The sequence below is a fragment of the Patella vulgata genome, chromosome 1 (genome assembly GCF_932274485.2).
Source record: "Patella vulgata chromosome 1, xgPatVulg1.2, whole genome shotgun sequence".
NCBI classification, from domain to species: Eukaryota; Metazoa; Mollusca; class Gastropoda; family Patellidae; genus Patella; species Patella vulgata.
The window spans coordinates 16,389,608-16,461,696 of NC_065879.2; the positions used below are offsets into that span (position 1 = coordinate 16,389,608).

The window sequence follows — 72,089 nt, forward strand, 5'->3', positions numbered from 1 at the left end:
GGGTAGATGGCCGAATAGTTTGCACAAGCGCTGTATCATAAAGCCTGTCATTGAGTCAACTGGCGTGGTTTCGAATCCCCGGTTGCACGTGACAAGGAGTAGGGTCGCCTGTCCAACCTCGTGGGTTTTCTCGGGTCCTCCGGTTTCCTCCCACTGCTAATGGCCCCTACGCGCAAGCGGATTATTGAAACAAAATTAAACCATATGTTAGTTCCGAAATTTGTGTGGAGTGGACGTTAAACCCCATAGTGGAGGTGCCAGGGAAACAATTCCCTCATGGCAAACTGTATATATAGCGTATGCCCGTCTTCGGCATTAGCCTAGATATAGGCTATTAAAGGGTAGTTCTCTTACAGCACGGCCTAAATTTCTGACGTCATCCTTTCTCGCTTGGCATATTAATACGCCATGTCGCGCTGTAAACGACTTTTTTATAGGGTGGCTGCAGAAAAGTTCTTCATGGCCGCCACCCAAGCCTTGCAACATAATTGACAAACGTGTGTACATCTCGAAAGGGACTATGTGTAGGATAAAGCATGAGACTGAGGTTATTCTGGGGAAAGAAAGACTGAAGAAAATAACCCGAGGGTTTTTTCTGAAGTTTTTCTTCCCAGCATAACCGAAGTCGAGGACTTTAACTTGCTTATAAAAAGTCTATGTTTACATGTACGCTTGTCTGCGATATCACCTCGGTGGAAGCGGACGTTAAATAAAGCTATTTCACACACACACACATGTATGCAAGATGAGAATATCCCAGAATTCCCGTAAGAAAAACCTTATATCATGTTTTCTTATGGAAAAAAAACCCTACCCTGGAAGAATAACCCGTTACAGGTTTAAAGAAAAACTTCCAGAAGAATAACCCCAAATCTTCCTGTATATATTCAAAGCCGCCCCTGTCTTTCATACCGCAAGTTATTCTTGGCATAGAATATACCCCAAAGATCAAATAGATTTACTGTTGCAGGTTTTTATAAGTAGGAAAAATGGACACCGCCGCCTTTGTACAGGTCTTTCACAGGTAAGCTTAGAATTTATCAGCAAGCCCTCGTAAATCTCTGCTCTATAGTACTATACACCTCTTTCCACTTTGCCAATCGTCTTTCCTCTCTCACGCTCACGATTTGTTTCCTTGATCTCTCATTACAACATTTTGATCTGTAAATAATGATGTTTCATAGTGGGGTCGCGATCAGAAGATGATTCTGGAATCGGATCGCAGCCAACAAAAGGCTGGGAACCGCTGTAATAGATATTTCGACATTTATTATTTGTTGCACTTACTTTATTTCCATTCGCAGTGTTCATGCTGGTTCCCATTATTGTTCCACCAAATTTTCATTTGAATTGAATTACATATAATTGTTTCCTCCAATAAATTAAAAATGTTTTTGGTATATATTTTTATTACATTGTTTTACTTATAGAATAGTTTTATGATATACATACATTATATACAATAATTATAAAATTCTTCTTCTCTGTTTACATATTATAGCTATTTTGAAAATATTTTCAAGGATTTCAAATTTTTTAGTAATTGCAAGAGTTCTCAAAATTTACTAATTAATTAGCCGTGGATTTTTATTTAAAGATAAATAATTAAATCGTTTATGTCTTAATTATGGGTACGGGATACTTCGTCCTTTAGGTCTATTCGTCCACATTGTCTATTTGTCCCCTAGGGCTATTCATCCCCAGATCGTTAAAAAAAACAATATGATGGCCAAATCCCTCTTCCTGTCTGAAACTGCTATTTTCTGCCAATTTTGAAACCCTTCGGTGCGAGTGGAGGTGGGGATGGGGGCTGCATTCTGTTGAACCCATGTCTAGACTGCTGTGACTGTGAGCTGGCATGTATAGGAAGCTATTTTCTTAATTGCTAACTAGAGAAAGGTCTAAATTTTGTTTATTAAATTTAAAGACAATTATTGCCATGTCTGCAATGCAAACACATTCATTAATTGTGAAGTGGTTGAAGATGTTATGACCATGGACCTTATGTATTATAAAGTCCATGTTATAACTAATTGATGTCTAGTCTACATGGAACTACCATTATTGTTGTCCGGGGACTAATTGGTCTTAGGGATGAAGAGTCATGGGACGAATTGTCTGCGACGAACTGACAATAGAAGCTAGTTCTCCGGGGACGAATAGTCCCAGGGGACTAATAGATCTTGGACGAACTGTCTTTTGGGACGAGTTGTCTGTCAACGAATTGTCTTGGTAAAAATTGTTGGGGGACGAATTGTCCTTAATTAGTTTATTACAACCCTTGGAACGGAACGGATGGACGACATGCACAATATTGTCAATAAACAAAGCTAAGACATTTTTTTGTGAAATTGCCAGATTCAAAATTTAATCTCCAAAATTATATTTTAATAGCAATTCGCGAACATGGCGGTCGACTGGACGAGCCTTGATCCATACTATGTATTGGAAGTTAGGAACGCATTGACGACATAACAATTAAAAAAATTAAATAAATTTTAGCCAGGTACAATTGCCATAATACTACTTTTATCGTATAACTGGTAGAAATGGCGAGCAACAGAGTCAGTGTCCATTGTGATTTAAATTGACCAGTTTTTCTTTAGCTTAAAAATAGTCCGATTTTTTATCCCTGTTTATATAATATATTTCCTCTGCAAGATAAGGTTGTGGTTCTGGGTAATGATAAATCATGCTTATGGCAATACCCAAAGCTGACTGATCTTCACGATGGCATTTATGGTATTTAAATACATCGAATGGACATCTAAGTCTTTGCTCAGTCCCTTCAGGCATAATACAATATCTCTGAAGAGCGCATGTTAACCAGGATCTCATGATGGCGTAGGAATACAGGTTGTTTTTCACAACCAAACCAAATGTCGCGCCTGCTTCTTTTATTTTATGAAACAAACATGGTTTCTCTTGAAAATATTCAAATGTTTTAGGAAATGTGTGATTAACTAGAAAAAATGGTAGATGTTCTACTGAGCGGAAAATGACACCAGTTTCCTTCACAAAATTAAATGTTGGTGTAAATCTTGAACTTCTAATTCGACCCGAAGCATCCATGTACATGACGAAACCATATTGGTTCAGGACTTCCTGTAACAAATAAAATATAGATAAAATATGAACAATAATTATGGGGATTACAACCATTGAGCCTATTGTGTGGGGATTCTACTATATAACAATCTGATTAAAACACAGATCCAATTTCGTTTTGTTTTTATAGTTCAAAATTTAGATTTTACTTGTCTTTACTACACTTGGATCTGGAAGCGTTGTTATTTAACTCGTGTTCTGCTTTAAATGAGGGGTCAGCCAATCAAATGGTCTGTCGAATCGAGCGTTTGACCTTTTTTGCGCGGAACTGTGGGTAGACATTAGCGGCAATAGAAATCAAAACAAAGCAAAAGTAGATAAAATATACATGGCGGTCGCTAATTGGTTAATCGAATGACTGACGTAATCGGGTCAAATGTCGCTTGCTTGGTACCTGACGTCATAGAACGTGAACTCCCACTATAACTTGTTAGATCTACATGCCGAAAGTATAAAAAACAAAACGAAATATAGATCTATATTTTAATTAGATATTTTTTGTGGTTAAAAATATGTGATTCAAGTAAAACAACCAGCATAATATAATTATATTATACAGCATAGTAACGCATTAAAATGGCCTGACGATTCGTTTGATAACGATGAAAGTACTAGCCAAAAATTTAATTTTTAGTGTTTTTTTCTCTAATGTTTGAATTTGACTTTTATGTTTAATTGATCGAGAGATCGTTTTATATTATTTTTTTCTATATAGATCATCATTATATCATACACAATGACATTATTTATGAATAGTCCCAAGACGGACGAAAACTACTTTAAAATGTTTAAAATGTTATTAAACCATGCGTTGAAATGGTTAGCACGTGCGCGCTGCTCTGTATCATACGGTCTGTCATTGAGTCAACTGGCGGGGTTTCGATTCCTCGGTTGTACGTGACAAGGAGTAGGGTCGCTTGTCCAACCCCGTGGGTTTTCTTCGGGTCCTCCGGTTTCCTCCCACTGCTAAAGACCATGTGAACCATGTGTTAGTCCCGAAATGACCTAGTTTGTGTCGAGTGGACGTTAAACTCTCTCTCTCTCTCTCTCTCTCTCTCTGTTTGTGTCGGCATACCTTTTATCTTTCATCGTTTACCGTGAAACAAGGTATCTGTGAATAGTCTAGTTTTATGTGGATTGGGTAGTCATGTGGTATATTCTTGTTTAAAACAAGCAATAACAGCTTTGTGCCAAGATAAGACACATCTGTGTTTACATTGTGTTCTGCTGCCGTATAACCGTGAGACTTGGTCAATATCGGGATGTACGTCCATTTTATACACATTTTACAAAATTTCGGAACAAACATATGGCTTATTTGGCTTGTGTAGGGAGTATTTAGCAGTGGGGGGCAAAAAAGGGAACTAGACAAAACCAACTAGGCTGGCCAGGTGACTATATTCTTTGTCACGCGCAAACTTGGGATTCAAATCAAGCCACTTGATTCAATGCCCGAACTTATGATCTAAAGACAACTCGACCAACGAACCTCCCTTAAAGGGACAATAACACTCTTGCTGACTTGACAGCTCCAGAAAATAAACAAAATAGCCTTATTCTAAGTACTAGATGTGTTAGTGTCCTACCTGTTGTGTAAATTATCCATTAAATCTTATTTTACTTGTCCAAAGGGTTTAAAAATATTGTTAAATCCAAGTCACATTTGTAAAGCTTTACGTCAGGCTTTTCAAATCAATTAGTTGAATTTTTCTAATTTTTTTAAATTAGGTGTGTTAAGATGAAATTTATATCATCAATTAATTGGAATATTGTAAAATAGTAAAAATAGTACATTTTGTTGACCAGAATAAAGATTGTGACATGTTATTCAGTTACAACAAGAGTGGTATCGAGCCTTTGAAGGCGCTCCACCGCAAAATAAAGTGTTTGGACCGATTTCTGAATCAAGAAAATATGTTCGTTAAAACAGTCGGTCATTTTGCTATGTCAAACTTTATTTCATCTGTTTTTCAATTTGTTCCAAAGCAGCAAATTGTCAGTCTTACAGAAACTCTGTTCAAGTAAATAATACAGTTAAAAGTTAACAGTAGAAACGAGATTTGGAGGTGAAAATTTTCAAACTAAATGAATAATTTTATAAATTTCCTCTCGGAATCATCCTATTTAGATATTTAAAAAAATCCTTTTAAATTTTGATTTTCTATTTCTAATCTAGATCACTTTTTGAACCTGATACCTCTCTATAAACGCGCTGACTGCGCATGTAAGTTACTAAGAAATTTACCTGTATTATAATTGGTTTCCAGGCACAAAGATGTAGAACTTTTATATGTTCAGGATATTTGTCAAACTCAAAAGTTCTTAATTCACATTTGCCATACCTTCTCACCTGAAAGCATTTCAAGTGATATTTAATTCAAGACGTTAAACTAAATAATAATTTTATGTACGTGCTTGATTTCTCCATATTTGGAAGCCACAGGGGGTCAATGACTAAAGCGCTGGTTCAACAACCAGGCGGTCCAGGGTTCGAACTAAATAGTAAGTGCAGGAGGACTGCAATACACACAAAACAAAACTGGCAAGATAAACCACATAGACATGGCAAGAAATAAGCAACAAATTATCAAATCAAATGAATGAATCCGGGGCCAGCCGTAAGCGTCCATTGCGCTGTACAGTCTGTAATCATATAGGCTTCACTAAGAATAAAATAAAAAAGATGTAACATATCTTGAATGAAAATCATCTACCGGTTGACGTTAGAACGTCAAAAAAGATTTAACTTACGGCTTGTCGTTCTGTTTCGTTTAATCCTATATCATATATAATAACTTTGATGTCAGGATAAGCTGGCCTTAAAATAGTGTCCAGCGAATACAGCGAGGCCTTCGCTTCATCAAAATGATTAGAAGAGATACCAAATACAATCGCGGGAGTATCAGGAATGGGTATCGTGGGGTCTGGTAAATCGGGTATATAGACGTCACCGGATGTTGTAGTCCTACTCGGGAAACCAAAACGGAAAAGATACTCTTCTACTTCCGGGGTAGTCTTCATCCCCAACAGACGCTTCATGTTACTGAGCTTGGTGGCATTGAAATAAGCCTTACAATTTGTATCAAGGCCGTACACTCGACCTGTATAAATATAACCACATTAATTGTGAAATCCTGTGATCTATAAATATAATGGGGGGTTGGATGGCCGAATGGTTAGCACGTGTCGCTGTATCATAAGGTCTGTCATTGAGTCAACTGGCGTGGTTTCGAATCCCTAGTTTTACGTGACAAGGAGTAGGGTCGCCGGGTCCTCCGATTTCCTCCCACTGCTAAAGACCCCTACGCGCAAGCGAAGTATTGAAATAAAATTGAACCATGTGTTAGTGCCGAAATGACCTAGTGTGTGTCGAGTGGACGTTAAACTCTCTCTCTGTCTCTCTCTCTCTCTCCCTTTTGTGACAAAGTACTCTACAACTTTCACCAACTTGAACGATCATTTAGGTGCATAGAACTTATTGACCTAAGCTGCTTTTGATAATATATATATTATAATGACTTTTCAACTCTGTATACATTTCTGTTAAGGCACGAACTGGCTATGATCTAATTAAACATGTAATTAATCTCATATGTCATTTAAAAACTACATATAATCTGTGTACAAGCTCCACATGACTTCAAAGGAATATGCACTGGTCAGTAAGCATTCCATGACGAGATAAAATAGACAATTGCAAGTATGATCATAAGTCTTATCTATTGTCCGAGGGTATATAACGAGGAATTTGCTGATTGTTAGAGAGACGAGCGGAGAGGAGCAGAGACGCAGACGAGATAAAAGCAGAGACCGACGAATGGACTCGTCCGAGTTCAGCCGCTGCCTTGGCAGAGGGTCGGAATAGTGGATTTAATATTGTTATATGTGTTCCTATTGTATTCTAGTTCCCGATGTAGTTTAGTTCATGTTGTATGTAACTGTTTGATATTCTGTCCCGATGTACATAAATCATATATTTACTAAACTGATCTCTGTTATCACTAAGATAGTTTTACACTTTCTCCAGTATTGGAAATATTTTAAAATGTTATAAATATGTTTATTTTATAAATACAATTAAAATGGTAAAATTTGTCACACAAATTAGGGTAAATTCTATTTGTTATACAACGATGTTCCGCTGACATTAACATGGGGGGGGGGGGGGTATGGATATGAATCAGATTTTAATTTTGAAATCAATATTAACCTACCTCAAGGGGTTTAACGTACACTCGAAACAAACTGGATCATTTCGCGACGAACATATGGTTCTTTTTTTTCTCAATAGTTCGTTTGCACGTAGGGGTCTTTGACAGTGGTAGTAAACCCACGCGATTGGTCAGGCGACCCTGCTTACTGTCACGTGCAAGTATGGGATTGAAACCACACCACATGACTAAATTACAGACCACCTGCATCTCACGCCCCCCCCCCTCCCCAATGTCTCAGATAAAGAGATTGTGTGTTAACGTCCACTCGATATAAACTGGGTCATTTCGGGACCAGCCCATGGTTCAATTGTATTAAAATAATTGGCATGCAGTGGGAGGAAACATGAGGACCCTTACCACTTGTCACGTACAAGCGAGGATCGAAACCACGCCACTTGACTCCATGACAGACCTTATGATCTAAAGCGCACGTTTAGACCATTCTGACACCCAACCTCCCGATTAATTTTAGATTTTATTACTGCTTAATGAAGACTAGAGGAGTTATGTCGAAACGTCGCCCAGTATTCAGCAGTAATTGTATTCCATAGAAATGTATATATTTCACGTTCCATTCCTATGGTATCATTAAAGGGACAATAACACTCTTGCTGGCTTGAAAGCTCCAGAAAATAAATAATATCTCTATCTAAGTACTAGATGTTTAAGTGTCCTACCTGTTGTGTAAATTATCCATTACATCCTATTTTACTTGTCCAGTGGTTCGAAAATATTTTTAAATCGAAGTTTCATTTGAAATGGTTTACGTTAGACGTTTCAAACCATTATGTTGAATTTTTCAAAATTTTTAAATAAGGTGTGTTAAGATGAAATTTGTATCATCAATTAATTGAAATATTCTAAAAAAAGTACAATTTGTTGACCAGAATAAAGATTGGGACATATTATTCAGTTACAACAAGAGTGGTATTGAGCCTTTAAAACAGTTCATATTAATTCTATAACAATTTTCTCATAAATATCCATTCTATGACCTAACATTTTTCTAAAGATATCAATTCGATCAAGTGACACTGAACTAGAGCTGACACGTGGCAATGACGACTTACCTTCTTCTTTAACGTCACGTGATGATTTTATATTGACATGAATGAAACTTGGAATCTGTAATAATAATAATAATAATAATAATGCCCAAGCATTAGAAATCATTGCTGACATTAATCATTACAGTCCGATAAGCTATATTTAACGGAGCTAAGCCTCCAAATAAATATTAACCTTAATATTCAAAATTTAAAAAATAACCGAATTTAAGGGGCATTATATGGGAGATTAGATAAAGAGCTGGCAGTTCTCGCTATAATAGCTAAACACTAGATAATGTAAAGGGCATTTGATAAAAAAAATTCAGTCAAATTGATCCATTCTCAATCGAGAATTTAGCGATTGAATTTTGGTCCTGCATCGATCATCATTACGGAAGTCGGTACGATAAAAAACATAGTCTCGATTATCAAGCTTTTGATTTAATCATGAATGAGCGTTGAGCAGCAGATCGGATCCTAATCCAGTAAATATCGCAGACTATGGTTGACATGGGGAGTTGATTATGGTCTGGATAATTTAATTAATGTCTAATTAATAATTTAGAAAACATTTCAGGCCTAAAGAAAGACCTGCAATAGGCAGACTTAGCTCTTGCATAATGTATGTTTAAATTTAATATTGGTCCATGCAATCTCATTGTCAAAATATGGGATCCTAATATGCAATATTTAAGACACCATGGACATCTTAAAATAAGTACATTACGTCAGGTGTAATGAATAAAGAAAATATTGCGGAAGTAATTAAAATGTTTGAATCACATTCGACAAAATAATCAGACTTTTAAAAATGTGTAGAATGGACTCAGCAGGCGCAAGCTCCTGTCGTACAATTTGGACTGTTCATTTCCCCGAACATAATTGGCTCGAAATTTCACTAAAACATATACCCGACACAAACTAGGTTCAATCTTATATTGAGTCTTTAACCGTTGAAAGACCCGGAGAGAACATACAAGGTTTATATTCAAAAATGAAATTTAAAAAATGGTCCCTTGTCAAGTAGTACTGCCCCTTTAATAATAACTACAGGAGGACGACATCACACATAAACAAGGTTTATTCCCACGAAGGCGCAGTTATTGACCGTAAAAGATTAAACGGTTACATCTCACTGTGCCCACTTTTGATTAATCCAATTAAGGTCTAATTAGGATTAGTATATTAAGCGGATTAGGATTAGGTGTTATAGGTAATTAGATGGAAAAAAACAAATATTGAAAGTGACTAAATATTCAGTCTTATAATTGGTGAGATGAACTCACTGTAATCGTTAAAGTGATGAATTTTATTCAAAAAATGACACTTGAATATAATATGAATTATGTTCAGTAAGCCTACACATTACACGGTCTTTATAAGGACACACAGAAGTCAGTCTGTCATATTTCATCATGGCAAACGTTCAAGTAAACATCCAGTACATCCCCAATGCTCAAGGTGGAGAAAACTTAGTCCATGAAGAATACAAATTCCGAGTGAAGAATCGAAAATTGTTATATTTTCATTAAATTATAAAGTGCTAATGTGATGTATGATATATCCATGTATGTTATATTTTTATTAAATATTTTATATATAAAACATCGAAAATTGTTATATTTTCATTAAATTATAAAGTGCTAATGTGATGTATGATATATCCATGTATGTTATATTTTTATTAAATATATATAAAACATCTAATTACCTATAACACCTAATCCTAATCCGCTTAATCCACTAAGCACAGTGAGGACACATCGATTAAACTAGGTCGTTTTCGACGACTTTTGGGGAATCCAGCACCTAGAGATTAAAATGGATTAAAAACGAAACAATGGTGTTATAGATGGTTATGATAAGAATTTACACTTTCATAATCCCCAATGTAACTAATTAACCAACATTTTAGCATCATTTTTGGCATAAGAAATGAAAACATAACTACACTATAACAAAAATTTCGCCAAATAAGACACCTTGTCTAAATACTCGACTAAAGTCAATTCCTCTTCCTCGTGTCTTCCTTTTAATTCCTTGAGCTGGATTTGGATTTGAGCATATTTATATCTCTTCCTTGGTGGTTAATATTTCTTGTTGTAAAAATGTGACTTTAACACCGTTAATTGGGTCCTAAAAGCAACATGCCTCTCTTCAAACGAAAGCCGACAAGTCGATACCTGCACCTTCACGGGAAGGATTAATTTTGGTCACGCTCTGTAACTGCGCCTTCGTGGGAATACACCATAAACAATTACACAAGTCAAACTTACGAATATGACAAAATATATACAGATTTATTAGATTGGGGGCCAACCGTTAGCGGCCACAATGCTGTACAACCTCGAGCTCCACTCAAAATGACAGCAAACTAACAATATCCAAGCAAAAAACGGCGTATATTTCCCAAATGTGGGAATATGCGTACCTTAAGTTATGATCGACTTACAAGAAATTATATCTCAGCACATTGAAGAAAAATAACTCCTATGTAAAATAAAAATTAAAATTAAAAAATGTGTAAGTAAGATGTTTTAACAGTCGAATTCAATTCCTACATTTGTATTTTATTTGGTTTATTTTATGTTTGTATTTAATTTATATACTTTAGCCGTTTGGACACTTAAACATACATTATGCAAGAGCTAAATCTGCCTATTGCCGGTCTTTCTTTAGGCCTGAAATGTTTACTAAATTATTAATTAGACATTAATTAACTTATCCAAGCCATAATCAACTCTCGATGGCATCGGATTTCTCCGATATTAAATAGATTAGAACAGTTCAGCCATATTTTGATTTAAGCTAAAAATGGAGGAGCGAGACTTAGCTTCGAACAACCAGTACGGTGGTTGAAATTATTGCACACGTCGTGTCAAACCTTCAAAGGCTAATATCTTCGCTCGCAATAGAGTAATTTGAATGAAATTTTCAAATTATTCATTTTACATCATATATTTTCGAACTATTATAGTAAGAATGGCTAGCTCTTTATCTAAATCTTACATAATGTATCTTTGATCGTTGAAGTTGTGCGCTACAAAAATGTAAAAGAATAAAAAAAATAATAATATTAAAATGGGTTTTATCCACACCGTGTTACTCTGACAAAAAATAAAACCCTCTCTCATTCATTCATTCATTCATTCGTCCCATTAGTAAAGTAAATCTAATATATCCAGACGACCCTAGTATACGCGCACAAAATGTTGCTCTCAGTTTATTTTAGTTTCGCAGATTTTCCATTAGTCACTATTTAGTTTTTTTGGGAAATTAAAAGACATTTTGAAAATTACATTTGATCATAACCGGTCTTTCTTTAGGCCTGAAATGTTTACTAAATTATTAATTAGACATTAATTAACTTATCCAAGCCATAATCAACTCTCGATGGCATCGGATTTCTCCGATATTAAATAGATTAGAACAGTTCAGCCATATTTTGATTTAAGCTAAAAATGGAGGAGCGAGACTTAGCTTCGAACAACCAGTACGGTGGTTGAAATTATTGCACACGTCTTGTCAAACCTTCAAAGGCTAATATCTTCGCTCGCAATAGAGTAATTTGAATGAAATTTTCAAATTATTCATTTTACATCATATATTTTCGAACTATTATAGTAAGAATGGCTAGTTCTTTATCTAAATCTTACATAATGTATCTTTGATCGTTGAAGTTGTGCGCTACAAAAATGTAAAAGAATAAAAAAAATAATAATATTAAAATGGGTTTTATCCACACCGTGTTACTCTGACAAAAAATAAAACCCTCTCTCATTCATTCATTCATTCGTCCCATTAGTAAAGTGTTAATATTTATAAATCTAATATATCCAGACGACCCTATGTATACGCGCACAAAATGTTGCTCTCAGTTTATTTTAGTTTCGCAGATTTTCCATTAGTCACTATTTAGTTTTTTGGGGAAATTAAAAGACATTTTGAAAATTACATTTGATCATAACCGGTGGTCAAGTACACACGAGAGTGGACGATGAAAGTCATGCATGAATGAATAAAAAGGGGTACTTGGTGTTCATGAAAGTTGTGTTAAGCGAAAAATAAACCCAACACATATAACAAAAAAGAAACAAATAGATCAGTAACTTACGTGAAATCTTGTCGGCATAGTCATAATAATAACCAGACAGACACAGGCGATAAACACAAGTCTGTGTTTGGCATCCTTCTTCAATTTCATAGTTTATGTAACACAAAGGTTCTTGTATGGAAATGTGGAACAGTAGAGATTTGAGTGACGAGAACAAGCTGATCAAAGTTTTATATTAAACATTGATATGTGATTGATTTCAACATCAGCTGTTGGCACAAGAACACGTAATGGTTATTGAAAGGAAACCCATTTTATTGCATACACCATGCTTTGCTGAGACGGATTATAAAGATTTACACTATATATTCCTATAATCCCTGGCGACTTGTTCTATATCGGTCATATATACAGTAATAAAGAAGCGTTACCAAGAAGTGACATTTAGTACTGATTATTTGTCGCGGTTTCTTGGCTTCGCCTTCGCACATATAGTTATGGCGAAAAGGGAAGAATGAGTTCTTATCGGCTTCCACACATTTCATTGTAATTCAGTTACATTCATGGATAAATGAAATGAAATGGGGTTTAACGTCCTACTATTCTGCTCCGACTGCGCTAATGAAGATGGGCATACACCATACAGTGTGCTATGAGGGAAATTGTGCCCTACTCTTATAATTCCAACTGCCAAGACATCTTTTACGTGCATGCCAATAATATATACGCGGGACCTCCTTTTTCGTTCCACCCGAATGACTATACATCTGTCCTTGTCAGGCCCTCCGACAATCCCGATGAATTTTCTCGGCCAATGCAGGGATCGAACACCCGACCTCCAGACTAGCGAGCCTTTCTTTCATAAGGTCTGTCATTCAGTGATTGAGTCAAGTGGCGTTGTTTCGATTCCCCGATTGTACGTTACAAGGAATAGGGTCGCCTGTCCATCCTCGTGGGATTTCTCCGGTTTCCTCCCACTCCTTAACACCACTACGAGCCAGCCAATTATTGAAATAAAATTGAACCATATGGACGTACCCTCACCCCCCCTCTCTCTCTCTCATTTTTGAAATTATTTTGGATAACTAATAACACCGAAGGCCTGCTTTATTTGAAACTTGTTTATACAGTTTTCAGACAGTTGAAGTTATGTTTTTTACAAATCACATAATGTTACAGCTATATACGGAATAAATAAATCAATGTTATATTATCAACTTAGTCACAGCGGTTTGCACAATATCACAATAGCTACAGCGAAATACAATAACTTTATATATACGTACGATGATCATTTTTTTAGCTGAAAAACTCACGGTAAACTAAAGAAAAGCTACAAGCATAATGGAAAAACAAAAAGTAAATTAGAAAGGTTTGGACTAAGATGTGAAATGGGCAAAAGCCGGAAAGCGGGAAGTTCCAGCAACCTTGAGATTGACCGAACCTTAAACTTTGCAACTAGACATTTCAGTTGGAAAGCGCGCGACTTGGTATTCGCGAAGATATTTTTCTATCGAGGGAGCTGAGAGGTCTCCAACGTGATCAGGAACCAATCGAAATTAGAACCGAAAATGTAGGGTATTACGTGAAGGCCTTGATAAGATGTCCGAAGTTAAAGCGAGATCAAGCCTTCTGTTGAAGATGAGATTCATGCTGACCCATATCTCGATAACTATCACGAAATTAGGATTAACGTCTTACTGGGCTAACGCCATACAGTTTGCCCGACAGACAAATTCCAACTATCAAGGGTTCCTATACGTACACAAGAACTTGTGTTTTTTGTCCCATCTAAACGACTAGACGCTGCCCTTGCCAGCTCCTCCGCCCTCTATCACTGACAAGTGGGGAACCACGCGTGATAATCCACAGAAATTTTCTCGGCCAACAATGGGATCGAACCCTGGACCGCCTGGTTAGTGAGCCAGCGCCTTAAGCACTGATATATCGCGGCTTCCCTAAAGAATCTCAAAGATAAGAATTGTGGGAGGAAATAGATTTTAAAAATTGGCTTCCGGTTTAAAAATGGTTGCACTTCTAATGAGTTTTAACTTGATGAGATTAATCTAAAAAATCTGATAAATGACTACTATCGACAAATAGTATTAAATATTCATAATAACACAACTTTATGAATGTATTACTTTTTGCTTTATTACATTCAACATTTCAATAATCTCACAGTTATCTTTATCAAGCAATCTATATAAATAAAATCAAAGTGTGGTATATATGTGTGTATGTCGTCGCGCTCCACCGCACATGTGGTATCAAATTAACCGTGATTGTTTTAAGCTATCGAATTTGGACCCTGGACGAATTTGGGCCCCGAACCCCGGGCGAATTTGGTCCCCGGACGAATTTAGGCCCGGGGCGAACATACATCCATACGGCGAATTTGGGCCCCGGGGATGCCGGGTATCCTGCTGGTGATCAATAATGCCTTCTTCTTGTTCTATTAGTGATATTGCAGACAAGTTGTCTTATTTTATTATGTTTGCGCACGCGCAGGGATCGATACCGCGACTGCAAGCCAGAGGTGACCGACCAACTAGAGCCCGAAGCGCGACACTCCAGACCACTAGGCCACCCCACCCCCTGATCAATATTGATTACTGCCAACGTTTATAGTACATTCATGAGTAAAACAATATATAGCAATCAAAACATCAAATTAATTAGGATATAATATAACAACTATCACTTCACTATCTCTCATACAGATTGAACAGGGACCGAAGCCACCACCATTAACCCCATTATACTCATACAATCAATACAACTTACTACAAAATTAACTAGTCTAAATCTTTTTGAATAATTCGGTAATCTTAAATAATCTAAATAGCAGTTACCACAAAAAATTAGGATGAAACCACCACCACTGCCCTTCCTTATTGTCATAAACTCCAAATAAAATTAACTCAATCATAATCACATGCATAACTCATTAAACACCACCGCCATTAACTGCATTATGATATCAACCCATTTCATGCATTAGATATAGCTCGGTCATTGTCTCTTTGTTCATTTCAATTTAGGCCTATGTGTCTGGATTTCTAAGGCTTCGTACTCTTTTCTTCCATGCTTGAATATTTCTAGTCAGACCATTGGGATTATCTCGATCTATATGGTGGGTAGGCTTTCCAATAATGTGATCTAAGTTCACAAAGTATTCTCAGACTTAGGTTAAGAATTTACTTAAAATTGTTTCCTTATTTTAACTAAAATATAGCCCCTTATAACACTTTTGTTGTTTTAATGTATCAAACACATCAATAAGAAACTATGTGCAAAGTTTTGTGTTTCTGGATCAAAGATATTTCTCATAAACATTGATTGAATGGTGAATAAATTATTACTTAAGTCTGAGAATGCTTTGTATGTTCGGGACCTGCTACGGCGGATTTGTTGGCCTAGTTGCTGCTTTGTGTTCTTTAACTCTCACTGATAACGGGCGGCATGTTTCCCCTATATACGTGGATTTAACACTACATTGAATTTGGTACACTGTACCTTTAGCGTCAACATAATTTGGTGTTTTAGTTTTCCAATTTGTGTTGATCAGTGATTTTAATGATACTCCTCCACTAAAGGATACAATAATCCGAAGCTGTATAAGCAAAATAATCAGCAAAATACAAGGTAAAAAATCCATTTTATATATTTTACAGCTAGCGGTACATCATCATAGTACTAACAGTATTAATATTTTACAGCTAGCGGTACATCATCATGGTACTAACGGTATTAACTATATTTTACAGCTAGCGGTACATCACCATGGTATTAACTATTAACGGTATTAACTATATTTTATAGCTAGAGGTACATCATCATGGTACTAACGGTATTAACTATATTTTATATATTTTACAGCGAGCGGTACATCATCATGGTACTAACGGTATTAGCATCTTTATAAATCTTTCATATTGGTAAGTGGTTTTTTTTTCGAATAACATGCAATCACATCTATAAAAGAAATGACGACTTCACTTTTATTAAAAAGTCACACAAAAGTGTAAAGCGTGACAATGGTAGAAACTATTTTTTGATATCTATACAAATACATGATGGTATACTGTTTGTTGATTGATGCACAAAATCAAAGTCTTAAAGGCCGAATAGCTCTATTTTAACCATAACATGATCCATTCTACACCTTTCTTTTTAATTAGTATTTTGTCGTTTGAGAATTAGCCATGTTTAATTAATTCGCATTGTCTACTGATTTCAAAGATACGTTATGTAAGATTTAGATAAAGAGCTGGTCGTTCTTGCTGTCGACTCAATGACAGACTTTATGATACAGCGCGCGCACGCTAACCATTCAGCCATCCAACCCCCTTTTTAATTTCGAATATTATGGATAATATTGAGTTAGAGGTCTATCTCCTTTAATCAATTATCGAACAAGTCGCATTTGAATAAAACACTTGCACGAAAGGCTAAAATATAGTTTTGGTCAAAATAACGTCTCTTCCATGGACAACAAAATTATTTAATTTAGTTGGTATTGATGTAGGTTCAAGTGCATCATTAGGAACCAAATGGTGAAAATTTTATGAAAATTGAATGGGAATTGACTCTAATATGAGCAAAAAAACAAACAAATGTAATGGCTTGTTAATTGTTTTATAGTGTTCCTAATTGTGTTGTCTATGGTCACATTTATTTTCCTGGAAAGCACCTGTCTTAGGGTATGTTAGTTTGATATCTATATTTATATCTTTGTCATAACAGATTAAGTATTGTTTAATGGTCGAGAGCGAGACATTAAGTAATATATTGTAACAACATGAGGGCCGTGAGGCCCGAATGTTTTTACAATATATTACGCAATGTTTTAAGCTCGAGACCATTAAATAACTTAAAATACAGACACTTGCACGTGCTTTGCAATGAAATACGTCACTCGAGTTCAATATTTTACCAAGTTACGCTTGGCACATTGCCCGTACAATTATTTGAAATAATGGTACTCCAACATCAAAGGACGACGTCACATCTGTATTTTAAATGTAAATAGATAGTCTTGAGATTTTAATACATATAATATAGTACTTATATTATAACTTGCCTCCTGATTTATTTGTAATTAATAGAATATATACATCATTTAATAATTCACTTGTGTAATAAATCATTTTGTATCTTTTCAGTGGTTTTTTTTTTGTTGTTCTGTAAATATTATATTGTCCTGTAATAAACTGTTGTTAACTGGTCTCAACTGTTATGTGCAACCCCGATCTGGAGTCGATCATGCGATCCTCCTGCTACACAAACATGGTGAACATTTTATGATAATAGAAAAACAATTGACTATATGAGCCAACCCCCCCCCCCCCCACTAGAAACTTGAAAAATTACTAGTAGAAAAATGGCTATTCCTCTTTCTAGAATGAAATTACGCGAAATTACATGGGGTCGTTTCCGAATTGCTCAACTCGGCTCAACATTTACCTTATATATAAAAAGTTTAGTCTAATAAAACTTATAGACGATTTTTTTCTGTTAATTTAGAACCTATACACGGAGAACGATGTCTGCTTTGGCAACTCTTGGGAGCCGCGGTGGCTCAGTGGGTAAGATCTGGATCACTATCTTGCTGGAATTCCCGTGCATCGCCTATTGTCTTGTGTGGTGGTATTTTAGTCCTCTCTTCACGGCAACAATTTAGCTTCTTAATTCTATCACAAATCTAAAGATAAATTAATAAAAAAAATATCAGTGGTCTCCGTCCATTATTTAAAAATAATTATAGATTTACCCTTTTGTGCGACGGTAATTCAGTCCCCTCCTTTAGCTATTTTATTCAGTCTGAAAACTAAAGAAAAGATAATAAAATAATATTGACGTTTTCTCTGTTTCATGATACTTCAAGGGGATTTGTTGTCTCCATCCATTATTTAAAAATAATTAAATATTTTCTGTCTTGTGCGGTGGTAATTCGGTCCTCTTCTTCCGGTAACAATTTAGCTTAATAATATTGTCTGAAAACTAAAGATAAAAATGATAAAATATTTCGGGGGTTTGTCCTTTTCACGATATCTCAAAGTAATCTGTGGTCTCCATCCATTATTTAAAAAAAAAATATACAGATTTACTTCCCTTGTAAACGTTTTTAGTTTTCGAGACTCATAAAACTGTGCGGCATCAACAATGTGTGTTGATATTTTTCTCATTCTGTAAGATAATTTTTATTTGTCTGCGGCATTTCGAGCGACCAAATTAAAAAGACTTCTATGGTCCACGAGGATCAACCGTGAAAAAATGTAATCAATGTTTATAAAGAAAAAACCTTTCACTTTCAGATTCGCGTAGAGGTGTTTTCTAAAATTAGAAACTGAAAGTAGACCTCCTACTTTTTCTTAGTATTGATTATGTCCTGTACATATGGTACAAGAAAACAGAAATAGGAACAATGGTATATCCAGCTTTAAAATATAATTGGTTTCTTCAAATTTTTCGAATCAGATTCCGTTCTCTTCAACTTTAAAGTACCTGTGTTATATACAAGTATGCGAGAATAAATGTATGAAATACAGAAATGGGTAAACACCCTAGTACTCAACTGTTACTGATCTACTGTAGTACTGTTCTGCACTGACTGGGCTAATGAAGACGGGCATACACCATACAATGTGCAATGAGGGAAATTTTGCCCTATGACTACATGTATATGGTCGGGCCCAACTAATCACCGGAATTCATTTACAATCTCCGGAATTCACATATAATCACAGGAATTCACCGGAATTCACTTCGAAAACCCCTGATTCCTCCCACAAAACTAATTTATTTTAAATGTATAATACATTATAATGTAACGAATTACTATTTTGATATCTCCACAGGCCAAATAAAGGCACTGTGTGTGTATTTATTTGAAAGACTACCGGAATTCATTTCAAATATATGCATCATGGTTATGATAACGTAGGGTGCGTCGTATTTACTATTACCCAATACTGCAATAGGTTGAACTCCAAAATAACACTAAAAAACAATTTGCGTCGAGTTACCCAATAACTCCAAAATAACAACCAATAACTTCAAAAATATTGACTGTGGAAACACAAAATAACAATTTAGTATGAGTTTAAGAAGCGTGACTGGTTTTTGTCCAAATCGGAGGTTCACTCGAGATAACACGTGTATGTGATTTTTGTTGACAAGAAACTTATGCATGAAACATATTATGGTATATATAGTGCAATAAACAATTTAATATTATAGCTATATTTATTTATTGATACTTGCAAATTGTGTCGATTGTCACTTTCTGTCATCGACATCGTAACTTGTTTTGAAATAAATAAAATGAAATCAATTTAAATAAGTTCCGCTGACAATTAATTGTTTTTGTTCAGAGTACCGGTATTCTCATGTTATGATAGTTTATTATGTTGTGATTGTACGTGATTTGTCACTTTATACAATGACAATATTTACATTTAATAGGATTTGTAAATCCGATATTTTGACCATTATAGTATAGGGAGATTACTCGACATGTGTGAAGAAAATATCGTAACTCGTCAAATTTGAGATGTTTTAAAACAATTATGTGTAGAACCTATTTGTAATTCATCAAAAAGCCTCTTTTATCAGCATTTCAGTCCTAATTTTAACTTACAATATTATTTGACCAAATTCATACACCGGAATTCACTTTGGAGATATCAGAATTCGCCCGTACAATCTTCCTATTTACTTATATTTTTCCATTAATATTAATATTGAATTACTTTAAAACACATAAAATCACCGGAATTCACATTGAAAACACATAAACACCGGAATTCACATTGAAAACATATAAACACCGGAATTCACTTTCAACATATCTGAATTTGGACTGAAGACCTTCGTATTTACTAATATTTTACATTAATAATAAATTACTTTAAATCACCAGGATTCACTTTGAAAAATATAAACATCGGAATTCACTTCCAATATATCGGAAATCGCACTTAAGACCTTCGTATTTACTAATATTTTACATTAATAATAAATTACTTTTACACACCGAAAATCACTGGAATTCACATTGAAAACATATAAACACCGGAATTCACTTTCAAATATCGGAATTCGCACTTCAGACCTTCGTACTCGATCACAAATATTTTACAATAATAATAAATTACTTTAAAACACCGGAATTCACTTACAAAATATATGAATTCGCAATTTAGACCTTCGTATTTATTAATATTTTACATTATTAAAAAATTACTTTAAAACACCGGAATTCACTTTGAGAAAATCGGAATTCGGCCCAAGACAATTGTATTTACCTATATTTTGCATTAATATTAATACTAGAATGTATCTGCTGTAAAACGATATTTCCAGATGGTCAACTCGTGGAAACACAATAAAAACACAGCAGTAATTCATGTAAAATGTCAAACCGAACATTTCTCGAATGTAGATGAGCTAAGTTTATTCGAAAATTAACTTAGTAATAATCAGCCAATCAAATAATTATAAAGTCTCATCAATAATGGTTTGGATGTTTTCATAAATAATCTGTTGTAGCATGAAGCAGTCCAGATTAAATGAAGTGTAATTTTAATAATATGCCAATAGTAGGCATATAGAATGTTCACCAGTTAATTGTCATTGTAAAAGGTGACAAATCACATACAATCACACCTCCAAAAAACATAAACTATGATAACATGAAAATGAGAATTTATTTATTTCTAAACAAGTTACGATGTCGATGACCGAAAGTGACAATTGGCGCAATTTGCAATTATGAATAAATAAATATAGCTATAATATTAAATTGATTATTTTAATAAACTATTATCAAAATTTTATTACAATACATTACAACGAATTGCAATGAAAGTATACATTAGTTTCTTGTCAACAAAATCACATACACGGGTTATCTCACGTGAACCTCCGATTTGGGCACAAATCAGCGAGGCTTCTTAAATTCAACTAAATTGTTATCTTGTGTTTCCACAGTCAACATTTTTGGGGTTATTGGCTGTTATTTTGGAATTATTGGGTAATTCGACGCAAATTGTTATTATGTGTTATTTTGGAGTTCGGCCTATTGGGTAATACGACGCGCCCTACGTTATCATAATCATGATGCATATATTTGAAATGAATTCCGGTAGTCTTTCAAATAAATTCACCTACAGCGCCTTTATCTGGCCTGTGGAGAGATCAAAATGTATTATACATTTAAAATAAGTGAGTTTTGTGGGAGGAATCGGGGATTTTAGAAGTGAATTCCGGTGATTGTAAATGAATTCCGGTGAATTCCGGTGATTAGTCTACCCGCTATAAGGTCTACTCTCATTTCGAATTCCTTGGTTTTGCGTCACATCAGGATGACTAGACACTGTCTTTTTCAGGCCCTCCGTCCTGTACCAACTAGCAAGGGGAAACCATGCAGGCCAATGTCTCTTATTACTATTAGAAAAATAATGTAATAATAATTGTGCCATCTTTTTTGTACATGGGTCATTTCATGTCAAGTGGACTAAATTCTCAGAAAGTTGTCCAGTGACCACCCCCTCTGAAAATTATGAAAAAAATATGTTATAGTACATACAGTTGCTCTTTTCCCTGTTATCACCCTTGAATGAATTAGGTGGGGAGTAAACATAATTAGGGGGTTACTGAAAAACTATTGAAATACAGGTTACAGAGACTATACATAGTCACGAGCTTGTTCTTACAGGGTGTGATTTTATGATAAAGTAATTTGAATGATTACCTTTCAAATGGGTAAAATATGTAAATATAATTAACATGTTAAAAATCATAATTTACTGTTCAAATTAAATGAAAATAAAAAATGAAGGAGTAAAATATCAAAGATGGGCCTTTCATCATTGATAGACATGTGTACATGCAACATTTTCCCAAAGTTTCATATTTTTTTCATGGACAGCTCCTATAGCCTACATGGTAGTTTTTGAAACTATTTGTAACTATTTTCCTGTGTGAGTTGATTTTTCGAAGCTAATTTTACAAGAAACTAACAAAGATATGGCTTTTAATAATGTTTGTTTAAACAATGCACATTGATACATTAAACAAGGAACAACTTCTAATATGTGTAGTAGAATTTCTACACTGTATCAAAATAGTGATTTTTTTTGCACAATTATTTTTAATATCAATTTTTGCCACTTAAGGCACTCCATAGTCCATACACAGTAGACAGTACTTGTTCTGTAAAATTAGATGATGAATTCTTATTCTATATAGTTTCAAAACTTGTAAAAGGGTACCCCTATTCAAAAGGCCATATCTCAGTCAATATTAATCCTAGAGTCTTATAACTTTGCAGTTTTGCATAAGTTTGTATGTACTATAACATATATTTTTTTCCATATTTCAGGCATCAGTAAATAAGATGTCTTCTAAAGGTCCAAAGAGAAAGAGGTATGACTCGGCAGGCCCTGGCCTTCAACTTGATCCAGCAGCCAAGGAACAAGTTCACAGACTCTTCGAAAAAAAATTCACGTTCCATAAACCAGAAGATGAGAAATGGATGATCAGAAATTTAGAGAATCAGGCAGAAGATCAGAACAGTTCAAAGATTTCTGAGAATCTTTCTGCTCTGAAAGTAAAACTGAACAAATTAAAGGACAGACTTAGTGATAAAGATATTATAAAATGGCACACGCACACAAAATTCCAGCACACGTCTGGCGGTGTCATGGTGGAATTAAAAACTTCGTACCAAATAGAACTTTGTACTCAGGCCTGGTGTAAATTTTACGAGATATTGTCACAGTTTCCAATTGTACCTGAAGAGATTTTGAAAGGTTTTACTTCAGTTCATCTGTGTGAAGCTCCCGGTGCCTTTATCTCAGCATTGAATCATTTTCTCTATTGTAAAGGTAAGTTCTATTATCTGCCGTTTCTCTACGGTAGGGTGCCCCGTGGCCGAAACTTTTTCCTTCTAAAAGTTGTACTCGACACGTTGAATGTGCACGCTTCAGTGACGTAACTCTAATTGATATCAGACGAGTCTCAGGCTCTCTTTGTGTCTATAAATAGCCACAGCACGTGAAATTCTCAACACTTGTAATAACTATTACAGACGTAAAAAATCTATTGTTGACGATTCTGAATAGCAGTAATATTTAGCTTTTTGGTTATTACTGCAGCTTTAGAAATTACGCTCGTTTTATTTTTTAAATTGCTTTATCATTAACTAGACCGTTAGGAGTGGCATCTTTTGGTTTAGTACAAATAATATCTCTGAATAACGCGGGTTGGGCAGGAAAATGATACTAGCAGTAGTTTCATTTTACCTTTACAAGGTTCTTAAAACAATTGTTGCGTCGCCCACCGGGTATTATTTGTAAATTCAATTTCTTGTTCTAGCTTTCTGTCATGTTTCGTAAAAAAGTAGTCTTGATTATCCCGGCCTGTCAAATAGAGAATGGTCGGTAGACTGGTTAAGTGAGACTAATTTCAAAACAAGGGCACGTAACCTATTTTTTGCTCAAAAGTGTCTGGATGTCATGGACGACACTCCGAACCATTTTTCAGTGTATTATTTATAGATGGTTAAATGGCCATATCTTATTAAGTACAACATGACCGTTTATTTAGTGACTATAATTGTGCGAAACTGGTTTAAAGCTTAGTATATATATATAAGTAAATTTGTGGTGTAATTGTCGAGATATATGTAGATATTTATTTATGGTGGGGCACCCTATCTACGGTAAACATAAGTATATCATCGCTATTTTCTGCATGTTCTCTACGGTAAACATAGGTATATCATCTCTATTTTCCCCATGCTGTAGTACGGTTCAGATCAAGCATTTTGATCTGAATATACTGAACAAGGTGTTTTTGTGTATGGATATCAGCATGATTCCTACATGTAGCTTACTGAAATCGGCACAAATTAAGTAAAAGGACAGTTTACTTTATTTAAGTTATATAAGTGGTTGAGGGGGCCTGACCTGAGGTTTTGATTCCCGGGTTGTACGTTACAAGGAGTATGGTCGCCTATCTAACCTTGTGCGAATTAATGCAATAAAATGGAACCATATGTTAGTCCTGAAAAGACTAAGTTTGTGTCAAGTGGCTGTTAAACCCCATTTCCCCTAAGGCTGGCATGTAAACTGTTTTTTGATTGGTTCGTAGAATCGAAGTTACGATCAAGGGTAAATAATTTAAATATGTGAAACCCTGTGGATGAACCAGGAGGTTAGTGAAGTAGAATGGAACGATACCACTGGTGATAGCAAGAATGCATAAGTACATGTACATGAAATTATTCAAGATAACAAAAGGTGCAAAATAAAGAAGAAAATTGAAATGGTGCAGACTGACAAAAATGATCATAAGTAAGAAATAAAATCTGCAGATAATCCCTCATTTTAATTTGCATTACTAACACTTACTTAATTAAGTACCCATATTTTGGGTGATTTTTCAGGTGTTAAGGCAAAATGGAAATGGTTAGCGACAACATTAAGTCCATACTACGAAGGTAATTCACATGGTCAAATGATTGACGACGATCGCTTTATCCGTGAAACTTTAGATAAATGGTATTTTGGTGAAGATGGAAGTGGGAACTTAATGGATTCTGTTATAATTGATGGACTCGTAACCAAGGCAACCGAACATGGGGATGTTAATCTGGTTAGTTTTTGAATATCATTTATAGAATGTGGAAATTATATCCATAGATTTACCCAAAATAACTTTAATTACCCAAAACATCATAGTGGATTCCAGTCCATGACAATATAAGTTGACTCAATCCTATAGTTCAGAATTTCGTTTTACTTGTTATGTAACCGGCGTTCTGTTTGATGTGACGAATTAACAAATGAAACGGTCTGTCATGGTCGGTGAGTTTTTGACTTACTGTGCAAGGAACTGTGGATATTCCACTAGAAACATCAATGCTGATTGGTTAATTAAATGTCTGACATCATAGGTTCAAAAGCTGCTCATATGACCCCTGACGCAAATTTCCTCTACAAGCGGTCAGATCTTCATGTCGTAGAGGCCATCAAAAGTATAAAAGAATGAAACAAAATACAGATCTGTACTTTAATCAGATTGGAGTTGTCTTTCTTCCTTTGTTTTTTTTTGTTCAGAACTATTTTAAAAAAGAGTAAAAATTAGGGAATATTAATGACCTACAATGTACATGTATACATATAGAAAAAAAATAAAATCATTAAATGTGTTTTATTAAAAATATAGGTTGTTTTGGGTAATTGATGTTGTTTTGGGTAAATCTATGGATTGTTTTATCAATAGTGTGTTTGTGAGTCTGATTAGAAACCTGCTGTCGTGGTACTGGCAGTTGGGTGTTGCTGAGAGGTCTTTGAAAACTAGATAGGCTAGACAGTTCAATATCAGAGTCGCAATGGGAACAGCAACCATCTTGCTATCGGTTGATATACCTTGTAAACCTTGTGCATGTGGGGGGGGGGGGTGGATGGCCGAATGGTAAGCACGTGCGCTCTGTATAATGCGGTCTGTCATTGAGTCAACTGGCGGGGATTTCGATTCCCCGGTTGTACGTGACAAGCGAATTATTGACATAAAATTGAACCTATTTTGTTGTGAGTGGATGTTAAATCCCATCTCTCTCTCTCTTGTGCATGTATTTTCGAAATATTTTTACTATTTCATCCAGTCATATTTTATTATAACAGGTTACGGCTGATGGTAGCATTAATTGTCAAGACTCTCCATCAGAACAAGAATTATTAGTATCAGAGCTTCACTATTACGAGACTCTGGCAGCCTTAAAACTGCTGTGTAAAGGAGGTTGTTTTGTGATAAAAGTATTTACGATGTTTGAAGAAGCCAGTATCACGTTGATGTATATATTAAATTGTTGTTTTAATCAGGTTGGTCAATGATTTAATGTATCGTCTAAAGGGTTTGGGTGGTCAAGTCATCTAAGATCATAAGGTCAGTCAGAAGGATTTGGGTGGTCAAGTCATCTAAGATCATAAGGTCAGTCAGAAGGGTTTGGGTGGTCAAGTCATCTAAGATCATAAGGTCAGTCAGAAGGGTTTGGGTGGTCAAGTCATCTAAGATCATAAGGTCAGTCGGAAGGGTTTGGGTGGTCAAGTCATCTAAGATCATAAGGTTAGTCAGAAGGGTTTGGGTGGTCAAATCATCTAAGATCATCTAGGGTCAGTCAGAAGGGTTGGGTGGTCCAGTGCTCTAAGATCATGAGGTCAGCCAGAAAATATGGGTGGTTGAGTGCTCTGAGATAATGTCTTTTAGAAGGGTTGGGTGGTCTTCTAAGATCATAAGGTCTTTCAGAAGAGTTGGGTGATCAAGTGATCTGAGATCCTAAGTTTAGTCAGAAGGGTTGGGTGGTCGAGTGCTCAAAGATCATAAGTTCAGTTCAGTAAAAGCTTCTGTTATTTTAAATGCCATAAAATTACAGTGGACTCTGTCACATCCGACCTCTGAATACTCCGGCACTCTGAAATCCGACATCATTTTCATGTCCCGATTTATTTCCCAATATTTCAGACAAAAAATTTTTGAGTAATATTTGAATATTACGAATTACGACATCAATTAACCATCCTGTCACACAATTTCCATTGAATCAACACTGTATAATCCGGCCTTCAATCGATGGGTGTGAAGCCACAAAAGATTAAACATACACTTTGCAAGAGCTAAATCTGCCTATTACAGGTCTTTCTTTAGGCCTGAAATGTTATATAAACTATTAATTAGACATTTATTAACAGAACAAGACCATAATCGACTCTCGATGGCATCCGATACTCAAGATTTTAACTAGATTAAAATGGTTCGCCATTTAAAAATTTAATCTAAAAATGGGAAAGTGAGGCTAAGTCCCGATTATACCAGTGCCCTGGTAACCACTGTGCACTCATTTACATACAATTTTAACTTGGCTTAGAAAGAAGTAATTTGAATCAAATTTTCAATATTTTCTTTTTTCATCTATTTTTGAATTATTATAGCAAGAATGACCAACTCTTTATTAAACTCTTAACTAATGTATCCTTAATAAGCAATCACCAATCAATTATCAGTGAGATTAAAACTCGCTCGCGTAGGTCTTTGTTGATTACTTTGATAATTTTATAATCTCTTGTAAGACAGTTGTAACAAATACTCAAGAATACCCACAAATTTTCCCACAAATTAATTACAGTCGTAAAAATATTCCTAGCACCTGTTGGAAACATTTGTTGCGCATGCCGATTGAACCTGAATACCTAAGTTTGTTCACCCTACGGATCTATCTGAACCGTGTGACGATGACCTGAACATAAAACGACAGATTATCAATGAACACGTGACACCAAAGACAAGTGTGCGATCAACTGAAGACGATAAAGAAGTTAAATTAAAGACAGACTTGACATGTTAAATGAAATAAAAATTAATGTAATAAAATTTTGAATGTACAGAAAGGTTTATCATTTTTAAAGGGAATAACGTTCTGGGGATTCAAAGCTACATTATAATAATACTTCCGGTTTTCGAAGTTACAATAATACTTCCGGTTTTGAGAAAACTGAGTATTCCGACACTCTGCGTAATCCGACATATTGTAACGATCCCGTACGATGTCGGATTTGACGGAGTCCACTGGGTATGAAATTATTCCAGACAGCCCTTTATATTTGGCTTATTTCTCTAACGATTGCTCCCTTTTCTCTCATACAGTATCACTGACAACCACGCAGCACTGCAGAGTTCCAGGGATTCTTCCACCCACCCACTCAGTTGTGGAAATATTTTAACGCGTCATAAATATTATGTTTATTTTATAGGTTGATGTGATTAAACCCTGTACGAGTAAGCCTGGTAACTCAGAGGTTTATGTTGTCTGCCAAGATTTCATAGGTCAAGGTCAAGATGAAACAGTCTGTGCATTACAGTATATCGACAATTATAACAATGGTAACTCATTTTAACAGACCTTATGTCAGTGGGAATAATTTATAATCGGCCGTTGACCCTATTACTGTCTGAGCCATGCTAAATAAGAGATAGAAAGAGCGAGATGGGGTTTAACCTAGGGGTCTTTAGCAGTGGGAGGTAACAGAAGGACCTGGGGAATACCCATGATGTTCCCACTGTCGTGCGATGCGTTACAATAGGATTGTCCCGATTGAGTTTACGATCTGATACTTTGGATACTTTTCACTACGATCAACACGATTGCTACAACTGACCTCAATATATGATAAGATCTAATAGGATAACCACAATTACTCCACGATTTCAATCACAGCACGAATCTTGATAGTGGAAAAATAGCATAAGCAGCCCTACTCCTTGCTTGATAATGACTAGAGAAGTCTGGTCAAAACATTGCTAAGTAATAAGCAGTACCCGTATATCAGTAAAACATGCTGGTATTGTTGGGTTGGCCTGAAAAGAAAGGAAGCCTTTTTATTTTATAATTGATTCATTCATACGACAATCCCCCTATCACAGAAAACTTGTTTACGATCTTCAGTTCTTCAGAGTTATTTTTAAAACTTACTGGAATTGTTAAAATAGTGTTCAGGAGGAACACAAAGTCGAACTATCAATTTTTGCACAGTTATTGACCCTATCTCTGAAAATTGCATAGCCACCCTTCAAATTACTTTTGATGGGTGTATGTTTTCTCGTAATGTTATTTTTAAGTAGAACTGTAACTGTTTCGATTACGATGTGTTATTTGTGTATAACCTTTTTGCAGGACAAATAAAAAAACAAATGATGCCATCCTACCCAAAGTCTTTCTTAAACCAACATGCTGAATGTTGTCAGCAGTTTGTTACATATCAGATAGAGGCCATTCAGTCCAACCTAGATACTTACGAGAAAATGGATTCCGAGCAAGAGAACTGTCAAATATCGAAGAGAGAATATTGCCAAGAAAGATTTGTATCCAAATTTAAAATCCGACAAATTCCTCAGTACTCCAAGATTGTCAACAATTATTTTAAGGTAATACTGTTAGCCCATTTTTTATATGCTTGCATTGATGGGTGGCTAATTGACTCCCCATCCATCGAGGAAGGCAGGGTATGGCGGGGAGAAAGCCTCTTGTCATTCAGATCATAGCAGGAAAATTTTACAAATACTTCCCAATACCACCCAATATTAAATATTACCAAATACCACCGCATAACACCTCAGTGTAGTGAAAGCTAATTTAGGTAGTATGTTGGGGTTAGTGTTGGGTAAATTGTCCTGTCCTTAGGATTGGACAAAAATCTGAGGTCCATCTTAGATTATGGGATTTGATGAAGAGTGGATGAAAAGTTTTCCAGGCAAAATTGTCCTCAGTATGCCTATCATCATTAGATGGATTGATGCAGACAAATCGTACATTAAACCCCTATTTCATTTATTGTTTTTCCCCCTCGTGACTTTTTCTGTATCAATCATGTTGTCAACATTAACCCAAAGAGATTTTATTTTGTTTTCAGAAATATTCAAGTTTTAAACTTGAGAAAAGTTTTGAACTAGTTTTACGGAGTCCAGTTAAATCTACAAGTCCTCTCAGTTATAAATGTTCTAAGAATAGTAAACTTACTGGTTCTTTCCATGAAAGACAACAACAGAGTAGTCTCCCCTGGAACGCTAAACTGCAACAGATGGAGATGTTTGAATATTCTTTTGAGAGTTTGAAATTGCAGGTAAAATTATGAACACTAAATTTTGGGAGCATGACAATTGCTGGTTGGCTGACGACCAGCAGGACAATTGCCGGTGGATATCTGCCTGCAGGACACCTGCCAGAAGACAATTGCCAGCCATATTGTTTGTTTTTTGTATTTGTAATGTTCTTTTGTATACATTGTCACTTGCCAAATCTTCTGTCCTAAATCACTGACAAGGGGGAACCACGCAAGAAAATCCTGATGAACTTTCTGGGCCGAAGCAGGGATCGAACACGGGACCTCCATATTAGCGAGCCAATGTCCTACTCACTGAGTCACTGTGGCTCCCCTAATTAGTGATACAGGTATATTTAGATTTAGTTTATTTCACACAAAATCTATAATAAGTTTGGACAGTCATTCACTCATTTCTCGTCATATCAATATAAATTTGACGCGTTCGACGAAAAATTACAGTTTTCTCATTCGTTAATTTCTAGTCACAGCCTTTTCCCCTGATAATAAATTTGAGATACATAAATTTAGAGATTGCTTGTGTAACATCGCCTCGATAACCCTGAAAATATTTCCTTCCTATTTTATACTTTAGTGTCAGCAGTCTTTAACTAGTGAGGAAGTACAGAACTGGACAACTGAGACAGGAAAAATTATTTACTCAGTGGAGAGTTCCAAGTTTTGTGACAGTAAGATACTAGGTTGCTGGAACGAACTCAATCATCATAAAACGGTAAGTTCTAGTGTAGCACTTTAGTCCTTAAGACAATATTGGTTCTTTGAAAAATTGTTGCTTCACTCTGTCTATAGAGTCAAATCACACATACTTAATGAACAGGAATATATATTTTATGCTTCAAATTCTATCTGTTTATTGACCTTTGGTTGGTATATCAAATAGGTAATGTTTCCTCCTCTGGTCTTCTGAAATAAAGAGGTTTATTCTATATTTGGGATGGAAATTAACGTGAAGGCTATCTAAGACGAGCAGAAATTTATATATACTATTCAAAAAAAGTAGGGGATATTTGATTTTTAAGTGTTATTAAAGTCACCTAATGAAACTGACGAAGAAACAAATGACAAAATGAAATGAAGTTCACATTCATCGATTTATTCCAAATGATCGTTAGACTAAGTAAGGCACAGACTGACCATTATAAGGGTAAAATGAAACCCGGGGTCAAACAGCAAGGTTACCACAGCATCACAACCAAGTCAGTAACGGGTAAATCCTCCTCTGTTTGCCAAACAAGCATTGATCCGACGTGGCATACTCCTAATGAGACGTCTAAGGTCCTTTTGGTCCAGATTGTCCCATTCCTGTTGCAACGCAGCAGCAAGTTCTTGGACATTGGCAGGACGTTGTTGACGTTGACGTAACCTCTGTCCGAGCATGTCCCAGACATGCTCGATGGGGGAGAGGTCGGGACTCCGTGCTGGCCAAGGTAATGTGGTGATGTTCTGTTGTTGGAGGTAACCTGTAACGATCCTGGCCCTGTGACATCTTGTGTTGTCATCCTGGAAGATGAAACGGCGGCCATGACGTCGTGCGAACGGCACAACATGGACTGCCAAGATGTTGTCCCGGTAGTACTGGCCTGTAACACGCCCTGCAACAACATGTAAAGCTGTTCTTCCAGCAACAGTGATGCCTCCCCACACCATAACAGAACCACCCCCAAATCGATCATGTCTGATGACGTTAACGTCTTGGAAGCGCTCGTTTCGACGATGCCACACCCTCCTACGTCTGTCCAAAAAATCAACAGTGAACCTTGACTCATCTGAAAACATCACATTGCTCCAGCATCGATTATCCCAGTGTTGACGATCCCTACACCAACGACGTCTTGCCTGAATGTGATGATCTCTCAAACAAGGGATCACGCGAGGACGTCGGGCGCGAAGGTGACCCCTATGCAGTCGATTCCGAATCGTCTGGCCACTCACTCTCACACCAGTGTCTGTTTGAAGACGAGCGCTGATCTGATTTGCTGTGATGACACGATTTCTCAAGGCCAAGGTACGGATAAATCGATCCTGGGCTTGAGTTGTCGCCCTTGGTCGACCTGAGCGTGGTCTGTCCTGTACAGATTGTGTATCACGGTATCTGGACCATAGCCTGCTTATGACAGACTGAGAAACATTCATCGTCCGCGCCACAACCGCCTGTGTTGTGCCGATCTGCAGCATGCCAAGGGCACGTAACCTTTCATTTTGGGTAAGCCGACGCATATCAAAATTTGTTTTCTGGTCACTAAAACAATTAAACTGATGTTTCCACCCTGGAATTCAATGCCACAATGACTGTAACATTCAAAGTCAGAGTCGTGCAAATCTTGGGTTGGACCCCCATGATGATCCCAAGCATCACCTGCATTCCATGCGGTAGCTATTGGTGCGTTTGGGCGTCACATGTAACTGGAAATGTTTCTTCTGTTAGGTTCTATAGTGACTTTTTTCGTAGTCATTTGCATATTTTAGGATTATGCCCCCAAAATCAAATATCCCCTACTTTTTTTGAATAGTATATATATAGGGGGTTATGAAAGAGGGTGTTGAGCGAGACTGGGCACACAGATATTCCAAGCAGCTATTATTATTAAGAACGAGGAACCTTCAAAGCCATTACAGCTTAACAATAAAGTTGTAAGAACCATTTATTCTGTAGTGTTACTACGATCACGAAGAAAACAAACACAACAAGGAAAGAAGTCCGATAGTACTACACTAGATATTGTAATAATTATAACAATCATCATAAAAGAGTGAATTCTAGATATTATAATGCTTATAATGCTACGATCACGAAGAAAACAAACACAACAAGGAAAGATGTCCGATAGTACTACACTAGATATTGTAATAATTATAACAATCATCATAAAAGAGTGAATTCTAGATATTATAATGCTTATAACAGTCAGCATAAAACAATAAGTTCTATATATCATAATAATTATAACAATCATCATAAAACAATAAGTTCTAGATATCATAATAATTATAACAATCATCATAAAACAATAAGTTTTATATATCATAATAATTATAACAATCATCATAAAACAATAAGTTCTATATATCATAATAATTATAACAATCATCATAAAACAATAAGTTCTAGATATTATTGAGAGGGGTTGGGTGTCGGGCGCTTTAGAACTCAATGTCTGTAAATGTCATGGTTTGGATTCCTTGCTTCTACTTGACAAGGCGTATAGTCACCTGTCCAACCTTGATGGTTTTCTCTGAGACCTTCGGTTTCCTCACACTGCTAAAGACCCCTATGTGCCAGTAAAATTCAACCATATGTTAGTCCCAAAATAGAAATAGGCACAGTAACAGGTGACCATGGTAACGAAAGAGTTTAAAGGCATGAGCTCTTCCACCAGAAATATAATGTTTTTGAGCATTTTTATTATTAGTTGAAATTATTTGAACGTTTATAGTAAAAAAAACAATTAAAATGCAAAAAGTTTAATCCATTACGTTTACCAGTTGATAAAGGTCTACCGCCCAAAACGTGTCCTGGATTAAACCACTTCATTCCACTACAAGTCTTGTCCAGTTTATAGTTTGTGGAAACATTACCTTTGATTCAACTAAAACATAACATTTTGAATGATCATTTGAAATTTGATTTGTAGGAAACCGATGATAAAAAGAAATACAACATTCGAAAGTTGGCGGAAGAACTGACCAATCATGTGATGTCTAACAGTGATGAAACTAGCTCTGACCTACCAACACTTTATTGTTATAACAGTGATAATAACCTTACTGATGAACTCAATGACATCACAAAGATCAGTACAAAAGTAATAACAACATCAGCAGAGTTATCCTCCTTTGACTATCGAACTTTATTTTGTCAGATTGTGAAACCAGTTGTATCAGAGACAAGTTGTGATGTTAAAAAATTATTTCTTTCAACTGTTCTTGATATATGCAAGGTATTCCTTAACCACACTTTATATTTCTAGAACCTTGCATTATTTTGTATCAGGGTCCTCGCTAGAATTCAAAGTTTGCAGGAATTTTCTGTAAATCTTTATGCTTGAAGAAGAGATGATGGCCGAGAAAGAGCCTCAGGATTTTCCGGTGTAATCAGGATTTTCCAATGTGACTCCGATCGTTTTTACCTGAAATTGTTTGTTCCACAGAAAGCTTATACAACTTGCTACCAGATGGCGCCATTAACTGGGGTTCATTGAAAAAAAAGTGACTTAGATCGTTTTTCCCCGGAGCTCATCAAATCAATTTGAATACAAGCCAGGGGGATTATCTAGCATTCATTGGTATTTTGATTTTTTTTTCTTTATTAAATGTTAAATAATTGATCTGAGTATAGCTTGGATTAAACTGCGAGAATATTCTATATTTTAGCAAACAGTGCTAATGACACATCGTTACTTTAATCATTGGGGTTTTTTGTTTGTAGAATTTAAAGAGTGGATGTAGTGTTATATTACAGCTATCAACATGTCTGACCAGATTTACAGCAGGCTTGATATTTATTCTATCAAGGTGCTTCATTAAGGTTCGTATAAGTAAAATCTTAAGACCTGTCCACAACTTTTTTGTCAGCCTTAGTTTCTTAAATTCCCTCCTTTCAAGTTAGTTCTTTATATTTCCCCTTCAAATTGATTCTTGCATTCCTTCCTTTCATATCCATTCCTATATTCCTATCACTTAGTTCTTACATCCCCCCCCTTTCATGGTAGTTCTTACATTCCCCCCTTTCATGGTAGTTCTTACCTTTCCCCCTTTCAATGTAGTTCTTACATTCCCCCCTGTCAAGGTAGTTCTTATATTCCCTCCTTTCATGGTAGTCTTTCCCGCTTTCAATGTAGTTCTTACATTCCCCCCTGTCAAGGTAGTTCTTACATTCCCTCCTGTCAAGGTAGTTCTTACATTCCCCCCCTTTTCAAGGTAGTTCCTAATTCCCCACTTTCAAAGTAATTCTTACGTTACCTCATTTCAAGTTGATTCTTACATTCCGCCTTTCAAGCTAGTTTTTACATCCCACCTTTGTAGTTAGTTCTTACATTCCCCCTCTTCCAAATTAATTCTTTCATTCTCACTTTGAAGTTAGTTCATTTCCCCCTTCCAAGCTAATTCTTACATTTCTCTCTCTTATTTCAATTGAACTGAATATTAGAAAGGCATTCAAGTAATGACATATATAATATCTTTGTAACTTTTGTGCCTTGACAGCATGATTGTCTTATGGGGTTTGCTTGTGTGTGGTGCAGTCCTCCTTCACTTACTATTAGAATATTCAAATAATTACATCAGCTTTTGGTGTAGGCCTATCACTATAATGTGGGTATCATGTAGTTGTGCTGTTTTAGCATGGAGTTTCTGTATTTGATGTTTAATTCAAACCATTAACAGAATAATTAACGTTTGGGAAAATAAACAGTTGTAAACCTAACACTCAATATATATCTAATCTAGACGGACCATTTTAAACTATGGACAGTAGGAACCCAATATTTTTTACGATTCTCAATGAGAGAGAGAGAGATGGGGTTTGACATCCACTTACACGAACTAGGTCATTTCGGGACTAACATATGGTTTTTAATTTTATTTCAATAATTCGCTTGCCCATAGGGGTCTTTAGCAGTGGGAGGAAACCGGATGACCCGGAGAGGCGACCCTGCTCCTTGTCACGTACAAACGGGGATTCGAAAACACGCCAGTTGACTCAATGACAGACTTTATGATACAGCACGCACATGCTAACCATTCAGCCATCCAACCCCCCGATTCTCCATGGACTTTAACAATTTGCCAACAATGGTTTGAAACTAAACATATACAGAAACTCACACAACTATACGATAGCCACAAGTAATTAAAAGTGAAAATTAATATTTTTCAGACCAGTACTAAAATCATTCCATCTGTCAGTCAACTTCATCAGTTGATTTATCTACAAGTGTTCACTGGTGGACCGGATGAACTAACTACCTTTTTACAGACAGCTATGAATCAACTTGATGATCTAGTCCAAAAAGAGAGTCCCCTGACAGTGGTAGAGATTGTACCACTGATGCAAATATTAAGTGGTTAGTCTGAACTTCCAAAGTTTCAATAATGTCTAGGGTACAGAGAGAGAGAGAGAGAGAGAGAGAGAGAGAAATGGGGTTTAACGTCCACTTGACACAAACTAGGTTATTTCGGGACTAGCACATGGTTCAATTTAATTTCATTAATTCGCTTGCACGTTGGTGTCTTTAGCAGTGGGAGGGTGACTCAATGGCAGACCTTATGATACAGCACGCACGTGCTAACCATTCGGCCATCCAACCCCCTGTCTACTATACAGTCCTGAATGTGCAATTGGCAACATGTTAAGAATTCCCTGACAGCTCTCACATGGCTTATGCTTTCTTTATTGGCAGAGTTGGGAAATGGTGTTGAAAAATCCTCAGGTTCTTCTCGGCGAGTACCAAGATTCAAATCCAGGACATTCTATTAAAGACTCCAATGGCCTTATGGCAATTATTGCTGGAGGAGGGGGTGGGACTTAGGTGGTCAAATAGTCTAACTCTTGCATCATGAGATATGTCTGGCGTGGTTTTGATCACAATCTTGGGTTAGCCTGACCAACCTCAGCGGTTTCAATGGGTACCCCGGGTTCATCCCACTGCTAAATACCCCTACACACGCAAATTATTGAAATAAAATTGAACCATATGTTAGTCCCAAAATGACCTAGTTTGTGTCGAGTGGACGTTAAACCCCATTTCTCCCTCCCTCTATAATTGCTGTTGAAAGAAATAGTCGACAGCTAGCCTATACAACTCAAGAGACAGATCAGTATTTACTGAGGATTTTAAAAGTTCAAATATGAAATATTCTCAAATATTATTATTTTACTTTTGAAATTTGACATTTTCAGATCACCAATTCATGAGATTTTTAAACCAAGCGAACAGAAATATTTTAATTGAATACATCAACACAACTATTCAATCAGAGAGAAATCTACTTCGACAAGAAAAACAAATACCAGTAAATGAAGAAACAGACAGTTGATGTCCTACATGAAAAATCAGTAAACATCCTACATCATACCAGTAAACATAGAATCAGACAGTTGATGTGCTAGATCAAATACCAGTAAACATAGAAACAGACAGTTGATGTCTTACATCAAATACCAGTAAACATAGAAACAGACAGTTGATGTCTTACATCAAATACCAGTAAACATAGAAATAGACAGTTGATGTGCTAGATCAAATCGAAATGTGAAATTCCAAGAGACAAATTGTTATCCATATGCTGTATGATAAGAAACTAATGCTTCATGAGTTATAAATGATATGGGCTTTTAACCATCTTACTTTTCTCTTTCTCCTCCAATTGGGCTAATGCCATGCTGCCTATACATACAGTAGTGCTAGGTATTGCCACTGCAGTCTCGATATGATACGTATTTTGCTACGATACGATTCGTATCATGATTCATATCCAGGTCAACAGGCCGCAGGATAACTGAATAAATGATATATTTATTCCTGCCGATGTCGAAGAAATAAAACTGTTTCATATCACGATATTGATGTCGATCACAATAAAGACCAAAAAAATTGAAGAGTATTTTTGTACCTATGGATAATGGCTGATGTGGATAATTAGAGTGACAGCCACTGACAGGTACTAAAGCGACAAAATAATTTTGCAATTCAAAACCCAAATTCTGAGAAGGTGCATCGCGATACATCGATTCAATGATATATCGTGCCATCACTTCTCGGCAGCAGCATTTTCTGCTCAGACTGGGCTAATGTAATGGAATGCAGTGCCCTATGAGGATATTTTTGCCAGGGCAGCAGCTTTTTCAACACTCTTCATTGGAATGAATGCATCATGAAATGAAATTAACGCTGTATATTAGCCCGGTTGGTGCGGAAAAGTAGAATATTAAACCCTATTTCATTTATTAATTTGCTATGCAAAATAGTTGTATTATATACCTTGACAAAACCACTATTGTGCAATATAGTTAGTTAGTTGATTATGGACCTGACTGGAATCTATCAACAATCAAACGTTATCATGTCTTAATTAAATGCAAAGTTACTATTCTGTTCAATCGTTGGTAGCTGATTCCTCTCTCATCTATTAATTGGCATATCATAAATTGTGCATGTAATAAATTAAACAATATATCTCTATTAGGTATATTTACATTTGTCAATAACTGTTTATCATCTTTTAATTAAACACAGATATTCAACTTGACTTATATCAAACTTCTGTTTGTCACAACATTACTCTTCAAGAAATAATCATGGCATTTATCAGAGTATATGCAATACTGATAATACAATGGATTTGAAAACAAGTCAAAACTTATATAAATTCATGTCTATAGTGTTAATGAAAGCATTTCATTTTATAAATTCAATTGTTTCGTTATGTTTTACTCATATATGTTATTGGATCCTTTTTAAATAATTATAACTTTTTATTGTACAAAAACGTAACGTCCAGTTTACGTTTTTACATTGATCAATTTTTCTGAATGAGAGATAGGGGAATGGGGTTTAACATCCACTCAAAACAAATTAGAACATTTTGGGACTAACTTATGGCTCAACTTTATTTCAATGATTCTCTAGCGCGTAGGGGTCTTTAGCAGTGGGTGGAAACCAGACGACCCGGAAAAACCCATTAGGTTGGTTATTTCTGAATGCAAATCCATTGGTAACAGTTAAACTGAAATTCATTTGATTTCAAGGGCTCTTGTTTTGGAGGGGGGAGGGGCAGTAGTTTAGTGGTTTAGCGCATGTGTTTGAAATCATTATTCAAATAAAAATGAACCATATGTTAGTCCCCAAATTACCTAATTTAGGTTGAGTGTGAAATCATTCAAATAAAAATGAACCATATGTTAGTCCCCAAATTATCTAATTTAGGTTGAGTGGACATTAAACCCTCTCTTGATCGATGCGGGAACCACGGTTGCTCAATAATCAGGAAGATTGGGGCTCGATCCCAGTGTTGACAGATAAAGTTTTCCAGGATGTTTCAGCATGGTGTCCACTTATCATTATTGCAGGACAGAGGGCCTGGCAGGGACAATTTCTAGTCTTCATTAGACTAGAACCACCCCAACCCACCCCACCCCACCCCCAGTTGGTGCAGAAAATTAGGATGTTAAACCCCATTTTATTTCATTTGATTGATGGAATATAAACTATAAAATTAACTCTAAATGTTATGTTTTGAGGTTAAATTCTTTTAAAATTTAATACGTATAGAATGACAGTTAAAGTTCTCTAGTCAGTAAATATACTGCCTGTCTGTTAAAACAGACGAATATGACTTAGCCAGGACACCTAGGACAGATTATATTGACTGGGGACAGATTATAATGACTGTGGACACATCATAATGACTTACTGTGGGGACAAATCATAATGACTTACTGGGGACAAAAATGACTTGTGACTTGGTTGGGACAGATGATTATGACTTATAAGGGATTTATCATTATGACTTATTGGGGATAAATCGTTATGACTTATTGATGAAAATCATTATAACTTATTGATGAAAATCATTATGACTTATTGATGAAAGTCATTATGTCTTATTGCTGGTAATTCATAATGACTTGTTGGTGGCAAATCCTAATGACGTCACTAATGACTTTTTGGTGACTTATTGTTTTTTTCCCTCCATAAGTCAAAACAAATCCTATTGATATGTTTAGTTCAGTTTTAAAAAAAGGCCTACATAGGGTTTTTCCTGAAGATATGTTTAGTTTAGTTTAGTTTTAGTATATTTTTTGTTTTGTCTGGTTGTTGCAGATTTTATTTCAAGTGGACTATGTCTGTGCACAGAGTAGACTTTATTTTGAAATTTTGCACTTTAAGTGCAAGAGTTATTGTTATTATCTGTAGTTATTTAAGAGGTTTCGCAACTTTACACTTACATTTACATTTAGACGGTTAAACGTGATCGGTTTTTGTGACGTATGACTTAAAGCACACATCATAAAAGTGTGTCCGACGGATAGCAGCCTCCATAACTTTAAGTTCACAACACTTAGCTAAACCTTGTTTAATTTCTATAATCCAGTCCATGATTTTTCTCTGAATCATAGTTTTCTTGCACTAAATCCACAGAGAAGACCTTCTTCTTCATGTAGACAAAATAAGAAGAGGCTGAGACAAAACATGTGCATGCTTTTAGTAATCTCATCTTCAACGATCTATCCGTGATGAAGGCCTATTGAGATCATTGACCAAGTTTGTGTTGCCAACGGCATAATGTACTGTTTCCACATATACTTATCTAAATGTAACTGTTAAGTTCGAAACCTCTTTATTATAGTTGTGCTGATTAACAAATATATATGTAAATACTTGTATTGCCCATGGTGTAAGTAAACTATGATATATTGTATAGGCAGTATATACTACCCACAGATAAAATGAAACAGGGCAGTAATATCACAAGGCATCGCCACCTAAATGGTTAGGTAAAATCTTTTTGATTAAGCCGGGACCATTGATATTTTGATTTTACTCAATCAAAGTAAATTGTCGCATGGATTAAACTGTGGAAAATTAGATATTAGAGAGGTTTCGCAGCTTAACAGTTACACTTAAATTGACACTTACAGTGACACTTAGTAGGTGGCGAAACAAACTAGGTCCACAATCTCGATAGGCCAACATCATGGACAGATCATTGAAAATGAGATTATTAAGCATGCACATGGCTCATGTCAGCCTCTTCTTATTTCATCTGCCTGAAAGAAACTGATGACGTTTTACCGTCAAAATGTAAATGTAAGTTGCAAAACCTCTCTAATGTCTGAAAGATGCAAATGACAATCTTCGACTTCAAATTACCAAAAGTAAATAATTGGTTGTTTCATCTCCTTAAAGATGCATTATGTAAGGGATAAATCTGCCTATTAAAGTTCTTTATTTTGGCTTAAAAAATTTATTTATAGAATTAATAGACATATTGTATTCACATGACAAGCCCATATTCAACTCCCTTGAACATCGGATGGCTTGGATAATAATTGAATTACACCATCAGTGCCATTTAATAAATAAAAAATTGGAAAATCGAGACCTCATTTATTATAGTAGCAATAACAATCGAGACTTGTCAAAACTTGAAACAGTCATAACTTCGCTCAGAATAAAGTAATTTCAATAAAATTCTCAATATATTGATTTTTCATCACCTGATTTTGAACTATTAAAGCAAGAACGGTCAGCTCTTTATCTAAGGGGGGTTGGATGGCTGAATGGTTAGCGTGCGCGCGCTGTATCATAAAGTCTGTCATTGAGTCAACTGGCGTGGTTTCGAATCCCCGGTTGTACGTGACAAGGAGTAGGGTCGCCTGTCCAACCTAGTGGATTTTCTCCGGGTCCTCCGGTTTCCTCCCACTGCTAAAGACCCCTACGCGCAAGTGAATTATTGAAATAAAATTAAACCATATGTTAGTCCCGAAATGACCTAGTTTGTGTCGAGTGGACGTTAAACCCCATTTCTCTCTCTCTCTCTCTTTATCTAAATCTTACATAATGCATCTTTAAGACATTTTTTTCTACAACTTCTATGCAAGTAAGCTTTTCAGGTTTTAGTATAAAACACTATGCAACATGATAAATAAGAATCCATCCTGGATATTTGATTCTTATATATATGTCGCGGTTTTTAGAAATAAAACAGGATTTTAAATAATAAAGTTGTATTGAAAATTTGTTTTTCAAATTTATTATTAGCATTATTTTTTCATTGGGCATTGAGTGGCAAATATAGCTCAAAGGGGCTAAAAAAAATGTTAAGTTGTGTAGCCTAAGTCTCAAGAACTCACTGAAATATTATGAAAGGTAAACTCCCATTTTAAAACTTCATTAAAATGAGAGACCCTTGTCAAAACTTTGCCAGAAATAAACTGCTGAGTAACTTGTATTCCATATAATTGATTTCATAGTTGCCAGTATTCAATTCTGATTAGACTTTATGTTACTTTATGGTCAGTATGGCTTGATTCTCCACTTTTAAAAATACCTTTTTGTAAATCTCATATTGAGAGAGAGATACACTTAGTCTTGTAATTCTAAATGTTACAATATCATATCAAGATGAAAACATGTGAAAATGGGAATGCTGAACAGGGTCATCTGAACAGCATTGCACTAGGACCCCTACCTAATACACAAAAACTCACAGGAACAAAAATGTAAATGGTTGATAAAACTATTGTATTGGTACATCCCAAAAAAAAGACAATGTTTAAACATTAAAATGTGGTTACTATGAGCGTAGGGCCTGTGGGCAACTGGCCGGCATACCCATGCATTAAGACGGCCTTGATGTTGAAAACCACAATTTTATGGTGCAGACAATGAGTCTTTAGAAACTTTGCTTTTGTGAGCTATGGTGGCTCAGTGAGTATGACTCTAACTCAATAAGTAGGATCGATGTGTTAGCTGAGAAAGTGGTGCTGTGGTGGCTTAGTGAGCGAAGAGTTTACTTGCTAACCAGGCCCCAAGTACGATCCCTGTGTTGGTGATGAGCCAGACAAAGAAAAGTCCTGTAGTTATTCAGACCTAAAAAAAAACAAATCTTGTGTAAACCATTGACAGCAGATTAAAGATCCCCCATATACCAGGTTGGTGAATAAAAAACAGTAGGATATTTGCTCTATGAGTAAGACGCTGGCTTGCTAAGCCGAAATGGTTTCTCAGGATTTTACGGAGTGGGTTCCCCTTCTTATTGGGGCAGGATAGAGGGCGTGGCAAGGACAGTGTCTAGTTGTTTGGATGGGATGAAACAAAGGTCCCATGTACACATTGGCGTGCACGTAAAAGAACCCTTGACATTTGGAATTCGAAATAAGAGTAAGTCGTAGTGCTGATGTCCAGGCAAAATATCCATCATGGCACACTGTATAGCGTATGTCCATCTTCATCAGCCCATTCAGAGCACAAAGGTAGGATGTACCCATTTCGTTTTATTTTCCATTTTATTTTAAGTTTGCTCTTGATTTAAGTATAATGATTTTATAGCAAAATGAAATAGTGAATGGTTCAAAATTTTGTTTATTTGTCTGTACTACACTAGGATCTGGAAGAGTTGTTATATAACATGCGTTCTGGATGGCGTGACGGATTAGACAGTGAAACCAAATGTTACAGCGACTTCTTGGCGTGCGATGCATGTAACTGTGGGTAAACACTAGAAATGTCAACGCTGATTGATTAATCAATGTCTGATGTCTTAGGGTCAAAAGACGCTCGTACGACCCCTGGCGCAACCTCCCAGTACAACCGGTCATGTAGTGTGGGCCATATAAAGTGAAAAAAAAAACGAAATCAACTATAGATCAGTATTTTAATCAGATTGGGTCTTGAAATTCAGATTTTTATTTATTTTATTTAAAGGAGCTAAGTCACTAATATTTGGGACCTAGAAATTGCCACAAATGGGTCACAACGCATACAATAATGTAATGTGAATGTATATAAATTGATTTACATTCAATCGTTTCTGTTTTTACTGTAATTTCTAATCAGTTAGGTTCAACGAAATACGCCAGTATTCTCAACCGAATTTCAATCTCAAGCGCCTGGTTATTCCAGTCTACGCCGATAGTATTTATTTGGCATGCTCTCCAGATAAGAATATGATGTCACCGTTTGACATGACTTGTGGAATATGCCTAGCCTCGTTTTTTAGAGTCCCTTATTACAAATAGCGCCGAAACGCATTATGGTACACGATTCGTGTACCAATTGTAAAATGTTTATTTTGTCTTTAAATATTGGATATCAGAAGGCCATCTTTTCCCGGTAAGATGACAACATCAATGTTGATTTAAACCGACAAATAAGTCGTGTTTTCAATGTCGAAGATTTTGGATGATATTGAGTTAGAGACTTAGCTACTTTAAATTTAAATAAAAATGCATGTTCAATGTATGAATTGGTTATATCATTTTTTACTGGAAATATTAAAAATGATTTTGATTGATATCTTTAGTATTCTTTCGAAAATATCTGTTTATAATCAGTTTACAATCTTTTGTCTCCATTTCAGATAAAGGCTAAATAGACTGTGAACCAATCTATGGAAACAGGTAGGAAAATGTTACACCTTTTACCATATATATTGCATGCAATGTGTATCCAGCTCAGGTATCTTAATCACCTGATTATAGTCTGCTTTAGGCAGGGGGTGGGGGTGCGGTTAGGAGGTCTATCAATGAATCAAATGGTGTGGTTTCGATTCCCCACTTGAACATGTCAAGGAGTACGGTTGCCTGTCCAACCCTGTGGGTTTTCCCTGGGCCATCCGGTTTCCTCCCACTGCTAATAGGGGGGGGGGGAAGATGGCTGAATGGTTAGCAAATGTGTGCTGTATCTTAAGGTCTGTCGTTGAGTCAACTGGCGTGGTTTCGATTCCCTGGTTGTACGTGACAAGGAGTAGGATTACCTGTCCAATTTTGTGGGTTTTCTCCGAGTCCTCCGGTTTCCTCCCACTACTAAAGACCCCTATGCGCAAGCAAATTATTGAAATAAAATTGAACCATATGTTAGTCCCGAAATGACTTTGTTTGTGTCGAGTGGACGTTAAATCCCATTTCCCTTCCCTCCACTGCTAAAAACCCCTACGCACAAGTGAATTATGAAAATTATTATGTTAGTCTCAAAATTAGCTAGTTTGTGTAAAGTGGATGTTAACCCTTAACCCGTAGACGTCATTTTGACGTCATGAAGTCAAGTGGTCAGGCTAAATAAAGGCTAAAGTGAAATATTTTGTATGCCTATTCCAATCGACTACTGCCCGATAATTATAAGTGATAGACTCTTGACACCAATAAAAAAGTTGAAAGGGATAAGTTGATCTATAATTTGCAAATCATTCTAAATAATTTTCATACACGTGGGAGGGGTTCATTGTCAAATTTGACACTTCAAGGAAGGGTTGATGAAACTGCCGCCTGCTGGTTTATCCTATACATGTTTGCTTTCCTATCGGTTCTTGCATAAGATTTACTGGTTAGCGTATCTTTGCTTTAGTGTGTCACGTTTAATTTGATTGGGAGACTTGTTCGTCGACGTCAACCGACAACACTGCAAGAATTGGCTGTGGCACTGCAAGAGGAGTGGGTCAGATTGCCCCAAATCGTGATTGGACGGTTGATTAGTAGCCTGCCACAACGAATTGGTGGAGCAGTTACTCATTATAAAGAAAAAAATCAAAAACGTCCATTTTCATTTTTGATTGTGTATCTCTTTGCGAGAGAAATGGGGCCGTCAGATAAGCCGCCCATATGAACTGTTTATGTTCATGTGTAGCCAATTGGCCTGTTATTAACATACACTGGTTACCTCTAATAACCAGCGGCTGCCAGGCAGAATACGCCCACATTTTCAAGAGATGGATAGAGAACAAGCTAAAAAGAAAGTGATTTTTCCTACAATCAAGGGCCATAATTCAGGAAATTACAATTCGATATGCGCAAATATCGAAAGGAACCAAAATCCTTGGGTTATAAACTTAACATTTCAAGTTTCAACAAAATCGGATAAAAATTGTGACCTCTATAGGGTCCACAACCTTGATATACCATATTTTTACGCTATTTGAGAACGAACGGCGGCCATTTTGTCTGTCAATTTTGGGCCGATTTTCACGAAATTTGAACTCAGTCGTCCTTATGGTGTAACGGTGATATAATAATACGTTTTTTTAAATCGGATAAAAAATTTGACCTCTATAGGGTCCACAAGCTAAAAACGCGATTTTTCGTACAATCAGGGGCCATAATTCAGGAAGTTACGGTCCGATATGCGCGAATATCTAAAGGAACTGAGATCTTTGGGTTATAAACTTACATTTCAAGTTTCAACAAAATCGGATAAAAATTGTGACCTCTATAGGGTCCACAAGCCAAAAACATGATTTTTCGTACAAACAGGGACCATAATCCATGAAGTTTCGATCCGATACATGCCAATATCGAAAGCAGCCGAGATCTTTTAGAGATACACCTATATTTCAAGTTTCGTTAAAATCGGATAAGAATTGTGACCTGTAGAGTGTCCACAAACAAATTGTGGACGGACGGACAGACAGGGGCGACAGCATAATACGTCCACATGAAAATGTGGGCGTATAAAAACAGCAGTGCATTTCCACAGTTTTGTACTGTTTCTGAATATCCCCTACTTTTTTTGAAGAGTATATATTGAATTATTCACAGTATTAAAATATTTACCGTAATATTTATTTGACTTAAGAAAATTAAGTTCAAGTACATATATATGCATTGTATGCAATGTGAATCAAGACATTATTTATAATAAACATATATATTGAGGTATTTACAGTGATTAAGTAAAATATTTACATTATGTATTTTACGACAGAAAATTCAAGAGGAATTACTTAGAGGAATGTCGTACGCGAGAATTTGATGTTACTTTTTAAACAAGATATCTTTTTAATTTAAAAATTTCTCTCGCTTCTTTCAAAATGTATTATTGAAGATACATTATATCATGCAAGATTTAGAGAAAGAGCTGTAAATTTTTACTATAACAGTTCAAAAATAGATAATGAAAAATAAATATATTCAAAATTTCAGTCAAATTACTTTATTCTGAGCGAAGTTATGAATGTCGGTTTGAAGTTTTGACAAGAATAGCCGTGATTGGCAGATTGGTCTGCCGTTCATATTCTCGATTGACAAGTTCCATTGTCATGATAAGTCTTGATTATCAGTTCTTCATCAGCAGTCTTCACTCTCCAGCCACATTAATGTTATCTTTAAATGCATAAATGGCAAGTATTGTCTAATCCACTCAATATCTAAGCCATTATATCGCCAAGGGTGTTAATTATGGACTTGTCATCAAGTGAATAAATAGTTTACATAACACTTGAAGCCAAGAAAAGACCTGCAATAGGCAAGTTTAGCACTTCTCAGGGCCAAGCAGAGCGGGCGCAGTCGGTACATCGCTCCGGGACCCATATCTATTTAATTCTTTATACATTGGTATCCCCAATGTCATACTAAGATGGGAGAGGGGTATTAGGGCCCTAAATTTGCCTTGATCTGGTCAGCCCTGGCTCTACTTATACATTGTAGTCATGTGAATCAAGACTTTTTTTTTACAATAAATATTGAAAATATGTTAAATTATATATTGGGGTATTTACATATTGTGCATTTGACATTTTTTATACAAAAATAAACTTTTTTAAATTAATATATATTTATCTACATGTAATTTAATATTCACATATTGTTGATAACAATATTTATCACATCATAATTAATATAATTTACTTTTAGTATATATTGTATTGTGTTCACATCACATGTCCATGGATAACAATTTGTTCATTTCAAGTAGGATGTCCATGGTCCATCGATAATAATTTGTTCATTTCAAAAAGAATGTCCATAAATAACAATTTGTTGATTTTAAGTAGGATGTCCGTGAATATTAATTTGTTCATTTCAGTTGTGTAGTTCAGAAATAATAATTATTCATTTCAAGTATTATATCCATAAATAACAATTTGTTCATTTCAAGTTTAATGCCCATTGATAACCATTTATTCATTTCAAGTAGTCATCCATGGATAACAATTTGTTCATTTCAAGTAAGAAGTCCATGGATAACAATTTGTTCATATCGAGTAAGATGTCAATGAATAACAATTTGTTCATTTCAAGTAGGATGTCCATGGTCCTTGGATAATTATTTGTTCGTTTAAAAAAGAACGTCCATAAATAACAATTTGTTCATTTCAAGTAGGATGTCCATGAATAACAGTTTGTTCATTTCAAGTAAGAAGTCCATGCATAGCAATTTGTTCATTTCAAGTAGGAAGTCCATGTAAAGCAATTTGTTCATTTCAAGTAAGATGTCCATGAATAACAATTTATTCATTTCCAGTAGGATGTCCATGAATAACATTTGCCCATTACAAGTAGCATGTGCCTGAATAAAAATTTGTCCAAGGATAACAATTTATTTTTTTCAAGTTTGATGTCCATGGATAATAATTTATCCTTGCTAAGTTGATTATGATTCTGGTTTGATTTCGTTGCTTGTCTGGTCTTGCTCCTGTTCATCGATCGACCTAATGAACGCTTCTAAAGCGCCTTCTTTGAATTTGTCACGGAGATTTAATTTCTGGATATCTCTGATTTTACACGGACGACGTATACTGTGACGTCTTCGCAGTTTTATTCGTTCTTTAATATTGGCGAGGATCGTATCTTTGTACAATAAGGTGTTGAATTCCGTTAACTTTGTGAGTCTGTCAAACGCCTGGTGGGTGTATTTAAAATTAAATGTTGAATATGGTCGCTCAGGATCATCAAATAAATCAAAATTAGCAAACTCCTTTTCTTCTTCTGTTTCACGTTTTACTCCTGTTAAAAAAAAATATTTTAATCATTTGTTATATTCATGACTTTGATAAATTATTATTTTGAATTGTTTTGGGCAGTGGTAAAAACTGTTTAATTAAAAATATTATGGTGTGAATACTTAACATCTCAATGACTAGGTACCAAACGCCTTCATTCCGGGGGGGGGGGGGGGGGGGGGGGGGTTGATGGCCGAATGGTTAGCATGTGCACACTGTATCACGAGGCCCGGTCATTGAGTCAACTGGCGTGGTTTCGAATCCCCGGTTGTACGTGACAAGGAGTAGGGTTGCATGTCCAACCTCGTGGGTTTTCTCTGGGTCCTCCGGTTTCCTCCCACTGCTAAAGACCCCTACGCGCAACCGAATTATTGAAATAAAATTAAAACCATATGTTAGTCCTGAAATAACCTAGTCTGTGTCTTGTAGACATTAAACCCCATTTCTCCCTCTCTCTCCTTCATCCCGGTTTTGGCCAAGAAAGTTTTTCAGCATTTTGGATAGGTCCAAAAGCTGACGGCCCCATGTACACATCGCCGTGCACCTATAAGACTAGGTAGTAAAGGCCTTCACCCTGGTTTTGGCTGAGAAAGTTTTTCAGGATTTGATAGGTCCAAAAACTGAGGGCCCATGTACACATTGCTGTGCACATAAAAGAACCCTTGGCAGGCAGAAGATGGAAATGATGCTTCCTGGGCAAAATTTCCTTTGCAGCACTTTTCATGGCATATACTCATCTTCATTAGTAGTTGGTGTAGAAAGGTTGGACGTTAAACCCTATTTCGATAAAATTCTGAGCTGGATCCCTATATTCTTATAGAGAGAGATAGAAATGGGATTTAACATCCACTCAACACAAATTGGGTCATTTCAGGACTAACATATAGTTCAATTTTATCAGTGGGAGGAAACTGGAGGACCTGGAGAAAACCCACGAGGTTGGACAGGTGACCCTACTCCTTGTCATGCACAAGCGGGGAATTGAAACCATGCCACTTGACTCAATGACAGACCTTCTGAACCAACACGCACGCATTAACCATTCGGCCACCCAACCCCACTTTATATCCTTATAGGACTTCCAGACACTGTTGGATTGTAAATCATTTGTAAAAAAAACTTTTTCTCGTAATAAAATGTGATATTTACCTGGCATCTTCTCTTCACGGAATGTGATATTAACTAAGGTAAAATGTAAAACAGTCGGACAGTGGGGGTCATTAGGATCCTTAAAAACATAGCACTCTTTTAATCCTTCTCTATCAACAATTGTAGGGTCGATCGGAGGAAAAGGAATATTATTTAATCTGGCCCATTTCTCGACCAATAACAATTCCTGAAAATAACAAATAAAATTGATTTAATTTTTAACATTGGACATTTATTAACATTTTCAACAGATTTGCAGTCGATCTACAGTTCAATGCCTGTTGATGATTAACCGTAAAAATGGATAATCAGGACTTTGTTTATTATCGTAACAATGACAATCAAGGCTACACTGTTATTTAAATGAGGATTTCTCGGCTCAGAGTGAAGTAATTTGACTGATATTTTCAGCGTATTTCTTTTACATTATCTATTTTCTAACTATTATAGCCAGAACTGTCAGCTTTTTATCTAATATTCCGGAATTCCACTTTAATCAAAAAGAATGTAACTGAGGCTTAAAGGGGGAGACCAACGATTTTCAACAAGGTTTCCATAAATCTTAAATATATAATTGATAAATAATCCCCTCTGTAACACAAGCAAAAAAGTTTTTGTAAGTAAGAAATTAATTTTTATTCAAACCGGAAGTGACATAGTTGGTTCAACACGCTTACTGGGCTCTATAGTAAGCATACAGATTTGGCATAACTTTACTGCTGTATTGTGTTCACGCATCGTCCTTTGGCCAAAAATGTGATCAAATGGGCTGTTTATTAGGATATTATAAACACGGATTTATGGGGTTTTTTAGCGTTTAGTACACAAAGCCGTCGCGTAAATTCACTCATACTGAACAGTACGCTGTGCCTCAATTCACGCCACATGGCTAATTGTTTACATCACGTGGTTTGATTGAGAGCTTGCAAGTGACATGTATTTCGTCTGCTTCGATGTTTTTGTGCGTGATGACAGCGTTTTTCAACATAAACTGATCAAAATTATGGGCATGTGAGACATATAATATATAGTGCATTTTGGCACATAGTGTCGACGTGAACGACTTTTCCCTTTTCCTTCCATTTCCTCTTGAGAATGGCTGGGCTCGAATGTTTATACGACATTTATGTAGACCTATAGAAGAGTTATTTTATACATGTATTCCAATACGTACGTTGGTGTCTGACGTTGACATATTTTGGAAATTTATATATTTATTTGAATACATGTGCCACAAGTCCGTTGAAGTAAATAAAAACACTGTCAGCAGACTCAGCACGCATAAAAACATCCAAGCAGACTAAATATCTCTCACTTGCAAGCTGTCAATTAAACCACGTGATGTAAGCAATTGGCCATGTGGCGTGAATTGAGGCACATCGTACTGTTCAGTATGAGTGAACTTACACGACGACTTTGTGTACAAAACGTTTAAAAAAACATAAATTCGTGTTTATAATATCCTAATAAACAACCCATTTGATCACATTTTTGGCCAAAGGACGACGCGTGAACACAATACAGCAGTAAACTTATGCCAAATCTGTATTCTTTAGAGCCCAGTGAGCGTGTTGAACCAACTATGTCACTTCCGGTTTAATAAAAATTAATTTCTCGCTTACAAAAACTTTTTTGCTTGTGTTACAGAGGGGATTATTTATCAATATATATTTAAGATTTATGGAAACCTTGTTGAAAATCGTTGGTCTTCCCCTTTAAACAAAAGATGTTTTATAAACAATATTCTGTGTCAAAATCATTTTAAAAAGTCAATCTTTAATAAATTATACTGACCTTGAAAGGAGGTGTTGTATCAGAAGGTCGAGCGCTGAAGTCAAACGATAAAAGTAGATCGACGGCTCTCTGGGGTCGTAGTAATGGTGGATAGGGTGAATTGAATGTTAAACCACCGTCAACAACATACAACTTCTTTATATTTGTTGGGTACATCTCAAATATACCATCAAACGTATCTAAAATAAAACATCCAAACAAAGTTTTATATAAAAATGAAATGAAATGAAATGGGGTTTAATATCCTACTGTTCTGCTCCGACTGGGATAAGGAAGACGGAAGTTTTATATAAAAATAAGTTATATAAAAACTGGAAAATCAGGAAGGAGTAAGCAAGATATCAGGACCTGTAAATTATATTGGTTTTTTTAAGACTTCTACATCTAACTCCCTGATAAAATAAAGGAAAGTTATAGATTTCAACTTTCACAATATTACAATTTGCAAGGGATTATATATACTCTTCAAAAAAGATAGGGGATATTCAGAAACAATACAAAACTGCGGAAATGCACTGCTGTTTTTATTAGAGGTAACCAGGGTATGTTAATAACAGGCCAATTGGCTACACATGAACATAAACAGTTCATATGGGCAGCTTATCTGACGGCCCCATTTCACTCACAAAGAGATACGCTGTCAAAAGTGAAAATGGACGTTTTTGATATTTTTCTTAATAATGAGTAATTGCTCCACCAATCCTCAGACATTCAGCAATTCGTCGTGGCAGGCTCCTAATCAACTGTTCAGTCACGATTTGGGGCAATCTGACCCACTCCTCTTGCAGTGCCACGGCCAATTCTTACAGTGCTGTCGGTTGATGTTGACATCGACGAACACGTCTCCCGATCAAATTAAACGTAACACACTAAAACAAAGATACGCTAAACAGTAAATCTTATGCAAGAACCGATAAGAAAGCATACATGGATAGATAAACCAGCACATGGCAGTTTTCATCAACCCTTCCTTGAAGTGTCAAATTTGACAATGAACACCTCCCACGTGTATGGCGCTATTGCGTGTCGCATGTGCAGCTCAGTGGTTCTGTTGGGGCGATCAGTTCTTCATCTGTGAACATTCTCTCAAAGCATGTCAAATGTCCATGACTATTTATCATATCACAACCTTTCAATATCCCCTACTTTTTTTGAAGAGTAAATATACCAATACATGTACTTCAAATGACAATCGGAGGCTTTAAATGAAATTCTTTTTCAGAGATTTTTCCACTAATACTACAACTACCCCCTCGATAAAATAAACAATATTTACCACGGGTCTCATCGACAGATTGTTGATGTGAGAAGGGGGAATAACTGTACATGGACGACATTGATAAACCACGCATAAAATTATGCACCATAGCAGCTCGTCCTTCTATACTTTGTAAAATCGTACTATCAAATAACTTCTCCAACATCCCGGACCAAAATGTTTTACTTTTTCCATCTTTACAGTCTCCGTTAGTAGACGAACTTGGTTTGGCTTTTATCGACTTTCTTTTCGTTTTATTGTTCTCTGTGTCACTTTCTTCTGTCTCACTGGCCTCGCTGTCTTCTTCTTGCTGGGAATTCATTTCTGCTTGAAGCTCCTTTTCTGTACACACAAAAGGAAAATAGGTTTATAAATTATTTTTTTTAAAAATCAAGGAGCCATGGCGTCTTAGTAAGACTGGGAATTCATTCCTTTTCTGCACACAAAACAGAAATACACGTATATTTATTATATGTAAAATTTTACAAATCAAGGCAAAGAGCCACCGAGCAGCTTAGTGTGTAGCTCACTAACCGGGAGGTTGAGTTCCTTTACCAAGAGGAATGTTTTCTATTTAGTGTACATTCATTTCAGTGCATACATCAACATGTATATACCTTACTTACAGAAGAAATGAAATGAGGTTTAATATTCTACTTTTTTGCACCAACCAGTTTGATATTAGGTAAATTTTGCTCAGGGGTTGGATGACCAAATGGCTAGCTGTCACGTGTCACAGGGATTATATGTGTGTATTATTGTAACTAGGGATTATATGTGTGTATAATTGTAACTAGGGAAAATATGTGGGTATGATTGTAACTAGGGATTATATGCGTGTATTATTGTAACTAGGGATTTTAGTTGGTTGTTAGATCACTTGTGCTCTAGACCCTCCAATTGTCCTACCTAATGGTTAGCTGTCACGTGTCACAGGAATTATACGACAATACTATATGTTTTCCGGTAGTTTTCCGGTAGTTTTCCGGTGTTTTCCAGTAGTTTTCCGTTGTTTTTCGGTGTTTTTCGGTATATAGTATCGCCCGAATTATATGTGTGTATAATTGTAACTAGAGATTATATGGGTGTATTATTGTAACTAGGGATTATATGTGTGTATTATTGTAACTAGAGATTATATGCATGTATTATTGTAACTAGGGATTATATGCGTGTATTATTGTAACTAGGATTATATGTGGGTATTATTGTAACTAGGGATTATATGTGGGTATTATTGTAACTAGGGATTATATGTGGGTATTATTGTAACTAGGGATTATATGTGGATATGATTGTAACTAGGGATTATATGTGGGTATTATTGTAACTAGGGATTATTTGTGGGTATTATTGTAACTAGGGATTATATGTGGGTATAATTGTCCTACCTAATTCTTCTCTTTCTTGCCTCATCAATTGGGCTACATCCACTTTCTTATCATCTTGTAATAAACGTTTAAACTGAATACAAAATGCACTGCCCCAAATACCTGAAAATACAGTCACAAAATACAATTTTTCATAGTGAAATCCATCCTAAAATACAGCCAAACAATATAATTTTTCATAGTTAAATCCATTTTAAAATACTGTCAAAAAATATAATTCTTTCTCTTATGGTGGAAGACAGATCCTAACTATAGCAAACAAAATAAACAAAATATTTAAAACTTTCCCTAAATAAACAAAATATTTAAAACTTACCCTAAGGCTAATCGAATTTAATTTTTAGTTCTATTTTTATTTTATTATTATTATTACAAAATTTATATAGCCCCCTCTTTCATACAATTGTTCAAGGGTGTTTTACAATGTTACAATTAAAAGAATACGAATAAAATATAAATATACATAATAGCAGTAATAAAGAGATTTTAAGAAGAGAAAGCTCCTAAAAAAATAAATGTTTTTAAACTATTCATAAAACTTCTGTATAGTTGTTCACGGTGTTGATAAAGAAATGGCCACTCGAGTCAATTCCAACTGCCAAGGGATCTTTTACGTGCACGCCAATGTGTACACGGGACCTCGGTTTTTCGTCCCATCTGAACAACTAGACAGCTTTCCTTGTCAGCCTCTCCGTCCTTCATCACTGACAAGGGAGAACCACGCTGGACAATTTCTCATAATTGAACAGTAGTATCATTTGTTCTATAGGAAAATTTAGTCAATTGGAATTTAAAACTCCTGATCCTTATTTGCTTTTTTTGGACAAATCTAATTTCTTAGGGTTTAAACCACAATAAATCTACTCAAATTGATTATTTAATATTAAATTAAGAAACCAAAAACAAAATATCGAAGCGATTGAAATGAAATGGGGTTTAACGTCCTACTGTTTTGCTCCTAAACTGGGCTAATAAAGACGGGCATATGCCATACAGTGTGCTATGAGGAAAATTTGTCCCGGGCAGCGGCGCTATTACCTACTCTTATATCGAATTCCAACTGCCAAGGGATCTTTTACGTGCGTGCCAATTTGTACACGGGACCTCGGTTTTTTGGCCCATCCGAAGGACTAGACAGTTGTCCTTGTCAGGCCCTCCGTCCTGCATCACTGACAAGGGGAAACCACGCGGGAAAAAAATATCAAAGGAATTAAACCATTTTGGAATGATATTCCTTTTAGAGATTCAACTTGTCAAGAGAGAGAGAGAGAGAGAGAGAGAGAGAAATGGGGTTTAACGTCCAGTCGACACAAACTAGGTCATTTTTGGACTCACACAGGGGTCTTTAGCAGTGGGAGGAAACTGGAGGACCCAGAGAAAACCTACTAGGTTGGACAGGCGACCCTACGCCTTGTCACGTACAACTGGGGAATCGAAACCCCACCAGTTGACTCAATGACAGACCGTATAATACAGTGCGCGCATGCTAACCATTCGGTCATCCAACCCCCCGATTCAACTTGTCAAGCAATTTTCAATAATTTAGAAAGTTGTTTACCTTGAAGAAAATGTAAAGGTGGTTCAGGAAAGGATTTCACTAACTGGCCCATAAAAAATTTGCTTCCAAAAAGACCTGGTTTCATAAAAGTTCCATATTTTGGCATTCCTATTTCAAATGGTGAGAATTCCATCCATTCTGTAAGAAGATGTGAATAATTAAATAATTATTTTTAGAATATACACATAGAAAAATGTGTAAATCAGAGATGCTATCTATTGGGTTGCAGGCCCAGGTGCCATAATTCTTTTTTAGTAGACCTGAAAATAAATAGTTTCAAAACATTTCGGGGATCATTTTTGACATAATAAATGATAATTAATCTAGCTAATGTAGACGGGCATAAGTCAGTGGTGTAGGGCGGATGGCCTGGCAAAGACAGTGTGGGACAAAAAAAAACCGATGTCCTGTGTACTCATTAGCATGCACAAAAAAGAAGCTTCAATTTCCCTCATAGCACACTGTGTTTGCCCATTTTCATTAGCCCAGTTGGTGCAGAAAAGTAGGACGTTAAACCCTGTTTCATGTCATTAGCCATTAAGTCATGTAGTGTACTATGAGGGAAATTTTGATCTCTTCAAAAGTCTTAAAAGTTCTTACATTTTTAGGAGTAGAACATATAATAATTGTTCTTTGTGAACTTAAAGTTATTGTGACATGACATAAACAGCTCATAAAGTTGTTGTGACATGACATAAACAAGTCTTAAAGTTGTTGTGACATGACATAAACAGCTCGTAAAGTTGTTGTGACATGACATAAACAGCTCTTAAAGTTATTGTGGCATGCCATAAACAGCTCTTAAAGTTATTGTGGCATGACATAAACAGCTCTTAAAGTTATTGTGACATGACATAAACAGCTCGTTAAGTTATTGTGACATGACATAAACAGCTTGCAAAGTTATTGTGAAAAGATATTCTTACCGTGAAAGATCATGGCTGAAACATGTTTTTTAACATGTAAACATGTATATATCGGCATCGGTATTGACCCTTCATTTACTTTACTCTGCTGATCTGATAACCGACTTTCTAATCTCTAAAAATATAAAATACAGTTTATATAACTAACATTAACCCGTTAAGTGCGTAGGTCATTATATAACGTCCTGGACAACTGCCACTCACTGTGTGTAGGGCGTAATATAACGCCTTGGAGGTATTTTCCCCAACCTATTCTTAGAACATAGTTCGTCATGTGGGGGAATCCCTTGGGAATTCCCCCACGATCACAGCATGTGTAGGATGTTATATTACGTCCTAGACAACAGCCACTCACTGTGTGTAGGGCGTAATATAACGCATTGGAGGTATTTTCCCCAACCTATTCTTAGAACATAGTATATAGTTCTTCGTCACTTCGTCAAATTAATTACACAATAGGGGGTATTTAACGTTTTAAAAACGTCACGCTTAACAGGTTAATATAAGGAAGAAAGATACACCAATTAATCCGATGTAGTTGAATTTCTTCAGGGTTTTGATAAATAGATTTAAAAACTTGGAAATTTGAACTAAAAGCTTTGGTGAAAAGCAACCAAGCGGGGACGTGGTGGGGACCTTGAGAAAATTTGGAGAATGGTATAATCAAAGGTCCATTTTCTAGTATATCTGAGAATATTTCTAAAAGGCAATTTAATGGTAAAATCAAAGGTCCATTTTCTAGTATATCTGAGAATATTTCTAAAAGGCAATTTGAATATTTCTAATAGGTAAGACTTCTGTTGATAAATCATGTACCCCACCCCAGACCCCCACTTGACATTCTGAAAACTCCTCAGATTTGGCCCACTGTATTCTCTTTTCTAAATTTCTTCAACATTTATTTTTTCTTTGGCAAAATTCTATGCGAAATAAATTTTTTTATGATAGTAAGTAGTGGCGCTTAAAATAAGGATGGCACAAATAATCAAGTGGCGCATGAGTATCTGTACTCACAAACTAACTATCACCACGGTCCTGCAACCAAGTAATGTTGGGTTTTTTTAAATAAAAAGCAATACTTTGAAATATGTTCCTAAAGAACAAAAATTCAAATTAGTATGACCATCCTCCATCCATCATGGAAACCATGGTCCCATTTCTCTTAGTTCAGTCAGACCCTTGAATGATTTTCTTGGGATAACAGCATCCTGATTAATCAAAACCTCGTAGAAGAGTTACCAGGAAGTCAAGGTTTCGATTCAGGTATTGGCAGAAAAAGTTCTCTGGGATTTTCCAGCATGGTTTCCCCAAGTCAGTGGTGCAGGGCAGAAGGCCTGGCAAGGACAGCACCTAGTTGTTTGGATAGGATCAAAGCCTAGGCCTTGTGTACACGTTGGTGTGCATGTAAAATATTCCTTAGCAGTTGGAATTCGATAAAAGAGTTGGCTTTAGTCCTGCTGTCCAGACAAAATTTTCCTCGTAGCACACTGTATGGTGTATCACCAGTAGTAGGAGAAGAACAGTAGGACGTTAACCCCATTTCATTTCATTTCTTTTCGTTTCAAGAAAAGTCCTAAAAAAATGCACCCAAATGTTAATTGTGTATGAGGCAAGAATATTTCATGATCTGCTTCGACCATAAAAATCTTTGACAAATTTAAGGAACAACCTCAAAAATTTAAGACACTAAAACAGTGGACTTACCCCTTTCAGTATAGTTTCTCCTACAAGGTGACCAAAAAAATCAGTAAAAGAGACTGGTTGTCCATGTCGTCGTTTTTCCATGATTAATTTCATATATCTGTACATACTTTGAGGCTTGATTAACCAGAAGGGACTTGAATCTATGTTTAGTTTGAGTTGTTGATTTAAATCACCGGGAGTTTTGAGTGGCCACTCAGGATTGGAATATAATTGAGATATATACCTGTTAAATATAAATACAGGTATATTTTTCTAATATGGTAAAATAGGAACCATACAGGGACATGGCAGGGCATGGCGGAGATCCCAGTTCCTCAGGATTTTACAGCGTGGTACAGATAAAACAAAATAATGTGGTCCGTCTGTGTAATCAACATCCTTGTAAAAGAAACCTTGACATTTGGAATTACTCAGCTAATGAAGGGTGCAAATTGGATATTTAGGCCTTACAATAGGGTAAAAAAAAATCTCATAATAATATTGATTATTATCGCATGTACTTTTAGGGCTAATTTAAATACAATAAAAAAGAAAAATCTCCTTTCAAAAGCATTATTTTGACATTGACAAGAATAAAGGTCCTTCTAGACAATTCAAGTCATTGCAAGAGATAAGAAAAACTTTCAAAACCTTTCAATAAGTCAAGAGTAGTGGTGACCAGATCTCCCTTGACACATCATATTTTATTAAATGAGTGAATAGAATTTTATTTTTGATGATTGAATTATATTGCTGAGACAGTGGCAAGACAACAGACTGTTTCTGTTCTTTTCAAAAATTGAAATATATGTTCCAATGTAACTTGATACATATGCATAATGACTAGAGAAATTTTAATCAGGAGTTGTCTCCCTTGACACATCAAAATCTTCTCATTTTTGGCATGGATGTACTAAAAGGATGGAAACGGGTAACTATTTGATAGCTATTGTTTCTATTCCCCTTTTTGTGCCTTTTGCAAGCATCGAAGAGGTGTGTTGGTTAATATTCATCACTTAAACAGACATGAGTTTGAGGCATGATTTGGGGAAATCACCTAAGAAAATGACTTCACAGCATAGTCATATAGATTCCCAGAAAAACATTGAAATGGTCAACCCAACCCAATTATCACATGATTGTGACATGTTATGCTCTTTGTATATCTCTGTAGATTGTCAGATCCAATTTTATTTATTTTCCAGCATACAAATCTATTAATGACAAACTTAATTGGTGTTCATGCATTTTAATTTTCCAGATTTCTGTTAAATCTAATGTCAAATATTTTAATATTTTTCTTACCAGGCAGATCCAGATAAACCAACCACATAAGTAGCCATGTCTAGTATATGACTATCAACTAACGCTGTTAATACACCACTAAACGCTGTCATAGCTCGGAAACCTCCTCCAGATCCAAGTACACCAATAGTTGGTACCTGTTAAATAAAGGTTAGACTTTTATTATTCCAATACTAAGTGCAGGAGGACTGCACCACGCATAAAAAAAACAATAAGATAAACCCACCGACAAGACATACACACTATATGCACAACCATTGCAAAATATAAACATCAAATGTATATATATCAAATCAAAAGACTACAGATCACTTAATAAATTCAAATCTGACTTGAAAACTTATCTGTTTAAATTATATTATTAGAGACTTTTTTTGGATATAGCTCTTTTTAAATGGACATATTATTATTAGATCCGCTGTACACACCCAGACCAGTTGTGATACAGGCTTTACTCAAAAAAACAAAGAGGGAAACAATTCTCAAAAAAAACAACTCACAAAAGTGATATTGAAGAAATTTCATTTTTTATTTTTCTCTAATATTTCATAATTTGTTTATAATTGGGGTAAGTGGAGTGGGTTAGACATGTGTATTGTTTTCTAATATTTCATAGTTTGTTTGGTAATGTCGTTCATCTAATGTGTGTTTATTTGAATAACCCACCTCTCTCACATTTCTCAGACTATCTTCCTTTAAAATAGATTTCATGTGTGTCATTTTCTAATATTTCATATTTCATAGTTTTTTTGTAGTCGGGGTAATGCCGTCCATCTAATATGTGTATAAATGAATAACCTACCTCTCTCACGTTTCTCGGACTATCTTCCTTTAAAATAGATTTCATGGCTAGAAAGATCTTCCTCTTCCTTAGACTAACAAACTCTTTTTCTTCATCACATAAAGCTAAACTATATCGTAATTTAGGATTATCACTGAAAACAAAAAAAAAACAATGATAGGTTTTTTATCCTTTCCTGATATTTAACACTATAAAAAAAATCCAAGAGGGAGAGAGAGAAATAGGGTTTAACATCCACTTGACACGAGCTAGGTTATTTCGGGACTAACCTATGTTTCAATTTTATTTCAATACATGTAATTCACTTGCACATAGGGGTCTTTAGCAATGGAAGGAAACCGGAGGACCCTGAGAAAACCCACGATGTTGGACAGGCAACTCTACTCCTTGTCACGTACAATCGGGAAATCGAAACCACTTCGTTCAATGACAGATCGTGTGGTGTAACGCGCACGTGTTAACCATCCAGCCAACACCCATAAAATGCAAGACTTTGATGCATTAACCTCATACTACTAGAATGGTGGCCGAATCCTTGGTACAGATCTCAGTGATACAGTTAGGGATCAGAGGATATAATAATTTATAAGTAATATTCTCCAAGCAAAGAACTTTACAAGATGTTCATGAACTATTTTCATAGGATTATCACAGATTCTGTATTCGGTTCTCCATTTAATTGCCAAATATGCAAAACATTTCTAAATAGATGTACCAACATCTTTAATTGGTGGATGTTCTATCGACAGCCTTTAAGGTAATTGTATGTGAAATGGGCAAGCTATTTAAAATGAGATGCTATTGTTATTACTCATTTGGTCACTTCAGTGACATCTTATGACATTCACACCGTATAATTGCAGAAAACTTCAATTGTTTATGCTCGTCATTCGACATACAGACAACAATTGTTGGTACAATTAGCACCATGCAGTGGAATATTGGATATCAACCCAGAAAGCAATTTGGTAGTGTCCACAAGGTTCTGCGGCCACAACTGTCACTTGTGTCAATATGTCTGTCGTCTTGGTCTCAGACTGATGAAATGTTGGTATAATAATAATAGCTCTGAGCATTCGAGCTAATAAGGTGCTCCAGGGCGCACTATAAATTCTTGTTCAATCTCTAAAGTTTTTGTATTCAAGTAAGAGAAATACTCACTCGACAACTGCAAACATTTCTATTTCCACTTCTGATGTCTGAAATAAAATATAAACATTTCACATTCAGGAACAAATAGCCTTCAGTGCATTTTGGAGTTAGATCAGGAGGATCAGAGAAAATGGATGAATTGAAATGGGTTTTAACCTCCTACTGTTACAATTTATCATGATTATTGACCTTATTAATGTTAAAGTCATGACATTGACTGGTAGACTATCGCCATTCAGAAGACGACCACAGTCAAGATCTGTCGCATTACTGTGTCTTTCTTGTAAATCATTGATAGTATCATTACTGGTCTGGGACTGTACAGTAATGGCTGGACCTCAGATCCATTCACTTTATTTCATATCTGTTGTTTATTTCTTCCAATGTCTGTGCAGTTTGTCTTGTCCGTGGGTTTGTCTTATCGGTTTTGTTAGTGTGTAGTGCAGTCCTCCTGCACTTACAATTATACCCAAATTTCAGCCTCGGACTAACCTTAGTGTAGTTGCCAACCCTGAGGAAAGTTAATGGTTTATATAAATTGAATCTAAGAATTATTCTCTGTACTTACGTCATTAAATTGTATTTTTTTGCGTATTTTAGTTTGTAACGGTATATCGTTCAGTGAAATTTCTCTCATGCACAGATGTTCATCTATTGTGTAGTTAGCATCCATTAACGATATCTCTATATAAAATATACAAACAATATATTATATCTCAACACCAATCTTCACTATACTACATATACATGTAGCCCTTATAAAGGTGGGATGCAACAAAAAACTGAGGTCCCGTGTAAAAAAATGGTGTGCACTTAAAAGAACCCTTAACAGTTGGTATTCGATATAAGACAAGAGTAGTGATGCTGTCCAGACAAAATTTGAAAATTATAATTTTTTTAACTGAAATTAATACAGTACATTAAAATTTGGGAGTCATCAGGTCCTATGAAAATTTCTGTCAGTTGCAATGGACGACCCTTTGACTGGGCCATATATAACACATTAACCTGTGTATTTGGGAGTCATCATCTCCTATGAAAATTTCTGACAATTGCATTGGATGACCCTTTGACTGGGCCCCACATTACAAAATGGTAAAATAAAGTTTACCTAAGACATTGGTGTTTACTGGATCAAGAAAGAAAGTGAATGTTTCATCCCAAACAGGATTTATATCGTTATCTTTGACGGTTGTTTTCTGCCAACTGTTTGGAGCTGTTTTTATAGATAATATAACATATGGATCGGGTGTATCCACTGAAAACAAAATATATAATCAGTTTAAATCACTTTCTCTTTAATTGATTCCCAACACAACAAACTTGGCAAGACTTGTATTGAAATGAAGTGCTTTAATCCAGGACGTGTTTCGGGCAGCAGAACTTTACCAACTGGTAAACATGGTAAACTACATTTAATTTAATAACAAGTCTAGGTTTTTGAATACAACTATGTTAAATTGAATACAACTATGTTAAATTGAATACAACTATGTTAAATTGAATACAACTATGTTAAATTGAATACAAACATGTTAAATTGACTATAACAATATTAAATTGACTATAACAGTATTAAATTGACTATAGCAGTATTAAATTGACTATAACTGTATTAAAATCGCTAAAATAACTTTGACTATATTAAAATCGCTACAATGACTATGACTATATTAAAGAGAGAGAGAAAGAGAAATGGGGTTTAACATCAACTCGACACAAACCAGGTCATTTTGGGACTAACATATGGTTCAATTTTATTTCAATAATTTGCTTGTGGACAGGCGACCCTACTCCTCGTCACGTAGAACCAGGGTATCAAAACTACGCCAGTTAACTCAACGACAGACCTTATGATACAGCGCGCACGTGCTAACCATTCGGCCATCCAACTCCCCAACTATATTAAAATGGCTAGAATGACTACAACTATATTTAAATGACTTAATGACTGACTATATTTAATTGACTTTATGACACTAACTATATTAAAATGACTTAATGACACTGAAAACAAAGATCTAGTGAGATTTTAATAAATGAAATAAACTTACTCCAATCTTTTGCCCATCCTTTTGTTATATTATAACCTTTTAAAACTTTTATTGTTAAAATTGTTGGTGGTCGATGCTTTACCTACAAAATAAAAAAAAAAACCATTTAATTTCACCTAAGACAACATGACATAATAATTGCTGGTGATTCTTCTCACAGAGTTTACATTGTATTGGCGAGAGAGAGAGAGAGAGAGAAAAATGGGGATTAACATCCACTTGACACAAATTGGTCATTTTGGAACTAACATATGGTTTTATTTTATTTCAAAAATGTGCTTGCGCATAGAAATGATTAGACCTTATGATTTAAAGTGCACACCTTAGACCATTCGACCACCCAACCCCCCCTTCACATTGGCGAAGAATATAACTGCATAGTTCATCATTGTTTCACTTCTTGTAATCATTTGAGTATGAAATTAGGTTTAACGTTCATTGTGATTTTCCGACGTGGTTTCCCCCTTGTCAGTGGTGCAGGACAGAGGGCCTGACAAGGACAGCTGTTCAGTCGTTTGGATGGGACGAAAAACTGAGTTTCCGTGTATACATTGGCCTGCACGTAAAAGATCCCTTGGCAGTTGGAATTCGATATATATGAAAGAGTAGGCCATAGTGCCGCTGCCCGGGCAAAATGTCACTCATAGCACACTGTGTGGCCATTTTGGGTAGCTGTAATCATTTGATATTGAATAATAAATGTTTTATTTAAACATACCTCAAAAACATTAAATGGATCAAATCTGAAAAAAGAAATAATAAAAACTTGATTTTATTAATAAGTGAAAAGTGCTGTTATTGTTCGTGGTGTTTAATGTCCGCTTCCACCGATATTCCAGACAAATTGTCTTATTTTTTATTTTATTTTAGTATTATCTTAGCAATAATTTACAATATGTTAGTCTCAATATAACCAATGTATCTAATTCCCAAATATTTTTGATAATAATCCAAAGTGTTTGAAACTGTCCTAAATCTTTTCTTCATTTGGAGTGAAGTCTGTACAGTGCAGTGGACGCCGCTTACAGCTGCCCCCCCCCCCTCCAGATCCATTCACATGGTTTGATATTTGTTGTTTATTTCTTACAATATCTGTGTAGTTTGTCTTGTCCGCGGGGTTGTCTCAACAGCTCATGATCAACAGTTTTGTTTTGCATGTAGTGTGGTTCTCCTGCACTTACTAGTACAATATTTTAACAAAGGTTATAGCATAGCTAAAACAGCGATGCCATCTGTACGAGTATACTTATCATTGAAAATTTATTTACCGATTATTAAAGTTCATGTTGACGGGTAGACTACTTCTTCTTCCAGTCCTTGCACTGAAAAATAAAATAATATGTCCATAAGTTGCACAGACAATAACAGGTACAAATGTCTAAATTATCCAAAACAACATTTAATCATGCGAGTATTCATAAAGGTTAATAAAGTTGAACTGAAAAAAAAAATAGTATCATTCATCATAGCGAGTTTTGGCTGGCTGGCCGGAGAGGTTTTTACCTGTCAGTCAATTAACATGACTGGAAATTAGAATCTCAACACAATAAATATCGTTAATTTGAAAAATGGGCTTAGACTAAAAATTGTCATATTTTGGAGGAAAACGATCTTGCTATTCTGAGTATAAAAACATTTGTCTAAAATAGATTGGTTGACAAAATTTTGAAATTAAAGCCCTGCATTGACGTCAATTATCTTTCGGCATTTCGACCATCATTCTAGAGGTTGAAATAAGAAGAGCTCAAAATGAAATATCTTTTGTATTCCCTATCCCAATAACTACTAAAAAAATACAATGTCATCTTATCTGTGTGAAAATGTCATTTATTAAATTATTATATAAATGATGTCAAAAATATAGATGCTTATTAGGGTTCATCTTGGACTCGACAACATAAAACTTAAAACCCTGTTTGTCCCTGCTACAAACCCTTACAGATGCCCTATTCAGCATATATACCAGCTACCAGCCAGTTGTCATGGAATCTTGTGTTGTAATAATAAATAGAAGACCTCAAAATGAAATATCTGTAGCGTTCATCTTGACACTCTATAACATATAACTACTCTGTCTATGCCACCTTTATTTATATGCTAACCCTACCATGGACCCTATAATACACTATAGGGTCTGTGACACTAGTAACCCAGTAATTATCTGATATACAGGCCCTAAAACTGTCTATGTAGGTGATATTGTAAATTTCCAAACTGGGAAATACAGAGATATGCTATATTATCCATTGAGTCACTGTGTAGTAAACTCGCTGAACTGATAAGTTATGATTTTTCATTGTTATACAGGATCATGATAATAATTTTCTACGCAACAGCAGCAGTGTAGAATCCTGTTCATATAATGGTCTTGGTACAAACACTGACTCACTGTAAATTCACTGAACTGATAACTTTAGGGGTTTTTTTTTGTGTTAAAATCAAGATAACAATTTTCTACGCATTCGCACTATGGAATCCAGTCCATGTAATGAACTTGGTACACCATGGGGGAGAGAGAAAGATAGAAATGGGATTTAACATCCACTCAACACAAACTACGTCCTTTTGGGACTAACATATAGTTCAATTTTATTTCAATAATTCACTTGCACATAGGGATCTTTAGTCGTGGGAGGAAACCAGAGGACCCAGAGAAAACCCATGAGGTTGGCTAGGCGACCATACTCCTTGTCACATACAATCGGGAATCGAAACCACACCAGTTGATTCAATGACAGACCTTATGAGTGGACATTAAACCCCATCTCTCTCTCTCTCTCTCTGGGGAGTGAGGGGTGGTTGAGTTGTCTAATGTGTGCGCTTTAGATCATTCTGTTTGTCATTGAGTCAAGTGTTTGGTTTCGATCCCAAGTAGGGTCGTCTTTCTAACGTCCCACTGCTGAAGACCTAAAATTATTGAAATAAAATTGTAACATATGTCAGTCTAGCAACTATGAGTGGATAATAAAACCTATTTCTCACCCTCACTTTAACTTTTGGTTTGTCGGAAACATCTATTAAAATTTTGCTTTCTATTTCTTAAAGAAACAATAACAGTTTAAGACATAAGACACTAATAAAAAAATAACAATTTAAGACAAAAAATACTAATAAAATAACAATTTAAGACAAAAAATACTAATAAAAAAATAACAATTTAAGACAAAAAAATACTAATAAAATAACAATTTAAGACATAAAATGCTGATAAAATAACAATTTATGATAAAAAATATTAATTTAAGACAAATATAGTAATTTAAGACAAAAAATACTTTGTTGCTCTTCACCAAATCTTTGTGAAAAAAAAATCATTTTTAAGTGAAAATACTTGGATGCTCTTCTAAAAAGCTTATCCAAATTTTGGAAATCTTAAGTGACCATTATCAAGACTGTGAAGAACGAAATATTAAGTTGCTTTACCTGTGTCAACTATTGGCAATCAAAGATTCCTTCAATAATTTCGACTGTCATTCTATATACATATACTGATTTTAAAATATAGTCATGTCCCATGTATTTATCAGGACTCCTAAGAACTAAGTCTTAAATTAGTTTGGTTATATAAAGATGTTCTATCGTGTTCTAACAGTGTCAACTATCAGCAATCAGATATTACATCAATCATTTCAACTGTCATATTGTATATACTGATTTTAAAATAGCGACATAACATCCCATACATAATATACATCACAAAGTCTTAACTTTATAACAAGACAATAGTATGTCAATTTGTGGGGAAAAAAATTATTTCAAACAGAAAATACTTGAATGCTCATCTCAAAAAAGCTTGTAATCTTAATTTTAGAAGTCATAAGTGGTCATCAAAACCGCAAAGAAGTAAATATTGAGTTGGTTTGGTCCATACCACAATTTACCTGTGTCAACTGTTAGCAATCAGCTATTTAATCAATATTTCTTCAAGCTTGTAGTCCAAATTTTAGAAATCTGAAGTGGCCATCAATACAGTGAAGAACTAACTACCATCGTTTACATGTGTCAACTATTACTATCAATCGAGATATTTCAATCGTCATTCTATATAAATCACAAAGTGTTGGTTTTTTTTATAAAGACAGTAGTCAATATACCGTAACCTCCACCTATAATTTATGTTGTATATGATGAGTCAAGGTTTAATGTTGTAAGATAATATTACTCCTACATATAAATATTAACATTTTTTATTTTTAAACCCTACCCTCGGGTCCTTCCGACAAAGGGTTGACAAAAACTCTTTGTCCTATTATATTTTCTAAAGTTAAAAGTCACTCCTTTCAAACATCTAAAGTTGGTTTTGAGAAATAAAGCAGGCTTTATCTTTTGTTACTAAATATAGTATCTGATGTAATATTAGTAAAAACTACTATATGTAATAATGAGAATGTAATAATGAGAAAAATGCTGTATGTAATAATGAGAAAAATGCTGTATGTAATAATGAGAAACATGCTGTATGTAATAATGTTAAAGGAGGAATGCAAACAGGCAAACGAGAAATGAAATGAAATGGCGGTTTAATTAACATCCTACTGTTGTGCACTGACTGGGCTAATGAAGACAGGCATACCCCATACAGTGTGCTATGAGGGAAATTTTGCCCAGGCAGCGGCACTATGATCTACTCTTATATCGAATTCCAACTGTCAAGAGATCCTATACGTGTGCACCAATGTACACACGAAACTTCGCTTTTTCGTCTCTTCCGAATGACTAGACACCTGTCCTTGTCAGGCCCCCCGTCCTGCACCACTGACAGGGAGAAACCTCATTAGAAAATCGCAAACTTTCTTGGCCAAATGCTGGGATTGAACACGTGACCTCCAGGCTAGTAAGCCAGCGTCTTATCCACTTAGCCACCGTGGCATGCAAGCAAGACCCATAACACAAACGTGCTGACAAGACTCATATAAAACTATAACACAGACATTGTAAGCAATAAACAACAAACTGTATATATCAATACACTTAATAAATCCAAAGACATAATCAAAGAATCCATAAAAATGAGATAGGTAGTAAATGTGAAATTATCGAAATAAAAGTACACATGAAGTAGTATTTGTGTTCTCTACCCTCGAAGACCATTTTAAAACAAATAACAAATACAAGATTTGGTGTAAAATGTCAGTTTATTGAATGACAAGTGAAGCACAGGTTCTGAGAGTAATTAAATATCATTAGATTGCATTAAAGATATGTGATTATTAAAAACTATCAAGCAATTAACCAAAGAACAAGTATATAAGGGAATATTGAAATGCAAATACCTATGCAGGTTGCGATATGATAAATAGTCATGGATATTTGACATGCTTTGAGAGTATGTTCACAGATGAAGAACTTATCGCCCCAACAGAACCACTGAGCTGCACATGCGACACGCAATAGCGCCATACACGTGGGAGGGTTTCATTGTCAAATTTGACAAATCAAGGAAGGGTTGATGAAAACTGCCGCGTGCTGGTTTATCTATCCATGTTTGCTTTCCTATCGGTTCTTTTATAAGATTTCCTTTTTAGCGTATCTTTGCTTTAGTGTGTTACGTTTAATTTGATCGGGAGACATGTTCGTCGACGTCAACTGACAACACTGCAAGAATTGGCCGTGGGACTGTAAGAGGAGTGGGTCAGATTGCCCCAAATCGTGATTGGACGGTTGATTAGGAGCATGCCACGCCGAATCGCTGAATGTCTGAGGATTGGTGGAGCAATTACTCATTATGAAGACAAAAATCTAAAACATCCATTTTCACTTTTGACGGTGTATCTCTTTGCAAGTGAAATGAGGCTGTCAGATAAGCCGCCCATATGAACTGTTTATGTTCATGTGTAGGCAATTGGCCTGTTATTAGCATACATTGGTTACCTATAATAAAAACAGCAGTGCATTTCCGCAGTTTTGTATTGTTTCTGAATATCCCCTGCTTTTTTTGAAGAGTATATTTAAGGCTCTCTTTTTATAGGAATAAGCTTCCTCTTTTATGGAAACTCCCTAGTTTTAAGGTTTAATCACCCATTTTCTTTTACACAAAGTGATATACTCTGTTTAAATATCTTTTTATTATCTTTTGTTGACTTCTATTCCCCATTAAATTTAATCTTATTTATTATGGATCTTTTTGCATTTTTTTAAACATTTGATTTATACAAAGTTTTTGTATCAGATGCTGATACTATAGAAAAAGTAGAAAAAATTTCATTAACAATTAAAACATTTTTTTCCAAGATGATATTCTGCCAATTTAAAGTGATTTTCACCCAAACAAGTTAAGTGAATTTTTAGATCATTATTCAATAGTATCCACTAGAGACTTAGCTTAGGTCGAGAAGTGGTTTCAGGTGCTAAAACTATAGGAAAAGTAAAGAAACAAAATTGACATTAAAAAGTTATTTTTCAGTGATAAGTTTGTTCAAATTTAAAGTGATTTTGTCCTATATTTAATGATTTCTCTTGAAATGATATCACCTCGGTGGAAGTGGACGTAAAATACAACTAACTAACAACAACAATAAAGTTTCATTTCTTTATTTAAAAATGCTAGTGTCCGGATAGGCGGTTTTGAATTTGACGTTCACGTCCAAACGACTGAATATTTTGAACTGATCGAACTTTTCAGACAAGGTAAATACACTATTCTTTTATATTTTGGCATTTAAATTTCATACATAGACGGACTGATATATCATAGGCTCTATGAAATTCGGAAATCTCCCTTTAATAGTACCCAATCGTGAATATAAATTGTATCAGATGCTAATACGTTGAATACTATAGAAAAAATTCATTGACAATTAAAAAGTAAATTTTCAATGCATATTGTGTAAGTATAAAGTTATTTCCACCCATATTATAATTTAATAATTTTCCATGAAGTCATTTTTAATATCTTTATTTAATATGTAATAATTATAATGTAATATTGTTACTCCCTCAATAAATACCCCAAGATCAGTCATCTGAGAGCGTTTCTGTCCTTTGTACTGGGGTATATTAAGATTTATAGTCATGTTGGGTGGGGTTTTTATTAAACAACATAGCTGAACTCAAATCACTCAAAAATTGACCCTCAATAAAAAAAAGGATCCTTTTCATAAAAGTCAATTAGAAGTAAATAACAATTTTCCCCTTCACGTGTTGACAATTCATTGCAATTTGGGTTATTAGAAATAATTGAAAGTTGTTTTCTATCGTACAATATGTAACAAGTAACACAATTATGAAACTGTAATTATTAGATAATTTCAGAAATCAAGCAATTATAGGCAATCACAGATGTAGTTCTTTTAAATTTTTCCACCCACTTTCTAAAAATAGAAATCAATTTTTAGGTGCACGTAAACGGTAGATATTTCAGTACACCTAAAAAACCTAAATGAATTAAAGACTTAGAATAATTATTGATACAGACATTAGACATTTTTATCAACAGCATTAGAATTTAATGAAGAGTAGGCAAAAATACTTCTGTCAAGGAGGGGTTGGATGGCCGAATGGTTAACACGCGCGTGCTGTATGATACGGTCTGTCATTGAGTCAGCTGGCGGGGTTTCGATTCCTTGGTTGTACGTGACAAGGAGTAGGGTCGCCTGTCTAACCTCGTGGGTTTTCTCTGGGTCCTCCGGTTTCCTCCCACTGCTAAGGACCCCTACGCGCAAGCGGATGATTGAAATAAAATTGAACCATGTGTTAGTAACAAAATGACCTAGTTTGTGTCGAGTGGACGTTAAACCCCATTTCTCTCTCTCTACTTCTGTCAATATAAAAATATATAACTATATGTTTGTCTCTAATTGATAAAAACATTGTGTTGTGAAGTCGTAAAAACTCAATTCATATAAAAAAATTAATCATTATACATGAATAATCAGTTTGGTTGTTTATTTTTTAACAGTGATTGAGAAATTAAACACTTGTAAATTGAATGATTTTGAGTGATTTTAAATAATTTTTACAAGTTTTCAAACAAAGATTTGATATTGAATGAATGTAAAAGAAATTAATACTAAATACACAAGATTAAATGATACCCAGTTTACAGTGTCTATATGTGTTTGGTTTAATATGTGCACTTTAGATCATAAGATCTGTCATTGAATCAAGGTGCGTGGTTTCAATTCCTTGATTGTACTATGACAAGGACTAGGGTCGCCTGTCACTGTAACCCAGGTATCGTTTAATCTTGTGTATCTAGCACTAATTGCTTTCACAGTCGTTTAATATCCAATCTTTGTTTAAAAATTCATAAAAACTGTTTAAAATCACCATAAATCGTTTTTACAAATTTTTAAACAAAGTTTTGATATTAAACGAATGTGAAAGAAATTAGTGTTAGATACACAAGATTAAACGATACCTGGGTTACAGTGTGTTCATCCTCATGGGTTTTCTACAGGTCCTCCGGTACCCCTACACACAAGCTAATTATTGACCTTGTATGTGCTGGGTGGACGTTTTAATCCCATTT

At 35.4% G+C, this 72,089-nt stretch overlaps 3 protein-coding genes across 3 annotated transcripts; 1 reads left to right on the plus strand and 2 right to left on the minus strand.

The window, feature by feature from the left end:
- Positions 1–1,485: 1,485 nt before the first annotated feature.
- On the minus strand, positions 1,486–12,651 carry LOC126828707 (uncharacterized). Its single transcript, XM_050558659.2, has 5 exons — positions 12,486–12,651; positions 8,393–8,447; positions 5,860–6,209; positions 5,354–5,458; positions 1,486–3,105 (listed from the first exon to the last, which is right to left on the minus strand). Exons 1-5 carry the CDS (start codon positions 12,573–12,575, stop codon positions 2,608–2,610), a joined length of 1,098 nt encoding a protein of 365 aa, XP_050414616.1. The 5' UTR covers positions 12,576–12,651; the 3' UTR covers positions 1,486–2,607.
- Positions 12,652–18,568: 5,917 nt separating this feature from the next.
- LOC126812020 (cap-specific mRNA (nucleoside-2'-O-)-methyltransferase 2) lies at positions 18,569–28,390 on the plus strand. The gene is made up of 5 exons (XM_050538181.1): positions 18,569–18,619; positions 22,816–23,320; positions 24,883–25,091; positions 26,123–26,320; positions 28,247–28,390. The coding sequence occupies exons 2-5, from the start codon at positions 22,831–22,833 to the stop codon at positions 28,388–28,390; spliced, it is 1,041 nt and encodes a 346-aa protein (XP_050394138.1). The 5' UTR covers positions 18,569–18,619; positions 22,816–22,830.
- Positions 28,391–46,366: 17,976 nt separating this feature from the next.
- LOC126828642 (cytosolic phospholipase A2) lies at positions 46,367–67,598 on the minus strand. The gene is made up of 17 exons (XM_050558532.2): positions 67,501–67,598; positions 64,888–64,941; positions 64,338–64,362; positions 63,620–63,701; positions 62,677–62,823; positions 62,134–62,249; positions 61,575–61,612; positions 60,414–60,546; positions 59,612–59,748; positions 58,328–58,550; positions 56,624–56,738; positions 55,698–55,835; positions 54,140–54,241; positions 52,767–53,090; positions 51,491–51,669; positions 49,697–49,883; positions 46,367–48,551 (listed from the first exon to the last, which is right to left on the minus strand). The coding sequence occupies exons 2-17, from the start codon at positions 64,902–64,904 to the stop codon at positions 48,199–48,201; spliced, it is 2,316 nt and encodes a 771-aa protein (XP_050414489.1). The 5' UTR covers positions 64,905–64,941; positions 67,501–67,598; the 3' UTR covers positions 46,367–48,198.
- Between the last annotated feature and the right edge of the window lie 4,491 nt (positions 67,599–72,089).

Bases quoted from the DNA above. Each gene is read 5' to 3' on its own strand.
- LOC126828707 (XM_050558659.2), bottom strand. From the start codon at position 12,575: ATGAAATTGAAGAAGGATGCCAAACACAGACTTGTGTTTATCGCCTGT. The intron at 8,448-12,485 runs GTAAGTTACTGA...TTATTATTACAG, and splicing joins CTATGCCGACAAGATTTCAC to ATTCCAAGTTTCATTCATGT. The intron at 5,459-5,859 runs GTAAGTTAAATC...AAATGCTTTCAG, and splicing joins ACGAAACAGAACGACAAGCC to GTGAGAAGGTATGGCAAATG.
- LOC126812020 (XM_050538181.1), top strand. From the start codon at position 22,831: ATGTCTTCTAAAGGTCCAAAGAGAAAGAGGTATGACTCGGCAGGCCCT. The intron at 25,092-26,122 runs GTTAGTTTTTGA...TTATTATAACAG, and splicing joins AACATGGGGATGTTAATCTG to GTTACGGCTGATGGTAGCAT. The intron at 26,321-28,246 runs GTTGGTCAATGA...TTTATTTTATAG, and splicing joins TAAATTGTTGTTTTAATCAG to GTTGATGTGATTAAACCCTG.
- LOC126828642 (XM_050558532.2), bottom strand. The intron at 60,547-61,574 runs GTGAGTATTTCT...TTTTGTTTTCAG, and splicing joins GAAATGTTTGCAGTTGTCGA to TGATAATCCTAAATTACGAT. The intron at 53,091-54,139 runs GTAGGACAATTA...TTGTGTGTACAG, and splicing joins GCAAGAAAGAGAAGAATTAG to AAAAGGAGCTTCAAGCAGAA.